Below are 60,948 nucleotides of genomic sequence, written 5' to 3' on the forward strand. Positions count from 1 at the left end.
GGAGGGGGGTCTGCTCTGAGGGAGTCTGCCCTGATGGAGGGGGGGTCTGCTCTGAGGGGGTCTGCACTGATGGAGGGGGGTCTGCTCTGAGGGGGTCTGCACTGATGGAGGGGGGTCTGCTCTGAGGGGGTCTGCACTGATGGAGGGAGGTCTGCACTGATGAGGGGGTCTGCACTGATGGAGGGGGGTCTGCACTGAGGGGGTCTGCACTGAGGGGGGGTCTGCACTGAGGGGGTCTATACTGACTCTGCTGGGGGCACCTGATGCAAGGAGGGACTCTGCTGGGGGCACCTGATGCAAGGAGGGACTCTGCCGGGGGCACCTGATACGTGGACAGACTCTGCTGGGGACACCTGATGCAAGGACAGACTCTGCTGGGGACACCTGATGCAAGGACAGACTCTGCTGGGGACACCTGATGCAAGGACAGACTCTGCTGGGGACACCTGATGCAAGGACAGACTCTGCTGGGGGCACCTGATGCAAGGATGGACTCTGCTGGTGGCAGGCGACGTGGCAGGCGACACGCACAGGGATCCCACTGATTCGGCATTATGGTGAGTTGAATGATTTAATTTTATATTACAATGTAATAATAGAAATAATGCGCTTCAATCATCCTGACACCATAACAATCATGGTGCCGGGATGATTAAAGCGCTAACACCAGGTGTTTGGAGTATCTTTATCTGCTGATTGTTAAACTTTCTAGAATACACATATTTATTTTATTTATTCTATTGTTGTGTGGGATCTGGGGCTGCTGTCCCTTCATTCCTCTCTCCCCCTTTCCCTCTCCATCCCTTATTCATCTCAGATTCTAACCACAACCCCTTTGAGCCACGCCCAATTAAGCCGCACCCACTATTCACGTAAACCACGCCCATTTTTCACCGTGGCGCGCTTCGCGCACCACAGGTTTCTTTTTTATTGCTAAGCCACGCCTACAAACGTATGCCCCGCCCCCTAATTATTATACGGCTCCACCTACAGCCAAAAAAGTGTCCCACATTTTTTTTTTTTGCAATGTTGGCAACTATGCAAACATGTATTTCCCAATGGAACACAAGTGCTGTGATAACTGCACTCGTAGTCCATTGACCCTTCCTCCAGCTGTCCAACTGAAAGCCCATACTGAGGTATGGGCAGAGAGTTTGCAGGGGAGTAACATTGCACCCATGATCCACTGATGGCGGATGCAATGCTTTGCTGGCTCTTGAGAAAAAAAATAATAAATGCACATTTCTGTTGCTTCAAAAATATGTTTATATTTTCTTTTTCCAGATAACTTACCCTTTGAGCCCTTGCACACTGGGGCGGTTTGCAGGCGCTATTGCGCTAATAATAGCGCCTGCAAACTGCCCCGAAAGTGCCGCTGCTTTCATTCCAGTGTGCAAGCCCCGAGGGCTTGCACACTGGAGCGATGCGCTGGCAGGACGGTAAAAAAAGTCCTGCCAGCAGCATCTTCGGAGCGGTGAAGGAGCGGTGTGTATACCGCTCCTTTACCGCTCCTGCCCATTGAAATCAATGGGACGGCGCGGCTATACCGCCGACAAAGCGCCTCTGCAGAGGCGCTTTGCGGTGGTATTTAACCCTTTCTCGGCCGCTAGCGGGGGGTAAAACCGCCCCGCTAGCGGCCGCATACCGACGGTAAAACGCCGCTAATAATAGCGGCGTTTTACCGCCGACGCCGCACCCCGCCCCGGTGTGCAAGGGCTCTTAAAGACTAAAAGATCTCGGGGACCCTTTTTTTTTTTTGCAGAGGTTTCTCTCTACTTTAAAACAGGTACTTGTCATCTACATGTCTACGAGAAACTTTACCTGTCAGGCTCGGTTCACACTGGGGCGACTTGGGATCCGACTTGTACGCCCTCAAGTCGCCCCAGAAATAGTTTCAATGGGAGTTAACGCTAGCGTCTTAATAGACACTACTGAAGTCGCTCCGACTTCAGAGCGTACTCCCTGTACTACTTTGATCCGACTTTGATCCGACTTCAGCCCATTGACTATCATTGAAGTCAGATCACCGTCTCGCATGATCCGACTTCGGCATGCGACTTGTGCTCAGATGATCTTGAGGGGAACTCCGCGCCAAATTTTAAATAAAAATCCGGCATGGGTTCCCCCTCCTGGAGCATGCCAGGCCCTTGGGTCTGGTATGGACCTTGAGGAGAACCCCCTACGCCGAAAGAACGGCGTGGGGGGGTCCCCCCCAATCCATACCAGACCCTTATCCGAGCACGCAGCCCGGCCGGACAGGAATGGGGGTGGGGACGAGCGAGCGCCCCCCCCCTCCTGAGCCGTACCAGGCCGCATGCCCTCAACATGGGGGGGTTGGTGCCTTGGGGGAGGGGGGCGCGCTGCGGCCCCCCCCACCCCAAAGCACCTTGTCCCCATGTTGATGAGGACAAGGGCCTCTTCCCGACAACCCTGGCCGTTGGTTGTCGGGGTCTGCGGGCGGGGGGCTTATCGGAATCTGGGAGCCCCCTTTAATAAGGGGGCCCCCAGATCCCGGCCCCCCACCCTATGTGAATAAGTATGGGGTACATGGTACCCCTACCCATTCACCTAGGGAAAAAAGCGCCAATAAAAAACACAGTACACAGGTATTTAAAATAATTTATTAGGCAGCTCCGGGATCTTCTTCCGACTTCGGGGGTCCTCTTCCGACTTCGGGGGTCTCTCCGGCGTCTTCTCCCGGTGTCCGCATCTTCTGCCGGCTCCACCGCTATCTTCTGGCGCTCTTTTGCCAGCGGTGGTCCGGACCTCTGGATCATCTTCTTCCCTCTTCTCTTCCAGAGATGTTGACACAACGCTCTCCCCAGCCAGAATGGTTTCTGTGCGCTCTGCAAGGGACTTATATAGGCGGTGACCCCGCCCCCTTATGCCGTCACAGTCCCTAGGCATGCTGGGTCTGTGACGTTTTAGGAGGCGTGGTCACCGGGTGATGACCACGCCCCCTTATGATGGCACAGCCCCAGCATGCCCCGGGACAGTGACCTCATAAGGGGGCGGGGTCACCGCCTATATAAGTCCGTTGCGGAGCGTTCAGAGACCATTCCAGCTGGAGAGAGCGTCGTGTCAACATCTCTGGAAGAAAAGAAGAAGGCAGAAGTCCGGACCACCGCTAGCAATTGAGCTGCAGAAGATAGCGGAGGAGCCGGCAGAAGATGCGGACACCGGGAGGAGACGGCGGAGAGACCCCCGAAGTCGGAAGAAGACCCCGGAGCTGCCTAATAAATTATTTTAAAAATCTGTGTACTGGTTTTTTTATTGACGCTTTTTTTCCCTAGGTGAATGGGTAGGGGTACCATGTACCCCATACTCATTCACATAGGGTGGGGGGCCGGGATCTGGGGGCCCCCTTATTAAAGGGGGCTCCCAGATTCCGATAAGCCCCCCGCCCGCAGACCCCGACAACCAACGGCCAGGGTTGTCGGGAAGAGGCCCTTGTCCTCATCAACATGGGGACAAGGTGCTTTGGGGTGGGGAGGGCGCACACTGCGCCCCCCATGCCCCAAAGCACCCCCTCATGTTGAGGGCATGCGGCCTGGTACGGTCCGGGGGGGGGGCGGCAGTGAAGTCGCCTGTCATGGAGGCGACTTGAAGTCGCCTCGTAATTTGCCGAAGTCGCGCCAAAGTCGCGCTGAAGCCGCGTTGAAGTCGCGGTACAAAGTCGTGTGAACCGACCCTAACTGAGTTATTTAGATTGGCAGGAAACAGACACCTAACATCAGCAAAATAGTTCTTTCTTTACAAAGTATAAGCATGCTGCTGTTCCTGTACTACACATAGGGGAACCATGAATAACAGGTATATCAGCACCAAGAGTGGGAGGACTGCAATCATCCTTTAGGACTGTGGCGATATGTGTCTAATTTTCAGTGGATGCATTAGTACAGTCAATACTGTTAAAATTACATACTGAGGAAAAATATATTCTTCTTTTTGTTCTCCCTTTGGTCTCTAAAAGCCATTTATGTCCCTTTAAAAAAAAGAAAGTGATCATTAGGTAAAAAAACGATTAAGGCTCTGCTCTGTCCAGGTGGTAATTTAGTGTGCATTTGCTCATAGTACTGTATGTGGGCAGCATCAAACCAAAATACTTTTTGTGCAATACAAATATTTATTTCCAACAGAAACAGATTATTACATTTTAAAGAAGAAAAGATTGGGGGGCATGGTTATAAAAAGAGGTTGAATCCAACCACATTTCCTTGCCTGGATTTTATATTAAATTACATACAAATGACAATAGACTGAACTCTTCATCTGCAAGGCATTTAATGTGCAGCAAATGTGTGCATGATTAGAGCCTGGGATCACTCGTACGCCTTAATATTGGCCAATTATCGTGATGGGTGATTTTTCCAACCAATAGAAAGACACAGAAGGTTGAAGGGGAGTGCCAGAGTTGGTGACCATGGAAGCTGGTCTCCATTCAGATGGCATTAAGTTCTCAGAGGTTTCCAGAGCTCTTTACAGGAGATCAGAACAAACACGCTAGGGCACTTTCTATATCACGTAAGGGGTCAATTTTTCAATGTTTTCACCCAAGATTCAAACAACATTTATCTATGATGCACCCATTTTCTCCATAAAATTGAATGAGAAAAATGGGTAAAGCATTGGTAAAATTTAGGTATAATCTTGGGTGATAACAATGATAAATAGACCCGTAAGCATTGTTTTGCAATGCTTTTAATGTAAAATGCACTTTAAACTAGCCCTTCTCAAACTTTTTATCCCAGAGAGACCCTTTAAATTATTTTTAGATCTTGGTAAACCCATGCTAAGACCAAAACATTGGGGGACCAGCAGAAAGCCTGTCCTCTAACAGTGGTGGCCAGAATGCCATCCTTCTGGACAGGAAAAAAGATCATTGGTGTCATGCAGATGGCTATGCCAAATGGCACTGGATCCCCAACAATGCAGGCACCATCAAATAGGAGGTCAATTCAACACAGCACAAGGAACCCTTAGAAACCTCTGGAGGAACCCAAGGGTTCCATGGAATCCTGATTGAGAAAAACTGTTCTAAGAAATAAAGGAATGAAGAGAAAAAAAGTAGATATGTTATTCATCTCAGCTAACTTAAGCTAAGCTGCTACTGTGCATTTGGCCTGTATACATATTATGCACAGGGCTGGATTGGCCTACCGGGATACCGGGACATCTCCGGGTAGGCTGCCTGCCCTGGTGCCACTTTGAGCTGAGCTGTGGCTGCATCGCTCCGCTCCCTCCTTCCCCTCCTTTTGTTTACATGTCATACACACACTGCTACGTAATCCAGACACTGACTGGTGAGGCTGCATGGACAGGCACAGTCAGTGTAGTGAGCAGTGGCGGCTGGTGCTGAAAATTTTTGGGGGGGCGCAAACAAATTGAAAAATTCTGAAAAATAATTTTACAAAAAACATCAATTGCAGCCTCACTGTGCCTATCAAATGCAGCCACTTTGCCTAGCAAATGCAGCCACTGTGCCCAGCAAATGCAGCCACTGTGCCCAGCAAATGCAGCCACTGTGCCCATCAAATACAGCCACTGTGCTCATCAAATACAGCCACTGTGCCCATCAAATACAGCCATTGTGCCCAGCATATGCAGCCATTGTACCCACCAAATAGAGGCACTGTGCCCATCATATGCAGCCACTGTGCCCAGCATATGCAGCCACTGTGCCCACCAAATACAGTCACTGTGCCCATCATATGCAGCCACTTGAGCCCACCAAATGCAGCCACTTGTGCCCATCATATGCAGCCATTTGTGCCCATCAAATGCAGCCATTGTGCCCGTCAAATGCAGCCACTTGTGCCCGTCAAATGCAGCCACTTGTGCCCAGTATATGCAGCCACTTGTGCCCAGTTTATGCAGCCACTGTGCCCACCGACCCCCCAACTCACGGGGCTTGCAACCCTGGCAGCACCCCCAACCCCCCCCACCAGCGCACGGCTCTGACAGACTCCCCCTCTGGCACTTACCGCAGGCAGGCAGCAGCTCCTCTCCAAGACAGTGCACCACAGCGGCGACCTCCACTCCAGTGAGTGTGTCCTCCGCTCCTCTTCCTAAGCACCAGGCATCCAATAGGGTGGCCTGGCACTTTGGCCAATCAGAAAACAGGTCTGGCGCCCTGCCTCCTGATTAGCAGAGAGGAAAGTTAGTGTGAAAATAGCGAAAATGAATTTGCTATCGTCACACAATTGGGTGGGATCAGGGTGCACTCTCTGCGCCCTGAGCCCACCCTATTTTGAAGCCTATTAGAGCCTCTGGCTCTAATCAGGTGCTTCAAAATGTACCACCCCCTCCCGCCCCTGTCATAGGAATCCATACATCCGGCGTCCTGAAAGGGGCCGGGCGCATGGATGGGGGGGTGGCGCCCATGCGCCTACAATGCAAAGGCCGCCACAGGAGTGAGGCTACATTGATGGGCACAATGAGGCTGCACTGATGGGCACAGTAAGGCTGCAATGATGGGCACGGTAAGGCTGCAATAATGGGCACGTGAGGCTGCTGCAATTGGAACATGGGGAAGAATATAGTATATTATGGTCATTTGGGAAAACTCTGGATATTTAGAACAAGCTAATTATCAGTGAACTGAAAAGTACCTAGTGATGAGTCAGACTGGGGATTTCTAAAAATGATGTTTATTCCTGCAATTGTTCAGTTTCCTATTATTATTATAATTGCAATATTTATGGGATGTATTACTTACAACACTGTGATATACAGTATATTGCACTGTAAAACTCAAATGCCCACAATGTGCTGATGGGTTCTTAGTGAATGTACCATGTAGAAAACTAACTATTTCCAGCCATTCTAAGTTCACAATGAAGGAAGGAGCATCCAACATCCATGTTGTTCCAGCCAGCTTTTTTCCATACTACTTCTGCTCAACAGGGGCTTAACGTAGTGAACAATGTGCATTCAATACTCACATTGGTATAGTAAAATGCCCAACAAACATAGATGCCTTTATTTGACTTAGCACATCCTTCCATATTCTGCATGTTTAGTAAGCTTGGTAGGGGTCTTAATAGCATCCATGTTAATGTATCATCCTGGAGCTTAATGCAGAGGGGAGGCGTGACTGTGGCGGGCCAAGTATTAATCAACTCTATACATCGCTTTTGGTCCATGTATACAAATCTATGTGCATACAACTAAAAAAATAAACCTATATTACACAATAATAATGTTTTAAAAATTCCACAAATAGTGCAGTAGTGCAGATATCTCCAACAAAGTTGGGCTCTATGCCCTTGATACAGTGTCCATATCATAGATCCCATAAAAGTGCTATCGTGTCCACCTCTTGAATACATACAGACATATAAAGCAGTTCTCCAGTGTTCCTCCACCACCAACACAGAAAACTCACCAGATTTATATGACCACCTGCTACAGGTAAGTCAAAAACACTTGTTACACAGGGGTTAAAAACCATCCACTTTCCACCTGGAGCAACTACTATTCTACCAGGGGATTTTGGTAAGGGTTATTTTGTTATCTTCCAGTTGCTATAAGTGTCACATTTTGAGAGGATGGAAACACTCTAGTTAGTGATGGTGTGTTATATCCACCTTGGCAGTTGGACAGCTTACTTGAAAATTTTCCTTCATGTTGTAAGTTTCCCCTGTCTGTTGTCCTCAACTTCCTGGATTCCCTGTATGCTTTGTAGCTTCTCCTCTGCTGTTTACTTTAATTTTCCAAGGACTACATATCCCATGGTACCTTGCTGCCTGCAAGCAGTGATTCTTGTACTGACTTCACCTTCTGAAACTCCTCCGCTCCACATCTCTGTAGTTCAGAAGGCATGCTCTGTGAAATGCGTGACACAGCAGCGCCTATTCCCAGGGCATTGTGAATACGTGTGACACAGAATTCAAGGAAGTAAATGTGTGGGAATCTTCACAAAGTAAGTTTACAAACTTCAAGATTGTTAATAGGAGTAGGTAAATACAATATGGAAATTAATATATGGTTATACATTTTGACCATAGACATGCTTTAAGGTTAGGACATGCCAATTTGGCACTATCACAGTTCACACAGTTCTATCGTGCAGGTTTGAGTTCCATTGTGCTGACTGATGGAAGTCCGTGGGGCAATTCCAGATGTAGAGGAGACATATAAAAAAATTGTATTCATCAAATAAAAATTAAACTGGCAACACATGGAATTTATTTTGGCCTGGATAGTTTTATGCATACAAATGACTCATCTATGCACACAACATAGGCCTTAAACTTATGAGCCTCAAACACTAGGCCTAACTCACTAAAGTGTAAGATGAAGTGAAATAAATTAAAGGAGAAGTATGGGATAGACTAAATAATTAACAAATTTGACCATAATCATGAATCAATTGTTATTTCTTTGCTCCCTCCTTTTATTTTTCCAGTAGGGACCCTTCATCTGTCATGTAGGTCCCAGTAAGGGTCCATTTGCTGTTTGAAAGTTTAGAGGGGGTGGCTACAATTTCAGCAATAGAACCCCCTCCTTCTGTCCCTCCTCCACCGGGAGATGTGGTAGCGTCTACTGAAGAGGTACAGTAAACAATTTCAATCGCTGTGCTATTCCACTGCATAGTGGAAAACACATAAGTGGTAAAGACATGGCTGGATTTAAGGAGAGGTGTAGGGAGGACTGTGCTCCCCGTCGTCCATGAATGCTATGCCCGTTAAGCTCCTTTTGACATCACCATACTGCACACAGCTCAGATTGATTCTCTTACAGACAGCCTCTATCTACAAACTGCTATGCTGCAGAGCCTTTTTTATCTGGGAACTTCACAGGTCAGAACTGCAGCATAGCAGGCAGCTACACAGTGTGCAGGTAAAGGGCTGTCTGTAAGAAAATCAATCTGAGCTGTGTGAGAGGGGGAGGGAGTGGGATAGCAGAAATCCCAGAGCCAACATCAATAGAACAGAGGAAAAAGAAAGGAGGTGGATCCCAACGAGATTGTCGCCATAAGAATCCAGAGAAGACTGTAGCCCCTCCCACAGATATTTACATTTATTTTAACAGAAAAGGTGAACTTCTCAGAGGGTTTGAACAATTTGTATGTATAGCTCACAGGGAATTGGATAAAGCTAAAGAAAGGAATCCCATACTTCTATTTTCACCCTGCACTCATGGCAAACATCAAACCATGAGCATTATTGCATGCATGCAATATTGCAATTGCATGTCAACACAAGCTCACTTCAATTCATAAAACTTCACAATTTAGTAAGTCAAGGCATTTTTTTATTTCTATAGTGTTTCTAAACACAGAGGGGCTGATTTACTAAAACTGGAGAGTGCAAAATCTGGTTCGTTTTTTTTTGTCAAAGCTTAATTGAACAAGCTGAAGTTAGAAGTTGATTGGTTACCATGCACAGCTACACCAGATTTTGCACTCTCCGGTCCCCAAACATCACATCTTACCAAATGATACAAATCTTGAATATGTAGGAAAATACAATAGTGTTAAATTGAACATAAATATCTAAACACACGCAGGATGACTTTTTCTCTTGCCCATGATTGGATGCTTGAGATAATCACAGGCACCTCACTTCACTTAATTAGTAAATAAGACCCAGTGGGTACCGACATCCACAACCAACAGTGTGGCAGTGGGCTTGATTTACTAAAACTGGAGAGTGCAAAATCTGGTGCACCCCTGCCTGGAAACCAATCAGCTTCCAGTTTTTTTGGGGTTTTTTTTGGCAAAGCTCAATTAAACAAGCTGAAGTTAGAACCTGATTGGCTACTATGCCCAGTTGCACCAGATTTTGCACTCTCCAGTTTTAGTAAATCGACCCCAGTGTGCGCCCAGGGAGTTTGTTTAGCCACCTCTGAATGCAGCAAACTGTCTGCACCCTACTGTCTATGTGAATAGAGCCTATGTGTTATCATTTTATTTATAGGAAACTCTTTTTCATTTACATTAGGCACAACACCAGTTTTAGGACCAATTACATCAGTAGACAATGTTAAAAATAGTCGTAGGTTCAACGTTGAACACCATACCAGGAAATATGAGGCGTTAACAGTATTTACATTGCGTGTAGTTTGTGGATTGACTGTGGTCTAATAACGATAATACTCCTTCGTATGTATATTACTTGTGGTTGCCTTGGGGTATAATTAGCATTATAATTGGTATAATTAGGTTTCCACCTCTGTATCTCTAATAGCTAGCAGAGATATGTTCTTTCGACACTTCAAAATTAATTTGGAAAAAGAATGGCATCTTCTGTACCTACAATCCTTTTGCAGAATACTTAGATCTGACACAATTGTAGCCCAATATAGCCATTTCTACAAGGACTGTTTAATGATCATATACTGTATCTGTGGGTCCTGTCCGACCTCTGCATCAGTCAGGCATCTCCTGGCTCACAGGATCATGGAGATAGAAGTGATCGCCCATAATAGATTTTTTCCAGTACCCGTTATTGTCCCTCTAAGATAAGTCCAGGACAAGGGGTGCATAAACATATGTGCCCAGCCAAAATGAACTTGTTTTCTACAGAATGATTATGGGGCTAGACGTAAATGAAGCATTCTTTTTTTGTTTTATCCAATGAAGATTTAACAATAATTTAATTTCATTTATAAAAGCCACAGATTGATAAACCGCCACATATAAAGCTAAGATTTTACAGTAGTATGTAAAATCATTCTCATTACTAAATGTGGACCATCACATGGTGGTGGGCTTTGAACTCTCTGCATTAGTTGCATTTGTGCAATATCAGCTACATTACAGATTTAAATGTTAAATTCCTGATTGGATACCATTGTAGCATCATGACAAATGTATGACCTATTCAAACCTTTTTCAGACAGGCGATGGGGGACAGTAAAAACAGGCAGTTGAGGCACAGTTTATTTGCCACCCAACCGCCCACCTAAAGCCTTCCATACGGCCAGGGGGGCTGTTCACATGCTGTGGTGGTTAGGTCATGCCGATATTAATGATTTAATGTGGCATGTCGAGTGGTGGGATCATCTGTGGAACTCACCTGTTGAAGTCATGGGAGCCCCATCGCAACCGCAAGCCAAACGCTTGACCTGTGACTGAAGCGCATTAGTCTCATAGAACATGGCCATTTGACAAAAATGCTTAGGCGAACTCTTTGCCTTAAATTCTTTCATAAAGCTGAATATTCAGATTGGACAAAAAAAGGTTCCTTATATGGCCAGTCTAAACAGTAATGCTAGGCTAGCCATACTTTAACATTTACCAATTTTGTTGCTTACAATCATTTTTCAACGACAAACATTTCCTGGTTTTAAGTGACCAAAAGTAGGACTTTGGGACAGAAAGTAATTAAAAGTGCCTTTTTAAGTTAAACTGCAATTGTATAGATCAGTTACCATCAGTGATAATATCGTCAACGAAAATGTTTTCGCTAAAGATTTCGTCAGCGGCATTTTTACAGTGACGAAAACGAAATGAAAAGTACAGCACAATTTTGTCCACTGACGAAAACTATGATGAAAATTCAGATCCGTTTTCGTTACCGAATGAAAACGGGATAAAAATGTGAGGCAGGGACGTGTACCCTCGTGAACTAACTTTCGTTTTTTCATGGAGCTCTGCCTGCTTTTGCAATACGCTCCCAGCAAGCAAGCGCACTGTGACGAGAAGACTGCCATAGACCTGAGAGTGAGAGCAGCACTGCGCTTTACAGGCCAGCCAGGCCAAGGCCTCCCAAGTCCCGACTCCTGACGAGATGATCGCGTGGCCAGGCGCCCAGAGCAGAGCAGAGCAGACTGTGAGTGTACAGTAATAAAAGTTGTGGTGCAACACAATTACAACAAGCCTGAGGCCTCCCCTCAGACCACCGTCCATCCAGAGCACACTGTGCAACTGTGCATTACAGGCCCCCTCTGATCACTGGCATGCAGGGCACTGTGGATTACAGGCCATCCCTCAGACCATTGTCCTGAGCACTGTGCAGCATTACAGGCCTCCAAAGAACACCGTCCAGAGCACTGTGCAGCATTACAGGCCTCCTCAGACCACCGTCCAGAGCACTGTGCAGCATTACAGGCCTCCTCAGACCCCTGTCCAGAGCATTCTGCAGCTTTACAGGCCTCCTCAGACCACCGGGGCAGCATTACAGGCCTCTTCAGATCACCGTCCTGAGCACTGCACAGCTAGGGTTGCCAGTTTTTCTTCAATCCAAAGCACTCGTATATCAAAGCAAGCTTCCCTATAGGAATCAATGGAAACTCAGATAATTTGTTCCAGTGTCACTGCTAGTGTATGCAGTACCACATGTGGCCAGATGTGGGGTGCCGGAAATGCTCTGAGGTGCTTTGGAGATGCTCAGAGACATTCGGAGACATTCAGAGACACTCAGTGTCTTTTTGAGTGTCTCTGAGCATCTCTGAGCATCTCTGAGCGTCTCTTAGTGTCTCTGAGTGTTTCCGAGCATCACCGGTGCCCCCGCACTTCTGGTCACATGTGGTACTGCACAACCCAGAGGCTTGAATCCTGCTCGTCTTGCGAGACAACGCTCGCAAATCGAGTCAGGATTTGATTAAAAAAAACAGCTTTTATTGTGAAACGCTGGTAAACCACGTTGCTCGCAATCCAAAGTTTTACTGTATACACTATAGGATTATAACAGACCTAGGAGATCTTAGGGCACTCCAAAGAGAATAGTAATGTGCCCCCTCACCCTTCTATCAGCCACTGTTCTGAGCCACATTCCTGTCTTCATTTTCTGTCTGGGTTTAAGGCAGACTGAAATAATTCAAAACCCGAACTGTCCAGGTGAATCCCAGACAGGTGGCAACCCTATGTGCAGCCTTACAGGCCTCCTCAGACCACCATCCAGAGCACTCTGCAGCTTTACAGGCCTCCTCAGACCACCGTGCACTATTACAGGTCACCTCAGACCACCGTCCTGAGCACTGTGCAGCATTACAGGCCTCCTCAGACCACCGTCCAGAGCACTGTGCAGTATTACAGGCCTCCTCAGACCACCGTGCACTATTACAGGTCACCTCAGACCACCGTCCTGAGCACTGTGCAGCATTACAGGCCTCCTCAGACCACCGTCCAGAGCACTGTGCAGTATTACAGGCCTCCTCAGACCACCGTCCAGAGCACTCTGCAGCTTTACAGGTCTCCTCAGACCACTGTGCAGCATTACAGGCCTCCTCAGATCGTCCAGAGCGGCAAAATCTGTATCTGTTCAAACCTTAATACCATAAATAATAACATGATATTAGATTTTTTTACTACAGGAGAGTATATAATGAGTTTGGGAATTCTAGAGAAATGCTTAAATACTGCATTACAATTCAACTAAATACAGTTGATTTTAGTTGACTAAAATGATTTTATTCGACTAAAATGATTTTATTCAACTAAAATGTACTGGAGATTTTAGTCGACTAAAATACGATGACTAAAATGGGACTAAAACTAAAATGGCATTTTAGTTAAAGACTATGACTAAAACTAAAACACTTGCAGAAGACTAAAATGGGACTAAAACTAAAATGCTATTTTAGTCCTAAGACTAAGACAAAAACTACATTGAAATTCGCTGCCAAAATTAATACTGGTTACCATCCAATTTTGAACATTTAGTCTTTGGGAAATAGGCAACTACATGTGGATGAAAACTGATTGAAAGCTACTAAATTGTCATAAAATTATCTAGTGCACAGCCAGCATAAGATCATTAAGGCAAGGCTCCAAATTCTAATGTTTTATGTATCTATGTATATTTTTACTTTAGTCATAGTCCTAAAATGTCTTTCAGAATCATTTGCCCCTTTTTGGTTTTGACTGCAGAGGCTGGAGACCCTGGAGAGGACACACGGGCTGAATCCTGCATCTGCCTCGCCAAAGGTAGGACTGTGCAGGGGAGGCAAAGAGTTGAAGGGGACACTGTCATCAGAGAGAAAGGGGGGGCATGTCTGCAAGGGGCACTGTAATGGGGGGCTGTGATTTAGGGGAACTGTAATGTAAAGGGGTAATGTGATGTAATGGGGGCTGCATTGTAAAGGAACATGACATGTCATTACAGTGCCCCTTTACAGTACAGTCCCCTTTAAATCACAGTACCCCTTTACATTACATTGCGGAGGACCTACTCCATGAATATCCCATTACCAAACACACCCCACCCAATAGTCCATGGAAAAATTGGCTGCTCAGTGTCCATGCCTATTTTTTGTCCCATCTGCTGATGCTATATTGAATGATTAATTCAATGTCAGTGTTTACATCCAATAGATAAAAAAATGAAAGCGCCGCTTAACCCAAAAGGGGGCTTAAAGGCCTCCTCCCCCACTGCTGTTTGGAGATTTTGGGGAGGAGGGGGGGGCGGGTACCCCGATTTTGACAGGTACCCGCTTCCACTTCCTCTCTGATCGCCTAGGCGATTGGAAGCGTAATTTCTCCATCTCCCTCTCCATCACGCAGTCTTCTGGGACATGTGACAGGTCCCAGAAGACTGAGGGACCATTCACAGTGCGCAGTGGGAACCATAGTAAAGATGCAGGCACCGGGGAGATAGGAAAACAGCTGGGCCGAGCACAGCGCTGGATCATGGGACAGGTGAGTGGCTTTTTATTAAAAGTCAGCAGCAACAGTTTCTGTAGCTGCTGACTTTTAATTTTTATATAAGGGACTGGAGCTCTGCTTTAATGCTTGCGCAGACAGCACAACATTTGATCTACTAGATTAACAAAATTTTCTAATATCTGTATAGTGCAATCTAAGACCCCATATACACATCAAAACGTCACTTCCGCCCATAGCTCTTAAAGCAATATTTAAAAAAAAATTTTTTTTTTTAAATGACATCTATTTTTTTTGTATTGCATTTTAGTGTAAATATGAGATCTGACGTCTTTTTGACCCCAGATCTCATATTTAAGAGGTCCTGTCATGCTTTTTTTCTATTACAATGGATGTTTACAAGGGATGTTTACATTCCTTGTAATAGGAATAAAAGTGACACTTTTTTTTTTTTAAAGAACAGTGTAAAAATAAAAAAATAAAAGGTAAAATAAATAAAAAAAAAAATTAAAAAATTTTAAACGCGCCCCGTCCTGCCGAGCTCGCGTGCAGAAGCAAACACATACGTGAGCAGCGTCTGCATATGAAAACGGTGTTCAAACCACACATGTGAGGTATCGCTGCGATCATTAGAACGAGAGCAATAATTCTAGCCCTAGACCTCCTCTGTAACTCAAAACATGCAACCTCTAGAATTTTTTAAACGTCGCCTATGGAGATTTTTAGGGTCAATATTTGTCGCCATTCCACGAACGGGTGCAATTTTGAAGCGTGACATGTTGGATATTAATTTATTCGGCGTAACATTATCTTTCACAATATAAAAATTGGGCTAACTTTACTGTTGTCTTATTTTTTTAAACCACACATCACAGATCACAGATCATCAGACCTCCTCTGTAACTCAAAACTGGTAACCTGTAGAAATTTTTAAAACGTCGCCTATGAGGGTCAAAGTTTGTTGCCATGAATGGGCCAAATTTTGAAGCATGACATGTTGGGTATCAATTTACTCAGCGTAGCATTATTATTGGGCTAACTTTACTGTTGTTTTATGTTTAGGTGTTCTTTTCTAGCAAAAAAAAAAAACAGTTTTTAACTTGTAAACACCAAATCTCTGAAAGAGGTTTGGTCCTTAAGTGGGGGATGTTATTATGATTAGACATGTTTTACTATATACCAACATTTTAAAGAGGAATATTATACCGATCATAGTTTTATGCTATGACAAAATCATTGTGGATATTGTGAGCTCTTATACACCAGTTCAGCAGCTGTGTCCTTGGAAATGATAGCACAGGCATGGAGGTACAGTAGATACAGTTACTGGGGGGATGGTAAGGCATGGCTTCAGAAGACAGAGGACCACTGTGTACGAGGAGTGTAGGAAGCTGACTGGTGCCGACTGTCCCCTTCAAACAAGAGCCCCTCTGTTCCCACGCAGGCCACTTTCATAGTAGCCTTTTCACAGGACGCACATAAAAACCACAGCATAAGTGCTGCGGGCAAGGCAGGGACTTCTTACGTCTCCTTGTGGCAGAGCATTTGACCCAAACACGCATAGCAATAAAGCGGTCAGATCGATGATTAAACAGCTTTTTAAGGAAACCTGTACTAGGATGAAAGGTATGCTGCCATTCTGAAAATACTAATTCCCTGGCTGTCATATGCAGCAACTTCAGTCACTTTTGAACAGCTGCTGCATTCACTAACAAAGGCTGCCTGCAGCAGACACATATACAAATGGCTCTTGCACACAGTAGCTGATGTGAATGAGTTTAAAGCCTCGTACACACGATGAGAATATCGGACAAATGATCATCCATTTATTTTTTGCATGCTAGTCTGATATCAAAAACCCATAGCTTACTTAAAGTGGAACTTTTTTTGTTTGTTTTATAAATCTGTTTGTTGTATATAAAACATAGCCATACAGAGACAGAAAAAGAAAAAAGAAAAACACATAATGAATAAATCCCGACGTCAGCATGTATCCACGCAGGGGTCTCTGCAAGGCAGTACATAACAGGAGAACATTCAAAATCACACACTGGTCTTGGCAGGACCAAGTAATTGACTAGATTGGCTCATGCTCTAGGACAGTGGTCTCCAAACTGCAGCCCTTTGCTTGTTTTTATCCGGCCCTTGGGATGCTATTTTAGACACCAACGAACGGCACATTTCCTCCCAATGAAACCAATGACGGGGCACATTTCCTACCAATGACACCAACAATGGGGCACAATGAAACCAATGACGGGGCCCATTTCCTACCAATGACACCAACAATGGGGCACAATGAAACCAATGATGGGGCACAATTCCTATCAATGACACCAATGATGGGGGATTGTATACTCCCACTGGCAATGGGAAATTCTGTACTCCCGATGGCCACAGTCCAGCCCTCCTAAAGTCTGAAGGACAGTAAACCGGCCCTTTGTTTAGAACGTTTGGAGACCCCTGCTCTAGGAGAATCAGAAACATTAAATAAAAACAACTTCAGTACAGTAGCCTCTCATTTAATATGAGGTATCCCAGTAAGGAGGGGAACTTGGTGAGGAGGGGGCAAAGTATGTTGTTACAGGGTGGTATGGGATGAATGAACCACACCTCCTTAATCCGATGGTGCTGTGGAGGGTTCTGCAAGCCACTTGGCCCATACTCTGTTGAATTTTCTTTGATAGTAGATGTCTTTATACAAGGTTATTACAGTGTTAACGTGTGTCTTCCATAATGAGAGGGAGGGTGGAGCCTGTTTCTTCCAACATAAAGTGGTGTCCCCCTATACAGGAAGGTGTGAGGAGAAGCAGTGTGTGGTGTCCCCCCCATACAGGAAGGTGTGAGGAGAAGCAGTGTGTGGTGTCCCCCCCATACAGGAAGGTGTGAGGAGAACTAGTGTGTGGTGTCCCCCCCCCCCACACACACAGGAAGGTGTGAGGAGAAGCAGTGTGTAGTGTATGGTAGTGTCCCCATACAGGAAGGTGTGAGGAGAAGCAGTGTGTGGTGTCCCCCCATACAGGAAGGTGTGAGGAGAAGCAGTCGGTGGTGTCCCTCCCCCCCCCCCATTCAGGAAGGTGTGAGGAGAAGCAGTGTGTAGTAGTGTCCCCATACAGGAAGGTGTGAGGAGAAGCAGTGTGTGGTGTCCCCCCCATACAGGAAGGTGTGAGGAGAAGCAGTGTGTGGTGTCCCCCCATACAGAAAGGTGTGAGAAGCAGTGTGTGGTGTCCCCCCATACAGAAAGGTGTGAGAAGCAGTGTGTGGTGTCCCCCCATACAGAAAGGTGTGAGAAGCAGTGTGTGGTGTCCCCCCATACAGGAAGATGTGAGGAGAAGCAGTGTGTGGTGTCCCCCCATACAGGAAGATGTGAGGAGAAGCAGGGTGTGGTGTCCCCATACAGGAAGATGTGAGGAGAAGCAGTGTGTAGTGTATGGTAGTGTCCCCATACAGGAAGGTGTGAATAGAAGCAGTGTGTGGTGTCCCCCCATACAGGAAGGTGTGAGGAGAAGCAGTGTGTGGTGTCCCCCCATACAGGAAGATGTGAGGAGAAGCAGGGTGTGGTGTCCCCATACAGGAAGATGTGAGGAGAAGCAGTGTGTAGTGTATGGTAGTGTCCCCATACAGGAAGGTGTGAATAGAAGCAGTGTGTGGTGTCCCCCCATACAGGAAGGTGTGAGGAGAAGCAGTGTGTAGTAGTGTCCCCATACAGGAAGGTGTGAGGAGAAGCAGTGTGTAGTAGTGTCCCCATACAGGAAGGTGTGAGGAGAAGCAGTGTGTGGTGTCCCCCCCATACAGGAAGGTGTGAGGAGAAGCAGTGTGTGGTGTCCCCCCATACAGAAAGGTGTGAGAAGCAGTGTGTGGTGTCCCCCCATACAGAAAGGTGTGAGAAGCAGTGTGTGGTGTCCCCCCATACAGAAAGGTGTGAGAAGCAGTGTGTGGTGTCCCCCCATACAGGAAGATGTGAGGAGAAGCAGTGTGTGGTGTCCCCCCATACAGGAAGATGTGAGGAGAAGCAGGGTGTGGTGTCCCCATACAGGAAGATGTGAGGAGAAGCAGTGTGTAGTGTATGGTAGTGTCCCCATACAGGAAGGTGTGAATAGAAGCAGTGTGTGGTGTCCCCCCATACAGGAAGGTGTGAGGAGAAGCAGTGTGTGGTGTCCCCCCACTCAGGAAGGTGTGAGGAGAAGCAGTGTGTGGTGTCCCCATACAGGAAGATGTGAGGAGAAGCAGTGTGTGGTGTCCCCCCATACAGGAGGGTGTGGGGAGAAGCAGTGTGTGGTGTCCCCCATACAGGAAGATGTGAGGAGAAGCAGTGTGTGGTGTCCCCCCCCCATACAGGAAGATGTGAGGAGAAGCAGGGTGTGGTGTCCCCATACAGGAAGATGTGAGGAGAAACAGTGTGTAGTGTATGGTAGTGTCCCCCCCATACAGGAAGGTGTGAGGAGAAGCAGTGTGTGGTGTACCCCCATACAGGAAGGTGTGAGGAGAAGCAGTGTGTGGTGTCCCCCCCATACAGGAAGGTGTGAGGAGAAGCAGTGTGTGGTGTCCCCCCATACAGGAAGGTGTGAGGAGAAGCAGTGTGTGGTGTCCCCATACAGGAAGGTGTGAGGAGAAGCAGTGTGTGGTGTCCCCCCATACAGGAAGGTGTGAGGAGAAGCAGTGTGTGGTGTCCCCCCATACAGGAAGGTGTGAGGAGAAGCAGTGTGTGGTGTCCCCCCATACAGGAAGGTGTGAGGAGAAGCAGTGTGTGGTGTCCCCCCATACAGGAAGGTGTGAGGAGAAGCAGTGTGTGGTGTCCCCCCATACAGGAAGGTGTGAGGAGAAGCAGTGTGTGGTGTCCCCCCATACAGGAAGATGTGAAGAGAAGCAGTGTGTGGTGTCCCCCATACAGATATAAAAATAGTTAGCGCTAATAGTGATGCAAAGATAGAAAATCGTGAAATAGAAATATGATGTTAACAAATATTTTTAAACACTTGATACATATCCATATAAGATAATGGGTCATTAAAATAAAAAGTCCATTTTTGTATAAACAGTTGCGATCACCACGTGACAAAAAAACTAAAATGCTGACAGGAATGTCCCAAAAGTGGATGAAGGTGTTCCAGAAGTCATAGACCCAAGAACTGATGTATACCATATGGGTCAAACAAATTTAGCGGCACTCTGAAGCACACATATATTCTTGAAAGCCTTCAAAGGAATCCAGTGTGAGGAATCTTAGGATTGTGCAAATACCACCACCCAAGTGAATGGAGGCTTACCAGAGAGTTGGGACTCGCAAAGCATATACTGTGCGAGTCAAACAGGCTTGAATTGCCAACTGGCAAATACCAGGGGAGCCGCGAAGGCGAACTGAAGATAGAATCCTAGTGGTTCCTTCACACAGATATCTTCTCCATATAGAAGTCAAAAAAGTCCTCGGACATAACCCACATGGAATGAAGAAGGGGCCATATAGTGTAATTCCGTAACAAACGTAAAATTTTATTTAAAGAGAAACACTTACATTTCAGATGTATAAAAAGCGCTTGTGTGTATAAAAATGGCGGCAGTGGAGTCCTCCCGACGCGTTTCGTCACACAGGACTTCGTCTGGGGTACTCACCGACTGCAGCCATACTCCTTTATATAGATGCCAAGACCCCTGTGATGAGAATCCAGCTCTTAAAATTTTTTAATTGTCATTTCCGGGTCCGTCAAAATGGCGGACCCGCATGCGTTCCAAGCCTCTATATCCCCTAGTTCATCCCCCTAGGGCATCACAATTGTCACTTCCGGGTCCGTCAAAATGGCGGACCCGCGTGCGTTACAATCCTCTATACCTCCTAATGCATCCTGCTTGCAATTGTGAGTAAGCGCATTTTTTTTTTGTTTTTTTGTCCCCCATACAGGAAGATGTGAGGAGAAGCAGTGTGTGGTGTCCCCCCAATACAGGAAGATGTGAGGAGAAGCAGGGTGCTGTGTCCCCATACAGGAAGGTGTGAGGAGAAGCAGTGTGTGGTGTCCCCCCATACAGGAAGGTGTGAGGAGAAGCAGTGTGTGGTGTCCCCACATACAGGAAGGTGTGAGGAGAAGCAGTGTGTGGTGTCCCCATACAGGAAGGTGTGAGGAGAAGCAGTGTGTAGTGTATGGTAGTGTCCCCATACAGGAAGGTGTGAGGAGAAGCAGTGTGTGGTGTCCCCATACAGGAAGGTGTGAGGAGAAGCAGTGTGTAGTGTATGGTAGTGTCCCCATACAGGAAGGTGTGAGGAGAAGCAGTGTGTGGTGTCCCCCCATACAGGAAGGTGTGAGGAGAAGCAGTGTGTGGTGTCCCCATACAGAAAGGTGTGAGGAGAAGCAGTGTGTAGTGTATGGTAGTGTCCCCATACAGGAAGGTGTGAGGAGAAGCAGTGTGTGGTGTCCCCCCCATACAGGAAGGTGTGAAGAGAAGCAGTGTGTAGTGTATGGTAGTGTCCCCATACAGGAAAGTGTGAGGAGAAGCAGTGTGTGGTGTCCCCCCATACAGGAAGGTGTGAAGAGAAGCAGTGTGTAGTGTATGGTAGTGTCCCCATACAGGAAGGTGTGAGGAGAAGCAGTGTGTGGTGTCCCCCCATACAGGAAGGTGTGAAGAGAAGCAGTGTGTAGTGTATGGTAGTGTCCCCATACAGGAAGGTGTGAGGAGAAGCAGTGTGTGGTGTCCCCCCATACAGGAAGGTGTGAAGAGAAGCAGTGTGTAGTGTATGGTAGTGTCCCTATACAGGAAGGTGTGAGGAGAAGCAGTGTGTGGTGTCCCCCATACAGGAAGGTGTGAGGAGAAGCAGTGTGTGGTGTCCCCCATACAGGAAGATGTGAGGAGAAGCAGTGTGTGGTGTCCCCCCATACAGGAAGGTGTGAGGAGAAGCAGTGTGTGGTGTCCCCATACAGGAAGATGTGAGGAGAAGCAGGGTGTGGTGTCCCCATACAGGAAGGTGTGAGGAGAAGCAGTGTGTGGTGTCCCCCATACAGGAAGGTGTGAGGAGAAGCAGTGTGTGGTGTCCCCCCATACAGGAAGGTGTGAGGAGAAGCAGTGTGTGGTGTCCCCATACAGGAAGATGTGAGGAGAAGCAGTGTGTGGTGTGTGCTGGTGTCCCCCTCCCCCGCCTTGCACACTACAATAGTAGACGGAGGGGGTTGCTCCGTCGTGTGTCATGGCTCTCCTCCTTCTCCTCCCCCTCCCCACCTTTGTGTCTCTCCTTCCCTCCCCTCCCTCCTTTTCTCCACACATAGTGCCGAGCTGGAGGACAGGACAGGAGCCTAGGTGACTGGGGGAGTTGGGAAGTGCCAGGTGAGCAGGCTTTTCTCCTCCTCCATGATTGTGTGTGACTGGCAGGGACTGAACTCGTGTGTGAGGAGCGCCCTTGTCCCGTCTCCATTCTCTCTCTCTCTGTCCCCGGACTCCACACTCCTGGCGCTGACTGGGTGGCTGTTTGTCTTGCAGGTGCCGGGTGTGTGAGGAGGACGCCACGGCTGCTGTTGGAGCTCCCTGGGCTGGGGCATGTGAGGAGCAATGCCAGTAAGTCATGTGTTTGTTGTGTGTTTGTTGGTGTTTATTTAGTTTAGGGTGGGGAGGCTGATAGAGTCCATGTGGGAGGCGTAGAGATGAAGTCATACAGGGTGATGGGGCTTTCTGTGTGGGATTGATGATGGCCAGGACATGGAGGAGGACCCCCCTAGGAGGGAGCACTTACTTTATACATACCATGGAACAGTCTTCCACATTAGTCACCATCTACAGCATTCTTACTTGTTTGTGGAGAAAGGAATATACAGCTGGAGATGTGGAGCTGCTAGTTTAGTAAATTGGGGACTATTGTTCGGTCCCGCTTCAGCTTCTTTAGATGTTTTTGGAGCATTTTTGTGGTTTTTAGGTTTGTGCATTTTTTGTTTCAGTCAGTGAAAAGCTTGTTACTAGGAGAGGCAAGAAATCACACGGAAAATGCATGTTCTGCACATTTCATACGTTTTTCAGGCACTCCTATGAAAGTCTTTTGGGACCAAAAACGCGTGACTTTGCCCCGAAAGAATTTTATGCATTTTTGTTGTTGTTATTCTTAAAGCAGTTGTATACCGCTGGACATTTTAAAATTGTTTTCCTTATTTCCCTGCAAGGTAAAGTCATAATGTGCTAGTATGCATTGCATACTAGCACATTATGTGAAACTTACCTTAAAATGAAGCTGTTCCAGCGCCACAATGTCAGCGCTGGCCGCAATGTCGGCGCTGCCATTATCCCCCTTCTTGCTTCTGGGTGCGCGGACTCCGGCTCTGTGACTGGCCACCGGTCACGGTGTTCTGACAAAATAGGCGACTCTGCAGAAAATCACTTCCGCTTCCTTTAAACCATCAGTATGATTTTATATGTATGTTAAGTAGGCTTATATATAAGGTTTTGAAATGAAATGATATGGAATGTTTTTATGTGAAAAATATCTTAACAAAATTAATTGAAAACAAATAAACCATCAGTAATTGCAGATTTGGACAAATTGGTGTTTGGACACAACGCCGGCTACCGAATACAGTCCGGTACAGGAAGATTTTTGCTGTTTTCACAGCACGGCGGCTAACGAGGACAAAGTGGTCGCCACCTCGGAGGCGGACATTTTCTTGGTTAGTTTGGCAGCGGAGTAACAATCTCCGCTCATAATGTCGTGCACCAGACTCTATTTGGATGCCAGTGTTGTGTCCAAACCGCAATTTGTGAAAATAAACAGCAGTTCATCCAAACCTGCAATTCATGATGGTTTAAAGAAAACGGAAGTGACGCGGGTTGCTCATTCTGCCAGATTCGACATTTTGTCAGAACACCGGCACAGGGCCCTGGAGGAGCAGCATGGGTGGCTGTTCCTTCAGAGCGCATTCACCAGTGATTTCATGTCTGCATGTAATGTAAATATCTCCTAAACAGTGTACTTTTAGGAGATATTTACACTACCTATATGTAAGCTTTATTATAGGCTTAGCTATAGGTAAAAGTTAGTAAAGGAAGTTTACTTCCTCTTTAATTTATAAAACAAGAGCATGTTTTTTGAAAAATAGAGACATAAGTGGACTTACTAAAGGCAATTAGAATGTACACTTTGGAAGTGTAGCTGCACTCATTGTCCCCAGAGCTTAGTGAATGTGGTGAAGCTACACTTTGTAAATAATATCCAATCAGGTCCAAAGAAAAGAAAAAAAAAAAAAACGGTCACTGTTTGTTTTTTGCGATGTAAACAAGAATAAAAAAATGAAAATTTAGAACGCAAACAATGTTTTTAAATTTCTGTTATAAAACATATGCAATTAAATCCAATTTTTTTTATTAATTTAGGCCAAAGTGTATTCCGTTACATGTCTTTGGTGAAAAAGAAAAAAAATCACTGAAGATCATTGTAACAGCAAAGTTTTCAACTGTCAGGAATGGGTTACATTCATGACAGCTGTGATCACTAGTGATCAATGATTGGTTACAGCTAATCACATGGTACAGTGTTCTGTGATTGGTCCAGGTACCATATGGTAGCGCACCCCTAAACACAGAGCAGGCACATGACGTACATGTACGTGATTGTGCCTGCATGTGCCGCCCCTCCGCAGTATATGTACTATGGCAGGGAGGCAAGTAGTTCAAAAACAACATTTTTGCTCGCACATGATTGGATAATGGAAACCAGCAGAGCTTTACCACATTTACTAAGCCCTGGGGAAAATAGGTGCAACTGCACTTGCAAAGTATATAGTCTATTTTCCCTTAGTAAATCTACCCCGTAGAGGTGAATTTATCAAAAATGAAGCAGTCAGAATGTGGAGCAGCTGTGCACAGGAACCGGTCAGCTTTTAGCTTTTATTTTTAAACCTTAAAAGAATAAGTTAAAGATAGAAGTTGATTGCTTTCCATGCACTGCTGCTTCCGTTTTGATCAACTCCTCCAATAGTACACAAAGTTGCACATAGAACAGGGGGGTACACTGTGGGGTGAATGTACTAAAGGCAAACAGACTGTGCAGTTTGCAAGTGCAATCACACTCTGCACGGTATTTTGCGGCAGAGCTTGGTAAATGAGAGGAAACTCTGCTGACTTTCATCATCCAATCATGTGCAAGCAAAAATGCTGTTTTTTTAACCACTTGCCGCTTCACCACAGTACATATACTTTGGCGGAGCAGCACGCTCAGGCACAATCACATACATGTACCCTGTTCTGGGTTTTGGGACGCACAGCTCCCCCGTCAACCAATGAATTAATTAATCAATAACAGCTGTGTTTCCTATGCTGTGATTGGCCCACAGCTATCACATGGTACCTGGGCCAATCACTGAACCCTGTACCATGTTGTTAGCTGTAGCCAATCAGAGATCACTAGTGATCGCAGCTGCCCATTCATGACAGTTGAAAACTTTGGTGTTACAATGATCTTCAATTATTTATTTATTTATTTTTTTTGCCAAAGACATGTACCAGAATACATTTTGGCCTAAATTTATGAAGAAATTAGATTTTATTTGATATGTTTTATAACAGAAAGTAGATAATATTGTTTTTTTTTTGTATCGCAAATACCACCAAAAGAAAGATCTATTTGTGTGAAAAAAATTATATACATTTTATTTGCGTACAGTGTTGCATGACTCCGCAATTTCCAGTTAATATAGTGCAGTGCTGAATAGCAAACAATGCTCTGGTCATAAAGGGGGTAAAATCTTCCAGAGCTGAGGTGGTTAATTTTCATCTTCCTTGCATATGATTGGGTATTCTTTGCAAAGTGAAGCTTCTCCTCATTTACTAAGCTCTGGGGCAAATGTCACTGACAGTCACAGCTTTCTGTTCCAGGAAGACCAAGAACTGAATGATCAGAGGTCATGTGATCGCTCAGTTCTCAGGCATAGTGTACCAGCAGAGGACTGCTGCAGCATGGATGTGAGTAGAGATGTTTGTTTTTTTAAACCCCAAACTTCTGCATTAAGTTGGCCATAGATGGATCGTTTTTTTTCTTAAGAATCCAGTGTTCTGATAAAAAAAAAAAAATGGATTCCCCCCATCCACACATTCAAAGGGGAAGAAGGTATCCTCCCCTCTGCGCTATTATTTTCTGATAGCAGGGACTCCGTTGTCAGAACACACTGATCAGCGCTGCAGCTAAGTGATTGCAGCGCTGATCGCATGAAAAATTTCCAACATTCCTGTTGGAGAGAAGCCAATCGTTAGATCAACATCTGTAGCAGGAACAGCCATACTGTAGATGCATCAAAATTCAGCTGGTCCCCGCTGAACTGGGCGGATTTTGATCCATCCAGCTTTATACAACACTCATATAGGGATGAATGATCCTCTGAACCATATGGTGACAAATATAAATATATGGGGAGTATGGGATATGTAGCGAAGTGTTTCACACTGGAAACATAGTATACCTCACCTCCCTGGCACCATAGGCTTATGCAGAAGAAGCTCAACTACTTTTTCATGTGACACGCTCCAAGCAACACAGCGCACAGGTGTAAACAGGCAATGTAGGATACAATAAGAAATTCTCAGGTCAAGCACTGAAAGTAGTTCTAAAGGTAAAACGTATTTTTACCTTAATGTGTTCCCTGTATTTAGGTAAAAATGTGTTTTGCCACTTGCTGTCCCCCTCCCTTTGGCTCCCACTGCTGTCAATCAAATCCTGCAAGCAGAGAGTGAAGGGGGACAAGCTGCGCTTTGTGTGTCATTGCATGCACACAGTCTGACTCAGGATCAAGCCCGAACGTCTGGCTCCAGAGCAAGCACTTAACAGGGCAGACACAGAAAAAAAAGGAGGAGCTAAGATTGCTGACAGGGGACCCTGGCAAAGGAGGTTTGGAGCTGATCTATGCAATACCGTTGCATAGAGCAGGTGAGTATAACATGTTTATTATTATTTATTTATTTTTCAACAAAAAAGCTTTATTAAGCAATTACAATCGTACAGGTACCAAATACACCAGTACATCAAAAATAAAGAATGTTACAGAAATTCACAGGAATACAATTATCACCTTAAAGGAGAAAATTAACTCAACCATAGCTTTCACCAGATGTTTATTATTTTGATTTGTAAAGGCTTTTTTTTTTTTAAACGCTTGAAGCGCATCTAGTAAAGAACCGGGTCTAAGGTTTTTTTTTTTTTTTTAAGAAGAGGAAATAAAATATATGTTTAATACAAAAATAACAAGTCGCCATATAGTATAGAAATAAGGAAGTAAAACTTAATACTCAACTTAAATGAAGAAGAAAAACGCTGCTTTAGGAAATAATAGCTTGGCTAGTGGCTGAGGGAGAGAGGGGAATGTTGGGGGAGTTTCAGCTGAACTAAAGTAGATGTAATCATAAAACACCAAAGAAAGGGAATGGCATGAGGTAATATTGTATTCCTCTTTATTATTACACAAAATAAAAATACTAATCCTGCAGCTTGATATGACAGTTGTGGCACATGGAGTATTTTATTTGATTTATAGTAAAGTAGATGTAAACCCTAACTGGATGTCATTTATTTTGCTAAAGTGATGTGTGCCCTAAACAAATATGTTTTTGCACTTTCTTCATCCTTTATTGTATCTCAGTGCTGTTGATCTCCTAAAAAAACATATTTGCACCTACTTCTTGTCTACTTGCATGTACCCCAGTCCTGGCTGTATGGCAATCATCAGTGTAGATTTCCTGCGTGGAACATACGTGTTTAAATGGTCACCCAGGATCTGGGGGTGCTACTTTAAAGAATAAGTGCATTTTAAGGTAAAGTGCACTTAGGCTGTGATCACATCTGCACATTGCGTGTGCACTTGCAATATGAAAATACACGTTTTTATGTAGGTATGCTTTTGTACTATTCATTCTTAATGACACAATAACGCATGTGCACTGTAGCACACCACAGCACATAGGTTGGACTTGATGGACTTGTGTCTTTTTTCAACCTCACCTGCTATGTAACTATGTAACATGGGAATCCATATGAGCAGTGTTATGGAAAAAAAATAATACAAGCTACAACTGTTAATTTCTGTGGCCAGTGCATCCAAATGCTTGTTTTATGCATTTTGATGTGCTGAACTTGACTTCTGTAGGTCTCCCAATGCACTAAAATGCATAAAAAAAGTGAATCCCAAATACTACATGACATTTTATTGGCTCATTCTACCTAATGTATTCATAAAATTTAACAAATAATTGTAGATTTAATTATATAATAAGTTTGTGTATGCACGTGTTGATTTGAATGGCATCTTCAGCTCCATCCACTATGTAGTGCAAGGGCTTGCCTGGTATTATGGTGATTGAATGGGTTGTTTAGCTTTTTTCTCATATTATATAGTTTTGGTAAGTCTAAAGTTCATAAAATTTAATAAATAATTGTAGATTTAATTACATAATAAATTTCTGTATGCACGTGTTGATTTGAATGGAATCCAAGGCACGCAGATATAAAAATGTCCTCCTTTTGTGGAAAGAAAGATACATTTTTTTCTCCTTGAAAGATTCCAATTGATCAATAACGTTTATCCCTTCCGAACTTCCACTAAGGGTTTTTTCCAGATATCATGGTGCTTGGGCCAATTTGGTAAATGGCTGTGAAAGCAGATAAGACATAACATGCTTGTATACTGTACTTTATATGTCACAACTTCCCAATACAATTAAAAGAACAACACAATTGCCACAGTATGGTTTGCTGCACCCTGATGCAGTCATTAGTCCATCAAGCCAGAATTGCATACATTTTCCTGGTTAATTGACAGCCAAGAAAATAGCATTTTCATAGCAACAGGCTTATTTTTTTATAAGAAACTTTCAGTGACATTTTGAAATGATTTATTTTGGGATACACCCCAGCATGCACTTTTTTTAAGCAGTGGCAAGAACAAATACAATTGTTTGAGAGTAAAGTCAACAGAAAAGTGTGTGTTTTCAGATTGTGTACAAGACACAAAGGTATGTTCGCTAACACCGAGAGATAGGTAAACTAGGCAGCTCTTTAGTCTTAAAGGGAAAATGTTACATTTTTTTTTTTGTCAAATGTAAAGGCTTTGTTTATCTTTCTGACCTTGCTTCATGTTCTAGCCATATTTAGGGTGTAACATGAAACTTGGCCACACTTTCCAACCCTCACCTTCAAACTTGTGTGTCCTGTGAATATTTGAATTTCATTTGACTGTGTGCAGCTCTGACTGCACAGCCGCATCATCCATTCATAGGTCCATTTACCAGGATCTGTGAGTGGAAAGATTACCAGTCCTATCTGCCACCAAAGCAGAGCAACTCAGATCACACCGGCACAGCACAGGTGTGGTGATATCACTGCATTTGTAGAAATGATTACTTCCTCCAGCCCCATAATGGTTGGTTTGTAGAAATGATTACTTCCTCCAGCCCTATAATGGTAGGTTTGTACATCCGCACGGACTCAGGGCTGGGATGTAAACAATGTAGAAGTCTGTGTATTGCATTTGCTTGCAATCTGATTGCAGAGCTTTGCAGACTTCATTGCTAAATATAAGCCATGCACATTTTTTGCTTTATTAATGTGGGTGCATTTATTACGTTTTTTCAAAATGTGAACTGTGCCTTTAAAAGTAAACCTGTGGCCATAAAAAATAAAAAATCGAACACATAATGTAACATAGCCATACCCCCGCCTACTTCCTTTGCTTTGCTACTGATCCTTTGTTATGGTAAATAGCCAGACAAGGACCAATTCACACTGTATGGCTGACTTCAGCTCTACCATCCACTATGTAGTGCAAGGGCTTGCCTGGTATTATGCTGATTGAATGGGTTGTTTAGCTTTTTTCTCATATTATATAATTTTGGTAACTCTAAATGATATTGTATAATGTAAGGCCAGTTTATTTTATGATAATAAGTGTAACCAAAACATGCATTTAACATGCGGCTCCCAGTACATTATGGTGCCATTTATTTTGTGCATGCATTTAGAACTATCTCTGCCCTGTTGCATGGCCCATTAAATAAAAGGGCATGTGAGTTAGAATGTGTGTTGTGGCGCTTGGGCAGCCCATACAGAATGAAAAGGCTGCCTTACTGCAGTGTATATCTATGCACAAAATAGTATCAGCACAATTTGCCTGGGCCCTATTAGTGGGGAGTTAAATGGGACAAGCTCTCAACTAGAAAATCGGGTTAATATTTGCATGGCAGAATACCCTGGGATGTTGTATATGATGTAATTCATAGTTTCTTTTATATATTACATATTGTTTAAACTTTTTAAAGAATATTTATATTTGTAAAAAATGTATTATTTAACAAATAAACATTTGCATAGGCTGTATCAGTGACACCTAGTAGATTTACTAAGAATGGAGAGTGCAAAATCTGGTGCAGCTCTGCAGAAAAAGCTTCCAGGTTTTATTGTCAAAGCTTAAAGTGGAGTTCCACCCAAAAGTAGAGCTTCTGCTTGTTTGTCTTCCCCCCTCCGGTGCCACATTTGGCACCTCTCAGGGGGGAGGGGGGAACGGGTACTTGTTTTTGACAGGTTCCCTTCCCTATTTCCGGGAGACGGGGACGCAGCACGCCTTCTCTCGGAAGTTCAGGCACCCCTCCTACTTCCTCCGCCGCTGGACCAATTGGAAAGCACAGCACGCTTCACACATGTGCAGTAGGGAACCAGCTGTGAAGCCGAAAGGCTTCACTGCAAGGTTTCCTTACCGGCAATGGCGGCGGCTGCACCCGAAGTCGATCTGAAGATCGGCTGCGGTGCCGACATTGCGGGCTCCCTGGACAGGTAAGTGTCCATGCATTAAAAGCCAGCAGCTACAGTATTTGTAGCTACTGACTTTTAATTTTTCTAGGTGTGGGTGGACTGAACAAGCTGAAGTTAGAAGCTGATTGGTTTCTATGCAGAGCTGCACCGGATTTTGCACTCTCCAGTTTTAGTAAATCAAGCCCACAGTTTGCAGTGTATACTGGACTTTCTATAAGAAAACCCAGCACTGCCTGATTTCTGTCAGACCTTCTAAACTCAGTAAATTTGGATATCATCATCTCTGATAGGAAATATATCCGCCCCCCAAACCACCCCCCCCCCCCCACACACACACACACACACACACACACAGAAATTCAAATCTATTTTAGTATAACATTTGCTCTCTGAGACTTCTGAGCGCTCCACCTGCTAGCTTCAAGGGATAAATATAAAATATTTGTATGAAGAATGCTAGAGAAAATTGAGTACTGTCCGTGATACTTTTTTTATTTGCACTAACATACAATTTATCAGGACAATCTTTCGGGGTATGTCCTCTTCTTCAAGGTCCAAGCAGTAGCCAGTACTGAGTACTGCTTGGACCTTGAAGAAGGGGACATACCCCAAAAGCTTGTCCTGATAAATTGTATGTTAGTGCAAATAAAAAAAGTATCACGGACAGTACTCAATTTTCTCTGTCACAATTGCACTAATACGGCTACAATCAAATCAAGTATGCAGAATGCTAGAAAGATAGAAATAGGAAAATAATGTTTTTGTCTATCCTGAACATAAATAAATAAAATATCTAAAACACTTAGTTGCATGAATGGAGGTGTATAAGTGGGAAGCAGTGCTAATATATGTCCTTCCTGAAGATAAAAGTCAATGTATGTGTTGCCAGGAAGATATTAGCAGTGAGTGCCAGTGTATTATTGTGATGATAAATAGTTTGCTTGGAATTGATCGTATCAGCATATATCCTTTTAAGAATGTTTCCTGCTTCACACTTTGGCTGACTTTCTGTAGACAAAGAAAAATCTACTGAAAGTGAAAATCCTGGATGGAAGAGTTGGGAACTGTAAACTCAGAATGACGTTATTGGGGGTGTGGTGCAGAACTGGCCAGGTCTGTTTACATCAGGAAGTTTTAGCTGTTATGATGACAAGATTAGTGGCCTGTGCCTACAAGTTAGTTCAGTAAGAATGGCTTCTAAATAAGTAGTAAATAGCCGAGGAGTCACTCTACCATGGGGACTGTAACAAGGCTTTTCTGTGATTTGGAATTCGAAATCTGTATGCTATACTCAACAAAGCTTTAGCTACTGACCCCTATGCTGCCAGAAAAGCCAGAGCTGTCAAGAAATATTGTTTTAGTTTAGTGCATCAGAAGTATTAAATTCATTAGATTAACAGGAGATCAAAGCAGCTAGAAGTTTCAGGTAGGGTTAGCAATGGCAGCCACCATAGGATTCATGCACACAGACAGTTAGAGGCTTTTTCATGCCTAGCGTAGATTTCCTGGTGCTTTCTCACTCCCAGAGAGCCCCGTGTACCATGTTCAGCCTGTCATGTATGTGGCCGTACTCTGTAAACGTAGATGCTTCTTAGCATTGGTGTTTATCTGCATATGCGCTTTTGATGTATTTCCCAACTGTAGAGGTTTTGCCCTCAGGAATTATGTCAGATGTGTATGTATGGCCAAACACTAATGCAAAGAAGCATCAGCATTTACACATTAAAAAAAAGTGCCTCTAACTGTCTGTGTAGCAAAAGCTGACATGATCCTACAAACTGTAAGGGACTCGGTCACACCATGGCAGCTTAGCTGCGTTGATCTGCAAGGTTGTTTTTCATTGTGCCTTGTTCACACCACAATACTACATTGAGATGGGTTGCAGTATGCTCTGTAAAATGTAGACATACATTACTACTCATCGCAGCACATCTCAGCATGCTGCAATACATAGACTTGTATGAAGCGTCATTTTGTGACACTCCAGTAAATAAAACAAAAGTTAACAGTCCCTTGCTTTGTACCAATGCAAGCACCGCCCCCAAACAACAGACACCAGCCCGCATGCATTTTAGATAAAGACTACAAGGGATTGTTCTGACAGGAAGTGGCTGAAAGGGGCTAGAGGAGATCAGCAGCATTGAGATGCAAAAAAGGTCCATTTGAAATAAGGTAAAAACAGTATTTTTTTTTTTTTAAAGAACCATGGTATTTATGATACATGATGCATTATTGATCTAAATGCCATCCAGTTTAAATTTACATTTGCTTTATGCAGTACAGAATGTCTGATTAGATTCTCAGTAGTAGAATCTTCAAACCCTATGGATGTTGATTATTGCACTGGTGAATGCTACATAGCCGACAATATATAGGGCTGAAGATGCAGTCTTTTAAAGCTGCTTTGTCCTATAATTATGGCTTGGAATCTAAAGTGTGTCCACCCATTCTATTCTGGGAAAATGATGCATTATTCAGTCCTGGGGTTAGCAAATGTGGTCGCATCTGCTTTATACTTTATGTTGTAATGTAAGACGGTACAGTCCAAGTTTTTCCAAAGCTGTTTTGGGTCAGATCATATTTATATAAAAAAAAATAATATATTACATGCCTTCCAAAAGTTCATCCCAAAGTGGAATAATTAAAGTGGATCTAGCATCCCATATATATTGTTCCATGTTGTGTACATGCATTTTAAGTAATGTGTATGTGTAACGCTTGAAGCCATTCATTACTTCTTGACAATGCCTCCTTCTTCCTTGCTGCCCAGAAGGATGGCACCATTCTTGTTCAGGCATCCCCCAGTGGCAGTCTTTACTTACACAGTCATGTAATTTCTGAAGGCTGTGTGGCAGCCTTTATATTCTGGACTGTGTGTATACATGTCTCACACAGATCAGCCCCTTTCTGCTGGCACTCACCGTTCCACTTGGTACAAATTGAAATTGTTGTAGTCTGATTACTGATGCAGGAAAGTCTTAGAAATTTCTTCATCCTGCTTGAAGTAGGCTGGGGACATAACTCTTTCAGACTAAGCACAGTCAGTAGCGCGGAGTTCAAGTTCTATGTTTTTTGAAATGATACTGTTAAAGTGAAAAACCCTCATTTTTTTAGCAATTTCAACAGCTTAAAGTATAACTAAAGGCAAAACTTTTTTTTTTGTTTTAGAGAGAGGGGAGATGCATTACAATATCTGTCAGTTTTTATTGCTGTCTATGTCACCGTTGGGGAGACTCATCCTATTCATTTGTCCTGTTTACCATTATCATTGAAAGTGAAAGTAAAAGAAAATCCCAAAGTTTGGGTTGTCCCCTGAAATATAATAGAGGGGAAATCTTTCAGTGGGGACACTAATTCTGGTGACCCGGGGGTCTCCTAGAAATTCCCTTCATTTGTAGGGATTTCCCCTTCACTTCCTGTTTGGCTATGGGACAGGAATTGAAGGGAAATCTCCCCAGTGAGACAAAGATGGCAAAAATAAACCTAACAGGGGTTATAAACCTCACTTACTCTATCCAATATGAAACAAAAGTTTTGCCTATAGTTCTACTTTATGTACACTCTTACATTGTGTGTTGCATGTTTATATTTCAAATGTTAGCTTTCCCCCTGTGTCAGCCAGTCACCTGTTTGCGGGAGCTTATTTTAAATTATAGGGTTACTCCTTTACCTTGTGGGTCCTATGGAGCCACACGTTTGTAAGTGCTCCCGGTAGCGGGCTGGAGGCTGACATGAGAACAATGCCTACACTGACATGCACAGGCAACCTAAGAGGACAACACACAGAAAACATGCCTCTGCTCCTCCTACAAGGTAAGTGAGGCTCTTTGAAGGAGAAGCAGAGGCATGTTTTCTGTGCGCTGTCAGCTCTCTCACATTAGGCACAGTGGTACGCATGTGCGCTGGTGCATCATGGGAGATGTAGTCCTAAGGAGTGACTAGTAATGACTTATGAGAGTGGTACACAGGAAGCCGAAGGATGCGGCTATAAATGGCCCAAAATGTAACTGCTTCTGAACCGGGCAGGAATAGTTTATTGTCCTGGGCTAGACATTTTGGGAGGATTTACTAAAATTGGAGAGTGCAAAATCTAATGCAGCTGTGCATAGAAACCAATAAGCTTCCTGGTTTCATTGTCAAAGCTTATTTAAGCTGAACCTGGAAGCTGACTGGCAACCATATACAGCTGCACCAGATTATGAGTGCTCCAGTTTTAGTAAATCTCCCCCTGTATGTGTTGCTGTTTAAAGAAGAGAGGCTTATTACTACTTTCATGCAAAATTTTGAATTCACTGATAGACCCACTTTAAGATTTGGAAACAAAATATGCATTTTTTTTAAACTTCTCCGATTTTTACAAATCATATTAACTAAAGTATGAGACTATCATAAGGTATGCAGCAATAGATAGAAACACATTTTTTAAATCTGTGTAAGGTTGATGTCAGAAGGGGAACTTTGCCACTAGCGATCCAGCCACTTGACAGTTTGTCTAAATTGCCAGTGGCAGGATTGCTAAGAGGCTGCCTGTTATGTTCCTATGGAATCTCTGCATCTGAGGTTTAACAGCATTTGGGCCAGCAATAGAACATCTTGCTGTGTCTGGGTACATAGGGAGCGATTCCATAGGGCATAGTGGCAGAGTCACCCATCTGATATTAAACAGCAAAAGGGATCATTTGGTACAGCTGTGAAAGGTTTATACTTTTGAAAAAAATTGGATGAATATTATGAAAAGGAATCGAGAAGTGCAAGGTATGACGCGATGTAAAAATATGTTTTGTGATGATTTTGATCAGGCAGAATGATGATTCCGGGTCCACATCATTATTTAGAGAAAAACAACCCTATGTTAATCTAGCCCTGAGAACCTGCTTACAGGAGGGGAGAGCAGAATATTGAAATCCTGAGATTATGATTTTTTTCTTAGAGAAATTTAGGGCACAATTGTGCTTTAAAGTTGGGTGGGATCAGCAAGTCATGACGAACTATGAATAAAAGCATTAATTGGAGTCTATTGATTTTTTTTCATCCTGAAGTGTACACGTTGCCAGTTGTTGTCTGGGTAGCTGCACAAGCCTTGCTAAGTAAGCGTAGTGCCCTGTATGGTTTGAAATAGATATTATGACTGTGAAGACAGCTGTCTTGTGCTATGTATTAGAGTCATTGTAGTGGGTGGGGGGACTGGGGCTATGGCTGAATATTTTAGGAGGTATTTGTGCATAGTTTTTATAATGAAAGAGGTGTCTGCTGGGGGAAGGGGGTTGGTGCTGTTTTTGTAAATAAGATATAATGCACAGGCTGCAAGTTCAGTGGTGACATAAGAGAATTTCAACAAAAAGGTCCGCTGTCTATTTAATTGAGAATCGCTGGGAGAAATCCCCATCGCCGTGCAGCTCTTGAACTGGCTCATTCGGGGCATTGACTTGGATACAGAGCTCCCTTTCTCTTTATTCTGTATCAGGGATGATGTCACCGCCACATGTTCTGCTCTCTTAAAGAGACAGGATCCTTCTACATAATGGGCGAGAGACATGGAAGGGTGAGGAGGGTGATCTCATGAAATAGCAATCGCATTAACCTTCAGAAGCAATTAAACAATGGCAGCTGAATGTATATAGAATTAATATCAGGCCTAAGAGAACAGATGTTCTTCTCTAGCATAGAGTATAAGGCTGTAGTTGTTCAGGGGCAATCCACAGTGCTGTGCATTGAGGAGTTTGTATCTATGGACTGAATGTGTCCTTCACAGTAATAACCTACATTCTGAAGTACCTGACACGCCTATACTTACCATTTCTAATACCATTAGCTTTGCTGGGAATCTACATGGGTCCTTTGTGTACAGTTTGGTGAATTGAGGGGTTGGTTATATAAGGGTTTACAAATCTGATGGGTACTGAAAAGCAGACGGACATATTCAAAGGCATAATAACTGTTTTTGTTTAGCCAGTTAAGGATTTACACTCCCGAGGCTGTTAAAACTGGATCTTCTTGTTTATCTGTGTGGTTTGGTTACAGATGTAGTTTTTATTAATTTCCCGTTATTTTCCTGTTTCACAAGACCTGTGTCCCGAGATGTCATAATTTTTATATCTTGTTGTCTGTTAACATGCAGTATTCAACTAAAGGCTGCTAGGGGCCTCTAGACAGTAGTATGTACTGCATTTTATTGTCCAAATTCATATATGACCTGGGAAATCTCTGAGGTTGTAATAGTTCATCAAATGCTTTTGGCTACATTATGCATCTTGGCCTGCCAAGTTCTCAGATAATTGAACCCATTTTGAAATATTGAGTGAAATCAACAACGTTGCAGTTTCTGTTTGTGGCAAAAGAGAAGCCAGCAAAATACACAAGTCAAACAGGGAACATTGTTTATTTAAACTTGTTTTAATGAAAACCAGCAAAACTAGAATTATGAGGCATTTTTTAAGTCATAAAAATATTTAATTTATAGAACGCTGAGAGATACAACTTACATTGCAGGTTATACAAGTTTCAGAAAATGTGCAAGAAACTTCCTGATAGTTTTGTTGTGTGGAAGTGTTTATGAAATCCTTGCTAATAGTGTGATTTTAGTGCATTGGAACATCTCATTCATGTGAACAGAAATATTGTTTATACACACACAATAAACAGATATTGTGATTGCGGTTCCTAAGTCTGACATGAATATGTTTTTTTATATTTATCCTCAGGCGCAGCTGGCCCAGGCGTTGTATGATAATGCAGCTGAGAGCCCTGAAGAGCTTAGTTTTCGCAGAGGTGACGTGATGCTTGTCCTAGAAAGAGACGCTCAAACACTAGGGGGGTGGTGGCGTTGTTCTCTTGGGGGAAAACAAGGTATCGCTCCTGGAAATCGATTACAACTTCTGCCAGAGGAAAACACACAGGAAAATGAATACCAGGCACCACGTCTTATTGGAGCCACTGCAGTAACCCCAAAGTTACAAAAATATGAAGTTATGCTGCAAAATTCCACAGAGGAGCAACAATCTGAGGTGAAATGCATTCCTTATATGTAACAACATTATCATTTCTTTCATATATTTACAGAAGACTGTATACCTTATTAATGTAACAAATAGCGAATTACATAAAGGGCCTTCCTAAAAAGCAAGTTATGGAGTAGTGGCCTTATTGAAACAAATTAATTAAGGAAAACTGTAGTGCTGGGTACACACAGTCTGAATATTGGCAGACTCAGCAGGAACCGGCCAACATTCGGACAGTGTGTACAGCTGTCTGTCTGACAGAAGCCAGTCCAACCACTGGCGTTTGTCGAAGGGAGATGCTGGAAAACCAGCATCCGACTAGCAGACGATTAGCACTGGCTGTGATAGCTGAGCAGTGTGCTCTGGCGGGGGAGCAGTCCCCCTGTCAGAACACAATAGCTCAGCAGGGGGGATTGCCACACTAACATCACATAGATAGTACAGCGACCTCAGTTTTTTTTTTTGTTTTTTTTTTTCGTTCAGCCCGCTGGGTTAAAAACGTAATGTGTGTACCAGGCTTAAGGGTTATGGGCAATTTCATTTTAGTTGTAGGTTTTGTTTTTACAGTATATTGCATTGCTATTTTATGCCTTTTTTTGTTTACAGTATTTGCTTTATACATGAGTATATAATACACGACAAATTATTCCCAGAAACTGTTACTGTGTAGTGCTGATTTGAGATGCATTTCCTGTACATTCCATTATTCTTTGTGTTTTTAATAGAGGCATAGTCCTTTTTCAGAAATAAAAAAATAAATATAATAAAAGCACCCATATTGATTAATAAAAAAACTGTGCTTTGTTTTGTTTTTTCCATTGGAACTTGCAAAGCATTGCAGCCGCAAAGAGTCTGCTCCTTCTGACTATTCCTCCAGCCGCAGGTCTGTACCTTCAGTTATGGGGGTGCAGGAAGGGTCAATGGACTACAGCTGTGGTGACATCACAACATTATGCTTCATTGAGAACTACAAGTCTTTTTGTCATGCTGGCATATGGGCTTGTACTTTTTCCATTTCCAGATTCTTGTGAATAAATTACACAGCTGTATAATAATGACAGGGACCGATGTGGACTAAATGTGGGTGTAACAAGAAACATGGTCAGAAAGATGAACTTCTCTTTTAAGTATCCCTTCTGTGATCTCATCGTAGCATATATTTTAAAATGTAATCTTAACCATCATTCCAGGTATATCAAGTTCCATCAATTGCACGCCTCTGCATCTCAACACCTCAGGATGAAATCTACAACTCTCCACGTCATATTGAGATATCTCAGCCCTGTCCACAAGAGGTAAGCATTAATAGTCCTTCAGAGAGATCTCTAAAGCTGAAAATACAGATGAAATACATATATGAGAGTTGTTTTACCTGCCAAAGTATTTGTAATTCTGTCCACCAGTCCTTAGACCCACAGCACAGCCATGTCTAGCAGGGAAGGGGACCTGATCTTTTTCTGTTGCAGTTTCACTTTTACTTACAGGTCTCCCCACCCTATGATTGGATAGTGAAAGAAGATGCAGCATACGGATGAGCTCAGCTCTCTGCCACCATGCTCTGTTTCTGCCTATCAACATGCTCCTTGTATTGTAGCATGCCTGACTCCTTGTGCTTTGTTTCCCTCCCTCTCTTTCAGCTCTGCTGTACAGTAGACTGTAAAAGAATGATACCAAGTCAAATGCATGTACTTATGCTGTATGCATTAAAAAAATACATTTCTCCATTGCCCATTAGGGGACACAGGAATTTGGAAGCAGTCGTCTTATCATGCCATCTTCAAGTTGATTACAAATCACCTCATCTATTTCATCAGTTAAGATTGCTTTATGAGTTGTTTGAGCTGGTCTTTATGCACAGCTATCCCAATCAGCGTTTCTTAAGCAATAGCTTTGGAAGCCATACCCATAGCCCACCAGACTGGATGATTGCAGGGCCAAACTGTGATGTGACTTTTTGGACACTGGGCTTTACGTTATTGCACTTTTCCAGACCTAAGTGTAATATTAAAGCTAGCTGGGAAATGCTTTCTGGATTCAGAGCCTTCACACAGCCTCAGGTGTGACCCTGTCTCTGCAGACCCACTTTGTGAGTGGACTTCTGAGCTAGTGTGGAATATTACCTTCAGGCACTGGGCTCTGCATTGTGTTGCTTTCCACACTTGGGTACTGTGTTAGCCATGGAGTGCTTTTAGGGTCCAGAGCCATGGCACAGTCTCTGGTATCTCTGAAGACTTACTTAGTGAGTAAGGCTGGCCAGGTTGAAACACTGGGAGCTACCTCACAATTTGCACCGATGAGCCTCTTTTTAAAATCTTGCCAGTTTTATTGCAGTGAGGGTTTAAGTGATTGTAAAGTCTCGTTTTTTTCCTATTAAAATAACAAACATGTTATACTTACCTGCTCTGTGCAGTGGTTTTGCACAGGGCAGCCCGGATCCTCTTCTTCTCAGGTCCCTGGAGCTCCTGGTCCCTCCCTTCTGTTGAGTGCCCCCACAGCAAGCAGCTTGCTATGGGGGCACCCTAACCGAGCTGCAGCTCCATGTATCCATTCAGACACGGAGCCACAGTTCGACCCCGCCCCTCTCTCTCCTGATTAGCTAACTGAGTTTGATTGACAGCAGCTGGCGCCAATGGCACAACTGCTGTGTCTCGGCCAATCAGGAAGGAATGTCCTGGACAGGCGAGGCACTCGTGGACATTGCTGGATAGAGATGGGGCTCAGGTAAGTATTAGGGGGCTGCTGCACACAGAAGGCTTTTTATCTTAATGCATAGAATGCATTTACAACAACTTTAAGACTGAGGGATCTGCTAGGTGTGGTGCTGCCTGGTCCTTGCTTTCTTTCTTGACATTCAGCCTGGAGGAAGCATCCATTCCTCTCCCGTTCCTGCTCCTAAAGCACCATATGAATCTCTGGTCTCTAGTTTGATTCTACTGCCACCTACAGTGACTTGGCCACCTCCAGCCTCCTGAAACCCCTTATCAGCACCAGCTATTTGAATTCACATTGCCTTACATTGAGCCTAGTTGCTTAACGCAAATCAGTGCAAAATATCTTCCAAAAGACACACAGGACAGTCTTCCTGTCACAGGCGACCTTAGCCCATACTCCCTCAGTGGTTCTAAGGAGGCATTTATCTACTATCTCTAGATGGAACTGACGCCTCTAATCTGGCACCATTGACCCTCATTGTTATAGGGTCATTATATGCAATATACCTCAGCTTTGTAAGCTAGGGGCTGAGGCCTTCCGCATGCTATCCCCAAAAGTATCTACAGCATGTCCACTATGGCTTTGTAAGGTTTTTTTGTACAGTTACTGTAGCATTGTGCTTATAGAGGCTCTGGCGCAATCCCCTGTACAGTGTCTCTGATACTCCTGAGCCTGTAGTTAATTCCAGGCCTGCAGTACCTGGTATCATCTCTGATCTTGGGACATTCCTATGGGAACTATATACACCTTGAAGGAACCTGGACCCTACCTGAGCTTGTCTCAGAACACAAAAGAATCAAACGTGTACTCACCTTTTGGGACTTCACTGACAGGAAGTTAAATTTCCCGTAGGTCCCAGTTTAATTTAAAGTAGAACTATAGGCAACACTTTTTTTTTCCATTTTGGATAGAGCAAGGAGTGGTTATAACCCGTCAGATTTGTTTTCGCCACCTGTGTCCCATTGCTGAGATTTCCCTTCACTTCCTGTCCCATAGCCAAACAGGAAGTGAGAATAAATAAATTAAAATTAAGGGAATTACTTGGGGACCCCTAGGTCACCAGAACTAGTGTCCCAATTGGAAGAGTTCCCCAATCTAACAGGACAAATAGATTTGGTGAATCTCCTTAACGGGGTGGTCACAGACTGCAATAAAAACTGACAAGTGTTCTGATCCCGCTCCACTCTATCCAAAACTAAAAAAAAAAAGAGTTTTGCCTTAAGTTATACTGTAAATGGCTTTGGCCCTCTGTCCTGTGTTGACAGAAAGGTTATTTGTCATTCATGTCAGAATGGATACAATCCTTTAGAGAAGAACCCTCCCACTGCCGGGACAGGCTCCCGTGTTATTGTGCAGTTGAAGCCTTGTGCTTTAGTTGTGACAACTTGTTACAAGCCTCTGGACTAGTGTCTCGCACAGGACTTATGTGCTTTCAGATGCACAGGGTGCTCTGGCTATGTTTGTGGAAAGCTAATGAAATATCTAAAGAACAACCTTTTTATTTACCCTGAGCACAGGAGATCTGCAGAACGGTCAGAGGAAGCCCACCTACTGCTTCCTTCCTTAACAGGGACCTTACTCTCAGTGTCCTTTGAAGGCACCTGTTGTTGCTCGAGCATTGAACCTTATGTGTATTAACTTGGAATCCTCACTTAGATGGCCTTCCTTGAAGAGAGTCAGCTTTCTGGACTTATGCACCCAGAATTCTTTTGAAGGACCCATTTCCTGCAAGCTTTGACCAGATGGGGCCTTATGGGCATCTAGTATTAGTAACTATTGGTCATCAACAAGCTGTTTAGTGCAAATCCTCACTAACAGAGTCTACATCCTGTTTGGTCAGTAGACCTTTCCTTAACTGTCAGGGATCCCCCCCCCCCGCCCCCCCCCCCCTTCGGGGCTTATATAGTGGTGCAGGATTAGCCTCCTAACATTGTCTCTCCTGTTGTTGACTCTCATTCTTATGCAGCCTCCCCGTCTATATCTCGGAGCCTGACCTTGAGGCAAGATGGTTCCTATTGACCAAGAAGTCCCTTATTTGAACCTGAGTTGCTTAGGGTTAATGGGCTGGTTCAGATGGCACTGTCCCTTCTGCTTTTCCCAATTGGTCTTGGTTCCTGATTCCATCTTAGATCCTGCGTGGCTGTAGCTCACCCCTCAGTTGGACTGCTTTTGGATGTCCCGATTTTCTTCTGAATTCCTTTTTCCTGTGGGGGATGTAAGATTTTAGTAAATAACATAAAATCTATAAAAGTTTCCTGCACGTCCTTGATGTTACTTTCTTGCGACTTGCGTACCAGAGAGTGTAAAGTCTTTATTTAAATCGTGTGATTTGGAGTTGCACTAGTGTGAACAGAGCTTCACTCTAGGTTCACACCTATGCATTTTTAGTGTGTTTTGCAGTTTGCAGAAATGCGCTACAGTCCATTTAACATGGTTTCCTATGGTACAAGTTCACATCTATGCGTTTTGCGGCCGGTGCATTTTTGGAAAGGGTCGGGGACTTTTTCTGCATTTTGCGCATAAAAGATATCAATGGAATTGCACCAGAAATGCAAGTGTTGTGTTTGTGATGAGATTTTTGATGTGTTTTGCGTTTTGCGGTTTTTATTTTAACACTGTATATAGCTGGTTGCTAAGCAGGGGCGGGGAAGCCAGCTGCCGTATCCTTAAGAACCGATGAGTCATCGCGAAAAAAGTCCCTCCCCAGGTCTATACCAGGCCTCCCCCCCCCCACGCCAATTTATTTTTTTAAATGGCGTGGGGTCCCCCCCCAGAATCCATACCAAACCCTTATCCGAGCATGCAGCCCGGCAGGTCAGGAAAGGGAGGGGACGCGCGAATGCCCCCTCCTGAACCATACCAGGCTGCATGCCCTCAAATTGGGGGGGGGGGGGCTCAGGGAGAACACAGCTCAGAGCAATTTTTTTAATAAAAAAACGTCTCTTGGTTTTTTCACTGCTTTTTGGGGTGAATGCGTAGGAGTACGATACCTGATACCCATTCACAGGATCTGGGGGCCCCCTTCCTCAAGGGGGGTTTCCAGATCCTGATAAGCCCCCCACCCACAGACCCCAACAACCACCAGCCAGGGTTGTCGGGAAGAGGCCCTTGTCCCCATCAATTTTTGTGCCGGCAAATTTCTTTTAAATTACACAACGGTTAAGGATGCAGCAGCCGACTTCCCGGACCCCTGCTTAGCAACCAGCGATATACAGTGTGTTTAAAGAGAAAAAAATTAAAGTAAAATGGAAAATGCATGCAAAAAATGCATAAAAAAACGAGGGTTTAAAAACTGAAAACACAGCCACATAGATGTAAACTAAACTTAATGGATTTTAAATATATGTTATGGTAAGTACAACATTTATATTTTATTTATGTATTATGAATTGCAGAGCTGCATTCATTTGTCTCTTTTATATCTACCTTTAAAAGGATAAGTTAACCTTTCCATAAAAAAATAAAAAATGCACATATTTAAAAAAAATGTGCACTTATTTTTTTTTGTGATCAGTGGACTAGGGGTGCAATGTTAGGCTTCTGCAGACAAGCTCTGCTTTCCACCTGTACCTTCATATGTAATGTCTGTTTGAAAGCTGCAGAGCTTGTGAATGAACTATGAGAATGCTCATCAGCACCTTGGCAATTCATTCAGAACTACAAGTTGTCAGCCGTAGTGGCACAAGTTGTCATTCCTTGGGAACTGGCAGAAGGAGCTGTAACATGTTAAATGTTCCATCCTAAATACGAATGAAGCATGCAACATGTTCCAAAAGGTGAACTTCGCCTTTAAGCATTTTTACACCACTATATGTATATGGTCCCTTTACTGCATGCATCCCAGCTGCTCTGTTGCAGGCTGGTTTGTCTGATGTTATGTTAATGTATTTTTGTTTCTTAATTCTCTAGGTTTATGATAAGCCATCATCGTTACTGAGGGATATACAATCTGCAACTGAAACATACGACAGTCCTGTGTTGCGTGTGAAGGATGTGGCTGCCCAACCCACTGAAGAGATACCTGAAGATATATATGATGTGCCACCAATGTTTCAGAACGTGCCACTATCAGATAATGAAGAAGATGAGGGTATTTATTCTTTGCCCTCAAATTTAAAACGGGTGTCAGGGCTCCAGAATCTCTATGAAGCACCAGAAGACATTTTAAGTTGTGGCAATGTACCAGAAACTCTTGAACCCCCTCAAACTCATCGTCTTTCAGTTTCCAGTACAGGCAGTGCTCGTTCCGCAGACTCTGGAGGAAGTCGGGAGTCTGGTCTGCCATCTATCCTGTCAAGGGATCCTCGTAGTGATGGAGTTTCCACAATGGAGTCATTGAGACTGTTGCACCAAGAACTGCAAAGGACAGCGGTACTTATGTTTGAAAAGATGCAAGAGAGCTCAGGACAGGGGTGCTTGGATTATCAAGTTTCAGCTCAGGTAGTGGAAGCCCTTAAAGACTTTGTGGGCTTGGCCCAGGTTATTCTCCTTCACTCTTGCCAAGCCTCAGATCCATCATTGCACCGACAACTCTCAGGGCACCTTGAAAAACTAGAGCTTGCTTTACTGGCACTGCAGGAAGCCAATATTGAGCTATCAGTGGTTAGTACAATTCAGGAGCAGAGTGGGTTTATTGTAGCACTCGTGACTGCCAATGCTGGCCTCCTTTTCCCACGACCACGACTCTCTTCTAGTGAAAGCCTTTCCCGGCGGCCACTTCCTGCATTACCCACAGCCTCCCCTGCTACACATCGCAAAGGCAGCATCCAGGACCGACCTCTGCCACCACCACCTATCATGCACTGCACTCCTACTGATTCTGGTGAAGATGCACACAGTGAATATGAGAGGATTCAGTGCAGAGACAATCATTATGTTCATTTACAGGTAAAATATAAACTAAAGATAACACGTTTCTGTGCTTATTATATCATTAGTCCTGTTTTGTTCAGCAAGCATGTATGTTATCCAAACATTATGTTATCGGTTAGGCCACTGAAAACCATTCCTTATAGAAAGTGCCATTGTCTGTTTCAGCACTTTCACCATCCAGTACCGTTGTTTGCATGTTTAAAACTGTGACCCTTTTTTCTCCCAGGGTACTGTCACTACTCAGACAATGCAAAAATCCAAAGACAGACCTACAGACATAGATCAGCGCAATTCACAGGAGAAAAAGGTGAGTGTAGTTATATCCTTTCATTTTCCCAGGTTGTACTTTATTCTATATGGACAATAAATGGCATGTGAAAATCTAATATATATCACTTATTGGTCACAACAATAAAGCCTGTGTCTAATTTGTAGGTTCTTTCATTTGGTCAGAATTGGAAAGGATTAGAACCCCTGGTTAGTAAAACAGATAACAATAAATGCCTTACAGGGGCTTTAAGCCATTCTCACTTGACCAAAAAATGCTGCTACTGCTATCTTTGCCTCAGTGCAAATATTCTGCTCACTTCGCATTCCAGTGACCACACACCCAATAAGCAAAAATCTTCCCATTGGAAACAATAAAATATAACACAATAAAATCATGACAAATGTTCTAACTCTTCCCTGCTCTATCCAATTTAAAATATACTTTTGGCTGGAGTTGGGCTTTAAATTCCAAATGAAGCTTACTTTCTATTACACTTTTGGCAAAGAGTTAACACCAAAAGGTTTCTGGATAAGTCCACCTTTTGTAACATGTTACACCTATATTCAGGGTGTAACATGTTAGAAACAGCCTGGCCCCCTCTCTGACAGCTAGCGGAGATGTTCTTTCCCCTACTAGCTGTCACAATTTCAAAAAAACGCGGCTAAGCATGGTTCGCCCGCCCATCCATGCCACTCATTCACAGTCTTTTATGAATGGAAAACTACAAGTCCTTTGCAGCTGTCAGCTTGCAGTGCTCAATGAACTACCACAGCGCTGTGGTAATTCATCGAGTCTTCCTGTCAGATTGTATCTGCTTACCCATACGATGTACAGGCACACAGATACACTGACAGGTCTGCAGGAGACCTGCATGGCACCAGCGATCTACTAATTGCTGGTAAAATGCTTTAGAGGCTCCAGAAACAAAAAATAATAAATGCAAATTTTTTTAACCTGCAAAATAATTTGCATTTGTTTTTTGTTAAAAGGTGAACGTCTCCTTTAAATACCTAAAATACCTGGCATTTCTCCAAGGGTTATTGTACACAGGAATATGAGATCAGTGTGATGTCAGCTTAACCGCTTCCCGACCAGCCACTGCAGATTTACTGCGGCAGAATGGCACGGGTGGGCGAAGCGACATTACCTTACGGCGGCCGCGACAATCGGATTCGTTTCAGAACCAATCAGTCTCCAGGCCCAGGCCAATGATTTCTGGCCTGGACCTCCTGATCGGTTCTGATAAATGAAATCCTCCCCTGCCTGTGTAAGTGTAAACACAGGCAGGGGAAGTGATGAAATCTTGCAGCTCTCATTTGCTTTTAAAAATGAAGAAAGAGAAAAATGTATTTTTTTTTCTTTTTTCAATTTCCAAAACTGTGTGACAAAAAGGGAGATCTGCAAAATACTCAACATGCCTCTCAGCAAATAGCTTGGGGTGTCTTCTTTCCAAAATGGGGTCATTTGGGGGGGGTTGTGCTATCTGGGCATTTCATGGCCTCCGAAACTGTGATAGGCAGTGAGACTGTGATAGGCAGTGAAATCAAAAATTTACGCCCTTAGAAAGCCTGAAGGCGGTGATTGGTTTTCGGGGTCCTGTACACAGTTAGACTGCCAAAAAGTCCCACATACCGGGTATCCCCATACTCAAGAGAAGCAGCAGAATGTATTCTGGGGTGTAATTCCACATATGCCCATGGCCTGTGTGAGCAATATATCATTTAATGACAACTTTGTGTAATTTTCTTTTTTTGTTTTTGTCATTTTTCAATTACTTGTGACAAAAACTAAAATATTCATTGGGCTCAACATGCCTCTCAGCAATTTCCTTTGGGTGTCTACTTTCCAAAATGGGGTAATTTGGGGGGGGGGGTTTGTACTGCCCTGCCATTTTAGCACCTCAAGAAATGAGATAGGCAGTCATAAACTAAAAGCTGCGTAAATTCTAGAAAATGTACCCTAGTTTGTAGACACTTTTGCGCAAACCAATAAATATACACTTATTGACATTTTACCAAAGACATGTGACTGAATACATTTTGGCCTAAACATATGATTAAAATTTAGTTCATTGGATCTTTTTTATAACAAAAAGTAGAAAAATCGCAGAGGCAATCAAATACCATCAAAAGAAAGTTCTATTTGTGGGGAAAAAAAAGACACAAATTTCGTTTGGGTACAGCATTGCATGACCGCGCAATTACCAGTTAAAGCAGCGCAGTGCCAAATTGTAAAAAGTGCTCTGGTCATTGAGCAGTCAAATCTTCCGGGGCTGAAGTGGTTAAAGGCATAGTCTTCTTATTGAAAAAAAAAAAAAAAATCACCATATTGATAAAAAATAAATAAAAATGTGCATTTCTTTTTGCATTTAGGCCTGCAGAGAATTGCAGGGTACAATGCACAGACTCTTCCATTGTTCATATCTCATTCCCAGGTCTTTACAGAGGAATGGACCTATCATGAAGGTGCTGGAGGTGGTAAACAGTTGATTATAAGTGTGGGGACATCATCACACTTGTGTTTGATTGAGAGATCTGCAAGTTTCTCAGGGTCTGTGAATGGATGATGCAGATGTGTGGGTGGTGTCAAGCACAGCTATGCTGAATTCAAACACAGAGGGGCGTTTGAGAGTGGGGGGGGTTGGCGAATGTGACTATATTTTATGTTACACCCTAAATATGGGTGTGACATGAAATGTGGCCCCAAAGGTGAACTAAGCCTTTAAAAACAGATTGTGTTCAGCAATGTGCTTTACAAATGTGTTTAGTGAAGCCCCGTTATTTCAATGAATGTGGGGAGCGGGTGCCAGGAGAAGGTCATATAACCGATCAACATTATGGGACCAGCCTCTGCATGAATCAGAGTAGTTTTTTGCAGTGTTATGTAGGGAACATTGCATTGTACCCCACAGGCTCCACAATGCAGCTACCAAGTGCATTCATCAGATATAGGATTTCTGGCTAAAAAAAGGTGATGGGACACCTTGCAGTTTCTGCACCATGGCAGGACATACCCTGTTGAAAGTATAAAATGTCTGACAACCCAACACAACACACTCTCTTCTGCCTGAGTTCTGATTGCTCCTTACGTACAACACAGGTACATAGCTTCCAGTTTCTGTAAATGAACTGTCTTGTACCTATGGGCTCATTTACAATAGACCGCCGTACTGTTAATCCTAAACAATACTTAGTTTTGTAGACTAGGATTCTAGGATTACATTTTTATGTACCCAATTTGCTAATATATGTCCTATGGATCACTCTCATGATCTCTTAAGCCGGCCATAGACGTTCGGATCTCGGCCAGTTTAGAATGTAGCGATCGATCAACTTTGGTATAACCAGCCTGCCAAATTTTACTTGCGAAACTTTAGTGCTACATAAATACAATTATTCATAGAACTGAAAGCAAAACTTTTTTTCATTTTGGATGGAGTAAGGGAGGGTTATAACCCTTGTCCATTTGTTTGCCATTTGTGTACTGTTTCCCTTCACTTCCTGCTCTGTAGCCACAACAGGAGGTTAGAGGAAAGCCCTCCAATGTGAGGAAATTCCCTGTTAGTCACCAGGGTCATGAGAACTAATTTTCTCATTGGAAGATCTCCCTTCTAGCCCTGTTCTGGCGACCACTCAGAATTTGGGATTTTCTTACACTTTCAGCTATAAACAAATAAAAAGGGTCAATCTTCCTCATTTGAACTCATACAGCAATAAAAACCTGACAGGTGTTCTAATCCCTCTCCATTCCCCAAACTGTTTTGCCTTAAGATATACTTTAAACATAAATTGAACATAACAAGATGTAACCCTAGTGCGTTGATGGTGTCCACATGGCTCTGACAGTCACGCAGGTTAAAAAACTAAGGTGTGTATGTGGACACTCCTCCTTTGCTTATAACTGAGCATGTCTAACAATATCTGCTCCAATGTATCAGTAGAAGCTTTTTTACCCCTTGTGTCAGACAATACAGCTCAGCTAATTGGCAACAAAATAGAACCCACCCCCCCACCCCCATTGTGGGCCCAAAGGCGGGCATGAAAGATGTCGTTGGGTAGGTCAGAAAGACATCCACTCACTGATTCTCCCTCCAATGAATGAACCAGGAAGCTGCAGTGGTGTACAAGGGAGACATCAGGAGTCTAAAGCCCCCTGACCCCATGTACTGTACATGCACATTAAAGCGTAGTTCCACCCAAAAGTGGAACTTCCGCTTTAAGCACCCCTCGTCCCCTTACATATCACATTTGGCATGTAATTTTTTTTTGGGGGGGTGGGTACCTGGTTTTGACAGGTACTTCCTGTCCCACATCCTTCTTCTGTCACTTGGCCACCTAGGCAACTCCTACTCTCCCCCTATACGGCCCCTCCCTCGCTGCAATCTTCTGGGACACGTTAAAGGTCCCAGAAGATTTCCTGGCCACTAGGAGAGCGCAGCACAACTCGCACATGTACAGTGCTCGTCCGGCTGTGAAGCCACAAGCTATCACAGCTGGGTGCCCACAGTAGTAATGATGGTGCCGCAGGGAGAAGAGCAAGGCTTCGGGTGGCCACTTCTCTGGATCATGGGACAGCTGACTTTTAATAAACTTACAAAACAGTGTAACTCTGCTTTAATACATATGTAAATGCATGCTGGGCATTCTACGTAAAAAAACATTGATTACTCTACATGTTATATATATATATATATATATATATATATATATATATTTATATATTTATATATATATATATATATATATATATATATATATATATATATATATATATATATATCGCAGTGCATGTTGGAGTTAACTAAATTGTAGAGGAAAGTGGTATTTTTTTGAAAATTCGTATGTCCTGTCCAATGTATTTAAAAATGAAAAAAAACTGAGTGCAGAACTGCACAATGGACCCCTCGTGGACTAATAGACAGGCCAATATGTATTTGAAAACTTATTTTTATTTAACATCAAAAAAGGAGTAAAAGATATCATGCAGTATACATCAAACTTGCAAAAAGTACATAGATAAAAATTATGAATACCTTTGATACCACATAAAACTTGGCGAAGCATGGGGCTACCTTTGGAGCCATCATGTGCAGTCACGTGGACACCTAACATGTTTCGGACTGTTTGTGAGTCCTTCTTCAGAAGTATATTTGCCAAATGGGTAACATAGAATTCTAAAATGTAAACATATCATATTAGTTGGTAGAATATTGTACATCATAGTAATCATTAGAGAAGAATCTAAAACAGACTAACACTGCTATAGAGTATCATAATATATACATAAAATGGGCTGCAGGTAGTACTTACAAAAAAACATATTGCACAGGTACCAAAGTTTGTCGCCACTTCATGTGCGTGCACAATTTTAAGGCTTGACATGTTTCTATTTGCTCAATGCAACTTCATCTTTTATTTTTTTTAATTAATTAATATTATTGCTTTTATGTGCATTCAAATTAAACTTTAGAGTGTGTGTTACTGAAACTGTATTTGATAAACTGTTGTACCAATATCTTGTGAATTATAAAATTGCAACTACCACTTTTTTATTTTCCAAGGTCCCTGCTTTTAGAAAATGTTTAATGTTTGGAGGTTTTAACTAATCTACAGAGCTAAAATGTGCATTCTATTATTCGTGCAAAAACCACAAAAACTCATGTGGCAGCAAAAGAGTTAAAAGGTGTAGATATGTTTTTGTTTCTACCAGAATTCTTTAAATAGTTGTATTAAATCTGACAAACACAAGCATTGTTTAAAGTAAACCTGTCACATACCTGGGCAGGTTAAACTGATCACATGATGAAAAAAAAATGCAAATACAAAGGTTACTGTCAGTTAAAAGTAATCATCACACACAAAATAGATCCAAAGATACAAGCAGCTGTAGATGAAAATATAGATTTTTTTTCTGTAGAAACTTGCTTGAGTTTGTCCATTTTTATGGCTGTCAGAATGATCGGGCATTCCCCCATGTAGCAGTTTCTTCTATTATAGATCCTCCTTAGACATTGGAACTCGCCACAATTTATTGGGCACTCCAATCATATTAGTAAAACTGGAAAAAGATGATAGGTAACTTTGAATAAGAGGATACAAAAATACAGTTCTTATTAAAAAAAACCACCAGTTTCCTGTAGCAAAGCAGCACTTAAATTAGTACGTAAATTGAATCAAACGTTAGATTGGGTGTACATGGAAGGTACTCTACAAAAGGATGAATATGAATATACTTTGAGGCTTCATTCACACCTAGGTGTTCTGGATTGTGTGCGGAATCGTTGCAAATTTGCCCGCAATTCCAGAATTGCGGCAGAACGCGCGTGCAATACCATTATTTCTTAAAGCGGAGCTCCACCCAAAAGGGGAAGCTCTGCTTGTTTGCTTCCTCCCCCCTCTGCTGCCATATTTGGCACCTTTTGGGGGCGATGGGGGAATGGGTACCTGTTTTTTACATTGCAGACATTTTGGGATCCCTGCACAGGTAAGTGTCCTAATATTAAAAGTCAGCAACTACAGTATTTGTAGCTGCTGACTTTTAATTTTTAGAGGGGGGGCTGGGGCTGGAGCTCCACTTTAATGACATCCCAAACGCAGTGCAATTTTACCATGATTATCAAGTGACGAGTCGCAGCAAAAATCCTGACCGCAAACGCCCCTGGCTCTGTTCCAAGATTTGAGTGTTTTTGGAGCGGGGGGAGGCCCATTCAAGTGAATGGTGCCACTTTAAAAATGCAGCAGCAGTTGAATGGTGATAGATACAGCATATTAGGTACTTTATAATCTCAGCAGACAGCCCCAGGATCGCTTCACACATAGTTTTGATCTGGACAAGACTTTTGTAGCTAATATTTTCTGAGATAATGGTAATGGGGTGATATTTTCACATCTGCACAGTTATCTGTTATAGAAAATGTGTAAAACATGGATGCTGCCACTGCTCACCTCTCCTGAAAATGATGGTTGTCTGTCATGTTGATCCCACCCTTTAACTTGCATCAGTAACCTGGAACAAGAATGCACATAAAAAGCTTTTCCCATTCCTGATCTTCCAACTTGTTACTAGTCAGTCACTCAAAAGTATTGATGCAAGAAGGATCAGCTTGACAGCCAGGCATCTTTTCAGAACAAGGTTGGCCTAGCCTGGTTGCTGACACTTTAGTGGGAGACAAAAAAGCAGCGCCATCTAAGTGTAGCAGTAAAACATTTTAAAAATTGGAACATAAGAGTTATGCCCTGTACACACGGTCGGATTTTCCGATGGAAAATGTGTGATAGGACCTTGCTGTCGGAAATTCCGACCGTGTGTGCGCTCCATCACACATTTTCCATCGGAATTTCCGACACAAAGTTTGAGAGCAGGATATAAAATTTTCCGACAACAAAATCCGTTGTCGGAAATTCCGATCGTGTGTACACAAATTCGACGCACAAAGTGCCACACATGCTCAGAATAAATTAATTGACGAAAGCTATTGGCTACTGCCCCGTTTATAGTCACGACGTACGTGTTTTACGTCACCGCGTTCAGAACAATCAGAATTTCCGACAACTTTGTGTGACCGTGTGTATGCAAGACAAATTTGAGCCAACATCCGTCGGAAAAAATCCATGGATTTTGTTGTCGGAATGTCTGATCAACGTCCGATCGTGAGTACGGGGCATTACACTCACAAGAGGGCGATTAAAACCAGCATGTAGTATATTAGGATCATCCGCTCTGTCCCAGGAGAGGTGCTTGTGGGTCTTTGGCTGCAGGAGCTGCCTCAGATACGGCCGCGCTGGTGGAAGTCTCTTCTAGTTCTTTTCCAAACCGGCAGCCACTAAGGGTAGTTTATTGGTGATCCTTACATGGACATACTATTACTAAGGACTAATTAAGACTGTCCCATTATGCGACACAGTCACAACCATTTTTACACTATTTTAATGTTATAGCCCTATCTGGAGTGTGCCATGTAAATCTGTTGGTCTTTATGCTGACTCTTTAGGATCAGAGCTTTACATCAATAGTCCATGGCAACTATATCGATAAGGACATATGACTTCCCTGATCTGCAGCCTTGTTCCAAGTCAATGACAGTCAGGTAATAATTTTCAGAAGGAAGTCAGCATTAGAAACCCCCATATTTACATTACAGCATATTTATCTTACATTTTATTTTTGAGATTTTAGAGGAAACAAACTAGCAAAACTCCTAAAATCCTCACCTGTCAATGTAAGAGGTAACACATTTTTCTGTTAAAAGTTTTATATTTTTCAGGGAACTAGGTTTAGGTGCTAACCATGTCTCTAATACAATAGTGAGACTAGAGGAAACACCATGTAAATTCAGATGGAATTATTATTAGATTGTAGTTTCTTTTGTAAACCCCCCTCTAGTGGTCACAAGAAGTGATGCAGCTTCTAAAAAAAAAGGCAAAAAAATATGTTGCAAATGCAGTGCTAATATTTGTACAATATCATATGTAGATTTCCAGGCATAGAGGGGCAGGAGATGCCAAACTAGGGAAATATTCATCAAATTCCCTGATAAATAACCAGCACTTGCAGATTCATTCGATAGGTATTTAAAGCTGGCCATACACCTATAGATTATCTGCAGATTTTCTATGGTTAGATGGAAAAGGTGGGAGATTCCTTCATCCACACAGTTCAGTGAACATGGAGAGATCTGTTGCACTTTTTCTATCTAACCATAGAAAATCTGCAGATAATCTATAGGTGTATGGCCAGCTTGAATCCCTCTTCGATACCCTGAACTGGTTGACAAAATGTTTCTCATGATGAAGAGGAATTCTACATTCATATATGAATCATAATCAATTGTATCTGTGTAGTTTAATTATTTTAATGCAGCCATAACAATGTATATGTTTTATAGTGGAACTTTATGAAAACAATAAAAAATGGGTGAACAGACAGGATTATTAATGCAGAAAAGACATGCTATGTCACATCTGCATTAAAACTACTTACCTGTCAGTCCATCCTTGTACAGCGAGCTACGCATGTGCAGCTCATTGTACAAGTTCCACAATGCCAGGATAACTGAACTCCTGCGCATGCAGGACATCATCTCTGCCCAGCCAATAAAAGCAATAGCTGGAAGCTGTCCACCCAAAGATGTCAGCGGTTGGAGGAGGAGCTCCAGAATGCTGCAGTGAAGGTGATTATAGCACCACTTTAAATTAGAAAAAAAAATGTATTTCATTCCATACTGCTGTGAAAGTTGTGCCTCTAGAACCTAATGCCAGTCTTATTGCCAACTCATTGCTGAGTGGCAGTTGTACCCAAATTGATTGATCAACTTACCATACGTGGTTCAAATCTCAGCCGGTTCAGCAGGGATCTGAACCATCTATGGCCAGCTTTACACAATACCCTCCCACCCTTGCTGGTAGATGACAGGGGTGCCCTGCAATAGCAATAATAATAAACATGATAACCCTGGCATGTTATCATGTTTAACTAAAAAACAAATTTAAGTGCAGCGCAAATGATAATAAATAAATAAAGTCCATATATTAAAAGAGAAATCCCTTGTGGTAAAGCCAATCCTTCTATGTGAAAACAGTGATCCTCTCCACTCACATATATGTAGAATGCTTACCAGATAGGGGGGACCTCTGAAATTACAGGAGGTCATACGAGTATGGGTTCCATACAAACTGGATGGACATAGCACGGCCCCTCAGGTTATCCTCAATGGTTACCGGTAGATACCTCTTCAGTGCAGCAGTGTAACAGGTGAGCTTCCAGTGCAATACGGAATACAGCAATCACCAAAGAAAAAAAGAGGAAAAAAACTAAGAGCGGTCCGTTTGGTATAGCTGTATAGGCAATTTATTGAAAAAGTATAAAACCACTTTTAAAACACGCGCTGATACAGCGCTATTGGAAAGATGTCAATACAAGGCTGAGAACAGACTGTTCGCGTCCGAACAGCTGTGAGATGGCAGCGGGTGACGTCAGAGCAAAAACTCCGCCCCCGTACGCGCCGTTACATCCACAGGACTTCGTCAGCGAGGGCGGAGTCATGCTGTCACCCAGAAGCCTAAATACACGCCGACTGTCAGCAGGGAATGTGCCACGACCGGAAACGGAAGACACTTCAGAATTGACGTGATTCTTAAATGGAGACATTTGCTGAAGACATGGCGATTGGTAAAAAGCTACCCACAAACTTTTAAAACAAGAAGTACATATAAGAGTGGATATAAAAATAAAAATAAAATTAAACTCCATGGTTTATGAATGATCTCTAGTGACTCCAAGGATCTAATATAAACTTCATGAAACATATACATATAGTTAAAAAATGAAATGTATAGTAACACCCGCGTCCATCTCGTACATAAATATGATACATATAAAATGCATGTAAAATGCAAATACATACACACAGGAAAAACTGAATGCACAAAATTAAAAACACAAGAAATAAATAAAATGCGCAAAAAAATATTATCATTACGTAAAGAGGAATACATATACAAGGACGAGCAAAATAAAAGACACATTATACTTATTTGTCAGAAATGAAGCAGTTGAGGTCAAACTCAACGTTTAACCCCCTAGGGACTGCTACTTTCGTTTCATGAATTCATAGAGATTCTTGGCGACTAACCTGCCTAATATAGTTGCCACCCCTCCAGTGTTTCGTGACTTTTTCTATGCCCCGAAACTGTAATTTCTTAGGGTCCCTATCGTGACAATTTCTAAAATGCTTAGATACTTAATATGTCTTTAAACCTTTTTTGATATTATTGACATGTTCAGCTATGCAGACTCCCATGGGTCTAGAAGTTCTTCCCACGTATTGGAGTCTGCATTCACACTGAAGCATGTACACTACTCCTACAGTGTCACAGGTAATCAGATTTTTAATCTGAGAAGTTCTATCAGTGGCAGTAGCTCGAAACGCTTTCCGTTTTTTAACGTTAGATTTGCATTGCCTGCATGCTGGACATTTTCCGCATGCATAGAACCCGACATGAAATTAAAGATTCTATTTTCTTTAACCACAGGGGGGTCAACTACACTATGGGCTATAATATCCCTCAAGGTCGGTGGTCTCCTGTAAACAAATGGGGCGGGCAGGGAGAGTTGGACCTAGGATAATATCCTTTTTCAAAATATCCCAATACTTCAAAATGATCTTTTCCACTTTCTTGTGTTGGATATTATAATCTAAAATAATCCTATATTGAAACACGTCCTGCTTTGTGTTAATATTTTTATCTTTATTTTTGTCGGAATCCGCTACTAAGGAGGAACGGTCCATACTGCCAACTTTTTGCACCACCTCTGTTATGAGAGCCCTAGTATATCCCTTTTGTAAAAACTTTTCTGCCATACCATTGGCTTGTGAAAAATAATCATCATCCAGATAGCAGTTACGCCGAAGGCGAATAAACTGCCCTCTGGGGATATTAAGCAACCATGAATTGTGATGGCAGCTGTCCAGGCGAATATACCCATTCCTGTCTGTTGGTTTACAGTAGTTCTTGGTTCTAAAAAAAACCTCCATGTTTGAAAATTTCCAAATCAAGGAAGGCTATGCTTGAGGCATCAGCATTCCATATAAGACGGATGTTCTTAGTATTACCATTGAGCCGGGACATAAATAATTGGAGACTGATCAAGTCACCCTCCCAGATCAGAAAAAGGTCGTCTATATATCTTTGGTAGCAGACCAGCTGCGCAGGTCTGCTACCAAAGACAAACTCCTCCCAGAGTGCCATGAAAATATTTGTGACGCTTGGCGCAAAACGAAGTAAACCCAAGTGTCTGTAAAAAGAATTTACCGCCATACCAGAAATAATTCCTGGCAAGGCAGAACTCTAGGGCTTTTAAAAGGAAATCTTTTAAATGTGAAGGTAAGTCTGACTTATCCAGGGCCCATTGTACCGAGCTAATGGTATCAGAGTGACCAATTATCGTGTACAGTGAGCTAACGTCGGCTGTCACCAATAAACTGTTATCTTTACACGGTATTTTCTCCACTATTTGTATGATGTGTTTGGTGTCTTTTAGAAATGCTGTAGTGGTGGATACTAAAGGTTTCAAGAAGTAGTCTATATATTGGCCCAAATGTGCTGAAACTGAGTCAATGCCGTTTAGGATGGGCCTACCTGGAGGTAATTGGGGATCCTTATGAATCTTGGGTAAAAAATATAATTCTACAAGCACTGGGGTTTAGATAGGATACCTTTTTATTCAAAACTCCCCTAGTTTTACCCAAGGAGATCAACACTTCTAATTTATCTTTGAACTGGCTAATAGGGTCCTTAGTTAGCACTTGATATGTCTTCCTGTCTGACAATAACCGATCCATTTCCTCCTGGTAATAGGATTTACTCATAATAACTAACCCACCCCCCTTGTCAGCGGGCCGAATAACTACATTCTTATTTTTCTCCAATGCACGAATACCTTTTTTCAAATAAGCAGGGTCTCCTACTTTTCTCACTTTCATCTTCTCCAAGTCACTAATGACCATATTTTTAAAAACCTCTACGTGTTTGTGATCATTCTTTGGAGGGTTGAAAACCGACTTATTAGCCAGATTAGAATGTATACCACTGGGAACTGTAGAACCTGTCAGGACAGACCTTTCACCAGGTTTGGATAGGAAATATTTCTTTATATTCAAAGTCCTGACAAATTTCTGCAGGCTAATGTAGGTCTTAAATTTGCTAAGGTTACATGCTGGAGTGAATTTCAAGCCTTCAGATCTACACCGCTAATGTTGAAAATACCCGTGCCTAATGGGACTTTTGTCTTTTTTGTTTTCCGTCCTGCTCTTCTCCCTCTCTTTGTCTTTTTTTTCCCCCCTGTCTGTTTCCTGTTGGTGTATAATCCCCTGGGTCCGGCCATTGGGGTTGGGGGTTCCCTAAAAAATGATTCTGATGGTATTCATCATCTTTAACCACTTGAGGTCCGGGCCATAGCCGAATGACGACTACAGCGCGGACCTCAATTTCCGGGAGGCCGTCATGGGATGTCTTCCCCTGTGCACGCGCACCCTGCAGGGCGCGCGATGTGCGCGCTGTGATCACCGAGTCACGGAGACTCGGATGATCACAGATCCGAGTAAGGGGCCGGTCCCGGCCAATGACAGCTGATCACATGATGTAAACAAAACCTCGGTGATTGGTTTCGTTTTCTCCTCACGCTGACAGCGTGAGGAGGAAAAACAAGCCAATCACTGGCTTATGTCAAAGGGACATCGGTCCCGAAGAGGAAGGAGACACATATGCCTCATCTGTGCCAACAAGTGCCATCTGTCATTGCCACCTGCCAGTGCCCACAGGTGCCACCTATCAATGCCCACAAGTGCCACCTACCAATGCCCACCAGTGGTGCCAATCAGTGCCACCTAGCAGTGCTGCCATCAATCAGTGCCCATCACCGCCACCCATCAGTGCCGCCTCATCAGCGTACATCAACGAAGGAGAAAAATTACCTGTTTGCAAAATTTTATAACAAAATATAAAAAAAATATAATTTTTTTTTTTTTTTAATTCTGTCTTTTTCATTTTTTTAAACAAAAACTAAAAACCGCAGAGGTGATCAAATACCATCAAAAGAAAGCTCTATTTGTAGGAAAAAAATGATAAAAATGTCATTTGGATACAGTGTTGTATGACCGCGCAATTGTCATTCAAAGTGCGACAGCGCTAAAAGATGAAAATTGGTCTGGACAGGAGGGGGGTTTAAGTGCCCAGTAAGCAAGTGGTTAAACAAAGGGGCAAAGCGATTATTCACAGGAATAGGGGTCTTATCATACTGGTGATCGTGGTCATCATAGTAAGAGTTCTGTTCAGAGTATGAGTAACGACCTCTATTGGACCTGTTACTTGGGGTCCTACCCCCTATTTTTTAGTTTATTTTTTAGTATGTTATCATGTTTATTAGTTGTGTTTTTGTATGTATTTCCTGGTAGGTGTGGTAAAAAAAAAATAAAAAATAAAGGGGGGAAAAAACAACTGTTATCAGCTGAGTGCTTTTGATTGTAAGCATACACGTTTCCTGCCTTGCAGATATAAATGTAGATTTATACAACTCTTTGGCTGTACTTTGCCCTATTTGTTTTATGTTGCTTTGCTAGTAGACTGTCAATAAAATGTACAACTACAATATAGGAATCACAACAATGCATAGCACACTCACCTGATAACTCTTTTATTCCAGGCTGACCCTTGTCCAGAGCCATCAGAAGAAGACCGTCATTTGCTGCGCTTTTATGCATCTCAAAGTCATGGACACCTACAGACACTTGAGACCTGCGTGGGTACATTTCTGGGAAGTGCAAGTTCACAACCACCACGTATTTTTGTAGGACATGGAAAACAGCTGGTGATTGCTGCACACAAGCTTGTGTTCATTGGGGACACACTTGGCCGATTGCTCAGCTGTACTCAACTGCAAGTTAAATTAGCGGGAGAAGGGGGAACCCTATGCCAAGCCCTTAAAGAAGTTGTGCTAGCTACAAAGGAGGCTGCTGCCCTGTACCCATCTCCTGTTGCACTCAAAGCCATGGCAGCCAGTGTATCTGTACTCTGTACCTGTGCTCATAGCTTCACAGAACTTCTTCAAAAACTGTCTGCCTGACTCATGAAAAACAAAACTTCAGACATTTGGAAGGTTGATTTGGATTATGGGTAGAAAAATCTACAATAATTTTGAGAAATTCATGGTACTACCTGCCTAATCATTTTACTGACCTTTTCATTTTAGTATTTATTTTGTATCAAGATCTCTGATGTTATGTTTAAATATATATGAAAAACTACAATAAATTCACTCTTATTGTATTTATTTGTAGCATGAGTATTTGTTTTATAACACATAACACTAGTAAGCCTTAAAGTATAACTAAAAGCAAAACTTTTTTTACGTTTTGGATAGAGGAGAGGGACTAGAACTAGGGATGCACCAAAATTTCGGCCGCCGAAACATATCGGCTGAAAATGGCCCTTTCGGCAAAAAGCCGAAAGAGAATTCTTGCCGATACCGAAAGGGGCAGGGCCTGGGCTCCGCCCCTGGTGCTGCCTATCAGGGGGGCTTCCTATATCGTAGGAGAGAGGAGAGCGGCCGCCTGTTTGATCACAGCGCTGGGAACATCACAGCTTTCATTTTAATAGCTGTGTGTTCCCTGCTGCGCGCCGTCACATACAGCCCCTCACCCTTGTCCAGCACTTTGATAGACAAATCACCCATCCAATGGGACGGGTGATCTGTCTATCAAAGTGCCCGGACAATGGGGAGGGGCTGTATGTGATGGCGCGCAGCAGGGAACACACAGCTATTAAAATGAAAGCTGTGATGTTCCCAGCGCTGTGATCAAACAGGCGGCGGCTCTCCTCTCCCTTCACTGGCTGCACTACTGGGGACACAGGCTGCACTACTGGGGACATTGGCTGCAATGGGGACACAGGCTGCACTACCGGGGACGACACAGGCTGCACTACCAGGGACACTGGCTGGCTGCATTGATCTCTTGTATCATGTCCACAGTCTCTAACTCTCTGACCATGTCCCCAGTCTCTGACCATCTCCTGTAACATGTCCCCAGTCTCTAACCGTCTCCTGTACCATGTCTCCAGTCTCTGACCGTCTCCTGTACCATGTCTCCAGTCTCTGACCATCTCCTGTAACATGTCCCCAGTCTCTAACCGTCTCCTGTACCATGTCTCCAGTCTCTGACCGTCTCCTGTACCATGTCTCCAGTCTCTGACCGTCTCCTGTACCATGTCCCCAGTCTCTGACCGTCTCCTGTACCATG

The 60,948-nt window shown here is 43.2% G+C and overlaps 1 protein-coding gene across 2 annotated transcripts; it reads left to right on the top strand.

The window, feature by feature from the left end:
• Positions 1–21,713: 21,713 nt before the first annotated feature.
• EFS (embryonal Fyn-associated substrate) lies at positions 21,714–59,977 on the top strand. 2 transcript variants are annotated; one of them, XM_073632671.1, is made up of 7 exons: positions 21,714–21,859; positions 22,013–22,087; positions 37,004–37,306; positions 38,491–38,595; positions 43,922–44,899; positions 45,111–45,191; positions 59,355–59,977. In XM_073632671.1, the coding sequence occupies exons 2-7, from the start codon at positions 22,082–22,084 to the stop codon at positions 59,772–59,774; spliced, it is 1,893 nt and encodes a 630-aa protein (XP_073488772.1). In that variant the 5' UTR covers positions 21,714–21,859; positions 22,013–22,081; the 3' UTR covers positions 59,775–59,977. The 2 variants fall into 2 exon arrangements, with proteins under 2 accessions (XP_073488772.1, XP_073488769.1); XM_073632668.1 differs by lacking the exons at positions 21,714–21,859; positions 22,013–22,087 and adding an exon at positions 35,708–35,844.
• Positions 59,978–60,948: the final 971 nt, after the last annotated feature.

The sequence above is a fragment of the Aquarana catesbeiana genome, linkage group LG01, assembly GCF_042186555.1.
Source record: "Aquarana catesbeiana isolate 2022-GZ linkage group LG01, ASM4218655v1, whole genome shotgun sequence".
In the NCBI taxonomy this organism is placed as follows: domain Eukaryota; kingdom Metazoa; phylum Chordata; class Amphibia; order Anura; family Ranidae; genus Aquarana; species Aquarana catesbeiana.

Excerpts from the sequence above, each read along its gene's own strand:
- EFS (XM_073632668.1), top strand. The coding sequence starts at position 35,785 with ATGTTCTGCTCTCTTAAAGAGACAGGATCCTTCTACATAATGGGCGAG. Across the intron at positions 44,900-45,110 it reads ATCATTATGTTCATTTACAG|GGTACTGTCACTACTCAGAC; the intron begins GTAAAATATAAA and ends TTTTTCTCCCAG. Across the intron at positions 45,192-59,354 it reads GCAATTCACAGGAGAAAAAG|GCTGACCCTTGTCCAGAGCC; the intron begins GTGAGTGTAGTT and ends CTTTTATTCCAG.